The following is a 72,089-nucleotide window of genomic DNA, read 5'->3' on the forward strand; positions in this document are numbered from 1 at the left end:
TACCCACAGTTTTATTTCCGGGCTCTTGATTCTGTTCCATTGGTCTAAGTGTCTGTTTCTATGCTAGTACCATACTGCTTTGATTACTATGGCTTTGTAATATAGTTTGAAATCAGGAAGCATAATGCCTCTTTGACAGCTTTATTCTTCTTTCTCAGGATTGCTTTGACTGTTCAGGGCCTTTTGTATTTCAACAAAAATTTTAGGATTGTATGTTCTATTTCTGTGAAAAATGTCACTGGAATCTTGGTAGAGACTGCATTGAATATATCGATGGCTTTGGGTAGTATGGATATTTTAATAATATTAATTCTTCAAATCCATGAACATGGGATACCTTTCCATTACTTGTGTCTTTTTCAATTTCTTTTGTCAATGTCTTATAGTGTTCAGTGAAGAGAACTTTAACCTTCTTGGTTAAATTTATTGCTAAGTATTTTGTTTTTTGATGCTGTCGTGAATGAGATTATCTTATTTATTTCTTTTTCAGACAATTTGTGTTAATATCTAGAATGCTTAGTTTGTATCCTGCAACTTTACTAAATTGATGGATTAGATCTAACAGGTTTTCGGTGAAGTTTTTATGATTTTCTGTAGGTAAAATCATGTCATCTGCTTATAGACACAATTTCAATTCTTTATTTCCAATTCTGATGACTTTTATTATTATTTTTTGACCCAGTTGCACTGGCTCTGACCAAGTACTATCTTGAATAGGAATCTTGAGAATGGCCAACTTTGTCTTCTTCCTGATCTTAGAAAAATGCTTTTGATCATTCACTATTTAGTATGATGTTAGATGTTGGCTTGTTGATAGGGCCTTAATTATGTTGCATTTAGTTCCTTGTATACCTAATTTATTGAGAGTTTTTATCGTTTAGTATTTTTTGAGAATTTTGAAATCTGTATTCATCAGGAATATTGGCCTGTAGTTTTCTTTTCTTGCAGTGTCCTTATCTGGCTTTGGTGTCAGTGCTGGTCTTATAAGTGAATTTAGAAGTGGTTCTTCATCTTCAGTTTTTTGGAAGAGTTTGAGAAAGACTGGTCTTAATTCTTCTTTAAATATTTGACAGACTCACCATAAAACCATCTGGTCCTGGGTTTTTCTTTGTTGGGAGGCTGTTGATTAATAATTCAATCTCCTTAATTGTTATTTGTCTGTTCAGATTTTCTGTTTCTTCCTGATTCAGTTTTTCTAGGTTGTATGTTTCTTGTAATTTATCTATGTCTTCTAGGTTGTTTAGCTTGCTGAAGAAACCATAGGACAAGAGAGTATTCTTGGTGTGGCACTGTGCCAGCAGGGTGAGGGGCAATGGAGTCAGAGTATGGCTTCTCCTTTACCCTTTTAATGTGGTTCTTCTTGTTCTCTGTGGTTAGTGGAGGTGCTTCAGCCTCATCCTCATGTTTTAGGATTTTTGCAATGATGTCCTGTCTGTGAATAGTTGGTAATTGTTCTTATGAGGGTTACCAAAGTCAGGAATGACCTATTTTGCCATCTTGATGATGCCACTCAGAACAGAAACTCTAAAGTCTGAACCCTAACCACAGTACTATGCTATTTCCTAAGTTGAAAAATATCCTACATTTGAGACAATATTTGATTGTAATTGTGAGTTTTACTAGCCTCCTTTTAAGACTGGCTCCTATGAAGACTTCCCTAAGAAGACATTTCATAACTTTATTAGCATACATGCTGTACACCAAGAAAATATCAGGATTATAAATTATGATACAATTATCCAGGCCATTTTGAAGATATTATATTAAATATATTGGTAAAAAGGTTTGAGAAGTTATTATAAACAGGATAATTTTTCATATAGGTGAAAGAAGAAATTTTTAAAAATCTATCTAGATGACTGTCTGGGAAAGAAGAGCTATTACAAGTTTATTCTGGAATGATGCCACTTATGCTTTACTATTATAAAACCACAATTATATTTTTAATTATTAAAAGTCTTTCAAAAATTGATTTTAGTCAATGATGTCTATCATAGATAATTCACTGAATTTCTATTGCTTTTTAAAAAGTTCTCTATCAACTTTTTAAATATTATTTATTTATTTATTTATTTTTGAGAAAGATTGGCCTTGTGCTAACATCCGTGGCCATCTTCCTCTACTTTATCTGTGGAACACCTGCCACAGCATTGCTTAATAAGCAGTGCACAGGTCCTTGCTGAGATCTGACCTAGGAAACTCCGAGCCGGTGAAGTGGAGAGTGAAAGCTTAACCACTATGCCACCAGGCCAGCCCCAGATCTCTTCTAATTTTCTTGAGACCTCATGAAGTAATTGAGAACCTGAAACACTGAGAAGGTATTTCTTGACAATTGGAGAAGAAAACTGGGGTCTTTCCACCAGGACAAGAAAGTGTTTTCCCTTTTTCAGTGCTCAATGAACGAAAAGAAATGGCATCTATGAGCATTGTAATGCTATTGTTTCGCCTGCGTCTGCAATCCATTCTTTTGTCTCTTTTCTGATTTTAGGAGCACGAAGCCAATGGTTTGGGGAGGAAATATTACAGATATCACCCATTTCATCCTCTTGAGATTCTCGTATTTCTCCAGAATCATAGGAGTGCTCTTTGCTGTATTCCTGTTGATCTACATTATGACTCTGACTTGGAACCCGTGCCTCCTCATCTTAATAAGGATAGATTACCCACATCCACACATCCATGAACTTCTTCCTCAGTTATCTTTCTCTCATTGATATCTGCTATGTGACCTCCACAGTCCCCAAGATGCTCTCCAATTTCTTCCAGGAACAGAAAGGTATCACCTTTGTGGGTTGTGTTATTTAGGACTTTGTCTCAACCATGGGACTGAGTGAGTCTTGTCTCATGACAGCCATGTTTTATGACTGATATGTTGCCATTTGTAACCTACTTCTCTAGTCATCCATCATATCACCAACCCTCTGTGTTCAGATAGTGCTTGTGTCCTATATGGTTGGACTCTCTGGTTCTATATCCAAATTATGTGTCATGCTTCAATCCTACTTCTGTGGGCCTGACGTCATCAACCACTTCTTCTGTGACATGCCCCAACTGTTAGTCCTGTTCTGCTCTGACACTTTCTCTGTAGAACTCATGATTGCTATATTTACAATGATCTTTGGGATAATGTCTTAGTTATTATGATATCCTATGGCTATATTATCACTTTAGCTAAAGGCAAGTTCAAAGGTTTCAACCCCTGTGCTTCTCACTTGACAGCAGTGACCCTCTTGTGTACCTCAGGTATATTTGTCTACTTGAGTTCCAGTTGTGGTGGTTCCTCCAGCTTTGACAGTTTCACATCAGTCTTCTACACTGTGGTGATTCCCATGTTGAATCCCTTGATTTACAGTCTGAGGAACAAGGAAATCAAAGGTGCCTTGAAGATGTTGCAAAATAAGTTAGAGTATTGCTGAGGTCACAGATTATGAGATTTCTGACCAATTTGTCTTGTCAGAATCACTTTCACCCACAGCAATATGCACACTAATACACTATAACAAAATTCATACTATCTTTGGACAAAGAAGGCTTGTTTGACCCAGATAATATGCCAAAATGAGCCAATAGCTTACTCAATGCCACACAGACACAATATCTTTAAGTCCTGGAGGTTCATTACTTTCACTCTACATGAGGAGTGGCCTTATCATTTATTAATCTATCTGCAAGTATTTGTGAAACATCAGGGTTTAGAAACGTTTTGCTTCTTCTTGCTTCTGAGATTAAGCTCTGTCCAATTGCAAGCTTCTGACCTTAAAGGAGAGATAATTGACAGAGGTCCCCAGGAGTGTACAAACCTTGTCTGCCAAATATTTTGATGTAGCATTATCCAGACATCATGGTGACAAATGCTTGTTCTGTGTTTCTGACCAGAGTGGGAATGAACACAGAGTGGTAATGTGCCTTTGGACAGAAACAAAGCTATGCTATTGGCCTGATTGTGTCTCCTGGGGAGACCAGTCTGAGACAGCTAATGTCTAATGTCTATCTAAGGTCTCTTCAATGCTAATCATCTAATAAATTTTTAGTCACATCCTAGTCTCCATAGTTGTAGCCTAAGGAGGGAAGAGGTGATTTGAATCATATAAAGAATGGAATGAAGTATTGGCTCCCTTCACTGCCATTTATTTATGAGTCTGATGAGTTAATTTCCTGCATCTATTGTCCAGTGGGGATTTCTGATTGGAGATGATATTCAAAATCCATGTCACAGCCAATAGCAGCTTCTGATATTGTGGGACTCAAACATCTCTTTCTCTCCCCCATCAAATCTGGAAAACTTTACCCTTGGTTCACATAGCCAATGGGATGGCACTGCCCAATCATTTCTGGTATTTCAAGCTTCTGAACATCTTTTCTGTGAGAAGTCTTCTGTGAGAGTTCATTGTAATAATAGAGTTATTGAATATTCAATACTGCAGGAGCAAAGAACAAATATGAAAAGCTGGTATACATTATTTCTTATTGTTCATGTTGAACACATTTTATGTCTTAGAGATTTATGGTTGTTTGGGGTGATATAATAGATGGAATAGAATGGTTTAAATTACTTTAATGCTCATATTTTCCAGGAAACCTCAAGGGCCAGGAAAGGAAATAGATAGTGGAAGAGGCAGGGTTCTCAAGTCTGGCCAGTTTTTCTTGTCTGAAGTAAGACATAAAGTGCAGTCCTTGTGTGCTGGTTAAAAAAAAGAACAAAATGTATAGCAACACTGACTATTGATTTGTGAGATTACTCAGACCAAACTAACTAGTATCAAACAGATGTCTTTACATTTACATATTACCCTTGGAGATTCCATTGGATCCCTTTTTTCTTTTTGCTTCTTTATTTTTTATTGAGGTAACATTGATTAATAACATTATGACAGTTTCAGAGGTACATGACTATATTTCGGTTTCTGTGTAAATTACATAATGTTCACCACCCAAAGATTAATTACAATCTGTCCCCATATACACACCCTTTTACTCTTTTCACTATTTCCCTCCATCATATCCCCTCTGATACCCACAAATCTAATCTCTATCTCTCTGTATTTTTTGTTGCTGTTATTGTTTTTATCTTCTACCTATGAATGAAATCATATGATATTTGGCTTTCTCTGTTGGACATACTTAACTTACGTTATACCCTTAAGGTCCACCCATGTTGTCACAAATAACAGGATTTCATTTTTTTTTATGAGTGAGTAGGATTCCATTGTGTGTATATACCACATCTTTTTTATCCATTCATCCATTGATGGGCAGTTGGGTTCTTCTACATCTTGGCTACTGTGAATAATGCTGTGGTGCACAAAGGGATGCATAAATCTCTTTGAATTGCTGATTTCGAATTCTCTGGATAAATACCCAGTAGTGGAATCGCTGGATCATATGGTATTTCTATTTTTAATTTTTTTGAGAAATCTCAATACTGTTTTCCATAGTTGCTGTAGCAGTTTGCATTCCCATTGACAGTGTATGAGGGTTCCCTTTTCTCCACATCCTCTCCAACACTTGTTATTTATTATCCTGTTAATTGTGGCCATTGTGACAGGTGTGAGGTGATATCTCAGTGAAGTTTTGACTTGCATTTCTCTAAAAATTATTGATGTTGAATATCTTCTCAAGTGCCTGTTGGCCGTATGTATATCTTCTTTGGAAAATTTTTTCCTATCTTCTGCCTATTATTTGATTGGGTTGTTCATTTTTTGTTGTTGAATTGTATGAGTTCTTTTTATATTTTGGAAATTAACCTCTTGGTGGATATATGATCTATAAATCTTTTCGCCAGCTGGTAGGTGGATTTTTTTCCTTTTGTTGGTGGTTTCCTTGGCTTTGCATGAGTTTTTTGGTTTGAAGTAGTCCCATTTGTTTATGTTTTCTTTTGTTTCCCTTGACTGAGAAGACATGATATTCAAGAAGATACTGCTAAGACCAGTGTCAAAAGGTGTACTGCCTATGTTTTATCCAAAGAGTTTTATGGTTTCAGGTCTTCTATTCAAGGCTTTAACCCATTTTGTGTTAATTTTTCTGTAGGGTGTAAGAAGATCTACTTTCATTCTTTTGCACATGGCTATCCAGTTTTCTCTACAGTATTTATTGAAGAGACTTTCTTTTCTCCATTGTATGTTCTTGGCTCCATTTTCAAAGATTAGCTATACATAGATATGTGGTTTAATTTCTAGGCTCTCAATTCAGTTTCATTGATCTGAGTGTCTATTTTTGTGCCATAACCATGCTGTTTTGATTACTATAGCTTTACAGTATATTTTGAATTCAGGGAGTGTGATTTTTCAGCTTTTTTCATTTTTCTCAGGATTGCTTTAGTTATTCAGGGTCTTTTGTTGTTTCATATAAATGTTAAGATTCTTTCTTCTGTTTTTGTGAATAATGTCATTGGGTTCAGATTGAGATTCCATTGAATCTGTAGGTTGGTTTAGGTAATATGGACATTTTAACTACGTCTATTCTTCCACTGCAAGAGCATGGAATATCTTTCCATTTTTTTATATTTTCTTTGATTTCTTTTAATAATGTCTTAGAATGTTTGGTGTATAGCTCTTTCACCTCCTTGGTTAAATTTATTCCAAGATATTTTATTCTTTTTGTTGTGGTCGTAAAAGGTATTGTATTTTTGAGTTCTTATTCTGCTAGTTCATTAATGTAGATAAATGAAACTGATTTTTATAAGTTGATTTTGTACCCTGCAACTGTGCTGTAGTTGTTCCTTATTTCTAATAGTTTTCAGGTGGATTCGTTAGGTTTTCTATAATGGGATCATGCCATCTGCAAACAGAGAGAGTTTCTCTTCTTCTTTTCCTATTTGGATACCTTTTATTTCTTTTTCTTGCCTAATTGCTCTGGCCCAAACCTCCAGTTCTATGTTGAAAAGGAGTGGTGAGAGTGGGCACCCTTGTCTTGTTCCTCTTCTCAAGGGATGGCTTTCAGTTTTTAACCATTAAGTTTGATGTTGGCTGTGGGTTTGTCACATAAGACCTTTATTGTGTTGAGGTACTTTCCTTCTATACCCATTTTATTGAGAATTTGTATTGTAAATGGATGTTGGATTTTGTCAAACGCTTTCTCTGCATTTATTGAGATTATCATGTGACTTTTATTCCTCCTTTTGTTAATATGGTGTGATTGATTTGCAGATGTTGAATCATCCCTGCGTCCCTGGTATAAATCCCACTTGATCCTGGTGTATGACTCTTTTCACGTATTGCTGTATTTGGTCTGGCAATATTTTGTGGAGGATTTTAGAATCTACGTTCATCAGTGATATTGGCCCGTAATTTTCCTTCTTTGTGTTGTCCTTGTCTGATTTTGGTATCAGGGTAATGTTGGCCTCATAGAATGAGTTGGGAAGTGCTCCATCTTCTTCAAATATTTGGAATTGTTTGAGAATGGTAGGTATTAAATCTTTGAATATTTGGTAGAATTCTCCAGAGAAGCCATCTGATCCTGGACTTTTGTTTTTTGAGAGGTTTTTGATTACTGTTTCAATGTCTTTACTTGTGATTACTCTATTCAGATTCTCTATTTCTTATTGATCCAGTTTTGGGAGGTTGTATGAGTCTAAGAATTTATTCATTTCTTCTAGATTATCCAATTTGTTGACATATAGTTTTTCATAGTATTCTCCTATAATCCTTTCCATTTCTGTAATATCCATTGTAATTTCTTCTCTTTCATTTCTAATTTTATTTATTTGAGACTTCTCTCTTTTCCTTAATGAGTCTGGCTGAGGGCTTGTCAATTTTGTTTATCTTCTCAAAGAACCAGTTCTTAGTTTTATTGATTCTTTCTACGTTTTTTTTTTTTTTGGTCTCTATTTCATCTATTTCTGCTCTAATTTTTGTTTCTTCCCTCCTTCTGTTGACTTTGTACTTTGTTACTGGGATTGTAATCTCCTGTAACTTCAAGTTTGATTTCTAGAGGGTTGTTATTCTCTTTCTCTTCTTCCGTGTTACTTAGTTCTTCATGGTAACTGATTCTTTGCTGGCACATTTGTGGTAGTAACCACATTTCCTATTGGGTATGGGTTTGGTTACTTTGGTTCTGAGTTGCTTTTGTTTGTATTTGATACCCTGCACTTTCCACCCTCTACTACCTCTGCTGGTGGTGTAGTCAGTGCCCTCCTTGTGCTACTTTAGCCTCTGAGGTTGCTAGTGACTTGCTGCTTATGATGTCACTGCAGTCTCAGGTGTCACCAGTGGGGTCACCAGGCTTCATACACTTCTGCTGCTTCTGGGGTCTCCTGGGTGTCATGCTTCTCCACTGCTTCTCCTTGGGCTCTCCATGGGAGAGGATACTGCTGCATTATATACCATCTACACTGCTGCTCCAAGGTTGTCTAGGGTTACTGTTTGCACCAATGCCTGGGTGCTGGGTTCATGAGTGTCACTGTCACTTCTGGGGCCTCTGGTACTTGAAGATTGTATGCAGCCCCTGCTGCTGGTGGACCTGATATTGGGGGTTCTGCCACTGGGGGCTGGGTAACTAGTTCCATTGTATTTCCTGAAGCCTCTGGTTACAGGTTCCACCTGCCACCACTGGGGGTTTGGAGGGGCTAAGCAGAGAGAGGTTGTTGCTTGTGCAGCCTCTGGTTTCTAGAGCTAGTTGGTTTGTTTTGCAAACTGAGGTTAGGGTCCCCTGCCCTACCTGGGAAAATATGAGTTTTGTATACTGCTCCCAATGTTGGAAAGACCTGTCCAATGCAGGTAGAGGGGGAGGGATCTGCTGAGAGACAGGCAGGGAGCAAGCTGCCCCTGTTTTCTCTGTCCCCCAGTGACCACTTACAGACACGTGGGGCAGATCCACTTGGGGACAGGCGGGGACACCTATTGGTTTTGCTCCTGCCATGACCATTCACAGTTACATGAGCTCCAGTGCCTGCTGTTTCTGTTTCCGTTGTGTCTGCCCAGAGTTATGTAAGTCATGGCACCTACTGTTTCCACTCACATGACAGTAGTGATGTATGGCACCTGCTTTTCTGCTCTTGAAGCAACTGCTTGCAGGCACATACACTGGTGTGAGGATCTACACCCTGGATAACTGCTGTTGGAGGAGGTGGAGGGGGCTGCTCCCCTAGTTCCACTGCACCCTGGGGGTCCATTCCACCCACCTTCAGATATATATGCGTGGATCTCTTATGTGTCTTGTTGTGCACTTTGGCATAAAATGGGGAACTGCAAAACCTTTGAGAACTATTTTAGTGTTTAAAAGGAGAAAACACAGGCCCAGAGGAAAAGTTGTGGATCATTTTTGAGGGGCCTATACTATCTTATTTGATCCATTCAGAAAGTCATATATGAGCAGTCTACAGAAGGCTCCTGAGTTGAGTGGTTCCCATGTAACTTTGTTGAACATGCCAGGTCTTGAGGAAGTGAGGGGCCACCAGTCAAGAATAATTGTAATACTTGGTCTTCTGAGAGTGATCCTGTCCATATTCTTCCTAATAAACATATCTCTTCAGATTTCATTCCTTGCCCTATAATTACACTGAACTTTTCCAAAGTCATCTAAGAAAATATAAGGAAGGCTTATACATAAATATCATAAAGAAGAGGGGCATGCCAAAAGGGTTACTTTTTCATTTACTTTTTCCATTTCTTTCTTTTTTTTTCACTTTCTAAGCAGGATCAAATGGAGATAAGTATGGGGAGGGAGAGTATCTGATGCCAAGAACGACATCTGAAAAAACCAAAGGAAGGGAGCCCAGATAAACTTTATCCAAAACAAAAGAAGAAAGCTTAGGAGTCCTTGATAAATAAGAAGCAGCTAAAAACAAGGTTGAATTAGAAATGATAGACTCTAGGGTGATTGAGTAAAACCATGTGACAATTAAAGGTGCTCGGGGATTAGAGACAGTATCACTGGTTTAGCATCTTTCTCTGTGTACAGTAGGATCTTCTGGGGTAATTTTGTCTCTTAGGCATCAGCGGGCAAAAGCTTTGCAGTGGTCACCATCCAAACACTGAGATTTCCCTTCCCTCAATTACAACAGCATATATTGCAAAACACTTTAATATCTCCTTATTTCTTCCTCCTAAAAGATGAATTCTCTTCATTTTGTCTCACTTATTTGTCAAGCAATCAGCATTACCTCCTTTCTGTTCAATTCCTGAAAGAGTATGTCAAAAGATGTGGTGATCATGTTATTTACAGCATGTTCAATTACACTGTCATTGCCCTGTCCATTTGTACAATAATGTGTCTGACATGGTCTCTGCCAGTTTAGAGATCTTTTGTGATCTGTTATTGCAAAAAATATGAAGAGGTCTTCCCTAATCTCTAACTTCCTACCTACATCCAGCTGGTGATCACCCATAAGAATTTATCTCTGCCTTTCTCATACCACATATCATCTCTCATTTTGTATTATATTTCTATGGGCTCATTTCTCTCTCTTCCAGGCCTATAGGCTCGTTATTGGATAATTTACATCATCCAAAATACCAAGTATAGTACTCTTCACTCTATAGTTTTTTAGAAATAAGATTAATGTAGCAGTGAACACGTTTTAGTGAGCGGTTCAGTGGAGATACTTAAGATACGGCTCTGGAGCTAGACTGCCTGGATTTGAATCTCAGTTCTTCCCTTCATGGTTTGTGTGACCTTATTTCCTCCTCTGATCCAAGTCTCCTTATCTGAAAAATGGGAATGATAAGAGTACATATCTCATGAAGTTGTTAAAAGTTAAAATAAGATGAAACATAAAAGCATGCAGAATAACACCTGGAACATAGTACACACTGAATAAATATTAGCTACCTAATAAGATGCCTTGATTTTCAGGAAAATTCAATCATATTAGAAGCAAAGACAATTAAGTAAATCAAGTAGCTTGGGGTTTTGGAAAAAATGGCCAGTGAGAAGCCAGAATACCCAATAATGTCTTAGAAATATTGTTTGTAAAGGTGTTTCTAGTAATATCTTGGGCTATATGGTCAAAGAAACCAATAATACTAGATAAAAACTAAAACACTTTTTTCATTGCTGAGCCAGTGAGAAAAGTACAGAAATGACATGAAAAGCACAAACCAAAGAGGGTATTGGGCTGGATCCATCATTTTGCCAGGATGGACCTACAAATCTCTGGTAGGCTCAGTCCTGGGTTTTAATGAGCAAATCTATGTGGGGTAGGAGAAAAAGACAATGTGTGAGATTGTCTTAGAGACAGTACCCCTTCTCTCTAAGGCCACTGAAAACAGGGACTCTCAATGGGTGACATTCTCAGAGGGCACACCAGAAAAAAAAACTACTTCACAAAATGAGACAATTATCCACACACCTTTCTCAGCTTTAGTTTGAGAGAAAGACAAGCAGTAAAAAAAAAGTCTTTCCTGATAATTTTTTTTTTCCTAAGGAAGATTTGCCCTGAACTAAAATCCATTGCCAATATTCCTCTTTTTGCTTGGGGAAGATTCACCCTGAGCTAACATCTGCACCAGTTTTCCTCTATTTTGTATGTGGGTGGCTGCCAAGTATGGCAGCCAATGAGAGGTATAGATCCATGCCCAGGAACTGAACCCCGGCCGCCAAAGCAGAGTGCGCCAAACTTAACAACTAGGCCATGGGGCCGGCCCCTTAAATTTATTTTTATTGGTGTAAATTGACCTTATATTGTGTAAGTTTCAGGTGTTCAGTGTATTGATTTGATACATTTACATTTTGCAGTATGCTTGCTACCCTAGCATTAGCTAACACCTCTATCATGTCACATAAGTAGATTTCTTTTTTTGTGGTGAGAACAATTAAGTTCTGGCTTATTCAGATTTTGAAATATAATGCTGTATAACTGAAATTGATATACTATTATAAACCAATATTGCTTCAATAAATAAAAGATATCTAGTCTCTTAGGAACTTTGAAGTTTATAATAGAACATTGTTGTCTATAATCACAATGCTGTGCATTAGATCTCTAGGATTTATCTAGTAGTTACAAGTTTGTACCCTTAAATAACGTATCTCCAATTCCACCACCCGCCAGTCTCTGGTAACCACCATTCTGTTTGCTGTTTTTATGAGTTTGGCTTTTTTAGAACCCACATATAAGTGATATCATCCAGTTTTCTCATACTGTATCTGACTTATCTCACTTAGTGTAACACCCTCAGGTCTGTCCATGTTGCGGCAAATGGCAGGATTTCATTCTTTCTCATGACTCAGTGATATGCCAGTGTGTGTGTGTGTGTGTGTGTGTGTATAATGTCTACTTTATCCATTCAAGTATTGACAGACTCTTAGGTTGTTTCCATATCTTTGCTATTGTGAATAATGCTGCAATAAGCATGGGCATGAGGATATCTTTTTGATATATATTTTTTCATTTTCTTTGGATATATATCCAGAGGAGGAATTGCTGGATAAAACGGTAGTTCTATTTTTAATTTTTTTAGGAAATTTAATACTTTTTTCCATAGTGGCTGAACCTTTTACATTCCCATGACAGCGTATGAGGGTTCCCATATCTCCACATCCTTGCCAACAGTTTCTCTCTTCTCTTCTTGATAATAAACATTCTGAGAGGTGTGAGATGATATCTCATTGTGGTTTTGATTTGCATTTCCTTGATGATTAACTACATTGAGCATCTTTTTATGTTCCTTTTGGCCATTGAATGTCTTCTTTAGAAAAAATGTCCATTTAGTTCCACTGCCCATTTTTAAATCAGGTTCCTTGATATTTGTTATGAAGTTGCAAGCGCTCATTAAATACATTAGATCATAACTTCTTATCTGATGAATGGATTGGAAATATTTTCTCCCATTCTGTAGGCTTCTTTTCATTTTTTTTAATTGTTTTTTGCTGTATAGAAGCTTTTTACTTTAATGTATTCCCGCTTGTTGATTTTTGTTTCTGTTGCTTGTGCTTGTGGTGTCATATCAAAAAAATCATTGCCAAGATCAGTGTCAAGGAGCTTTGCCTCTATTTTTTCTTCTAAGAGTTTTATGAGTTTAGTTCTTATGTTTAAATCTTTAACTCATTTCGGGTTAAGTTTTGTGAGCAGTGTAAGTAACGGGTCTGGAGTTTTCTCTGCTTTTGTGGGTAGATCTGCTGCACTCTTCTTGCTCCCTCTTGTGGCTGAAATCCTAAACTATTCTGTGTTCTCTGGTTTTTGTCGCTCACCAGGCTGGCTACTGGAAATCTCTTTTTTGTTTTCCAGAAGGTGGCACTACTGCTCACGTTTGTGGTTTCTCCCTTTTCCATAGGCTGTTTCCTTTTTTTCTGAGAGCACTCAGTTTACCAGATTTTCTCTCCCTGCTACATTCAGGAATGTACACAAGGAGCCAGCTGCAGATGAGGAGGAGGTGTGGATTTAACAATGGGAGCTTGTTGGTTCGCATGGATCTGGAGGGGAGATGCTCTGGTGAGATACTCCTAGAGGCTCATGAGTGGGCTTCCTACTGAAATCCTGAGCCCCTGTGCCCCTTTAACTCCCTTTGGTATTTCTCTCTATCTCTTACCTGATTTCCCTTCTCCCTACACTCATGGTCTACCTGGTCAGTAGTCTACATAACCCTAGAGAGAAAGGATTTCCTCATCTGTGTCTTGCACTGCCAGGGTAGCTGGGTGCTCATTCACGGCTCTTTCCCTGTGCAGGAGTGTTTGCCACTGCTGAGTAGTTCAGCCCATGCAGTGTTATCTTGAAGAGGGTGGTGCTGGGGAAGCTCCTTTTAGTGTCTCCACTGTGACCAGCTCACACTTTTTTTCTGCTCCAGTTGTGAACTGGCTTTCCATTTCAGGAAGACTGGGCTTCAACAAAGTCTCTCTCATTCATGGTTGTCATCACACTCTCCAGGCGTTATGTGGCCATAATCAAGATGGTTTTAGGAAGGTTTATTGGCTCCTTCTGGTTCTGCATCCCATACAAAGATCTGTCTGCCTATTACTGGATGCACAGGTGGGTGAGATTCCTCCTGGACCCGTGGCATTTAGTGCTAGATATTACAACTTCCACAAAGGCATTTGTTGGTGGATGGATGTCAAATTCATTGTTACAAAAATGGAACAAAAAGAAGGACAATAACAGGACAATAAATAACAAGTGTTGGATTACTATTGCCACTCCTTCCCCTCATAAATTTTAATCTCATCCATCTACTTATGTGGATTTGCAGCCTACATATTGTCATTATTGTGACTTCAAAAAACACCAAGTCAACATTTTTATCAAAGGAGATTCTGGGTTGGTGTCACCCCCAAAGTGTTTGACAGATGTCATATGAATCATTTCTGAAGCAATACATTTTAAACATAAGAATCATAGATTCCTAGAGATAACTTTTAAAGAAACACGAACTTAAGATGAAAAATATCACTGGGCACACAAATAAACAGGGCGCTTGAATAAGAGGCAGCGATATCATTAAACTATGGAATCAGACTTGCAAAACTATGTATTTGAATTATAGATAATAATAATTTAAATAAGTATGTTGAATATGTTTAAATAAAGGATGCTATGGAAAGTATGATGAAACAATAAAGGACTAACCAAACTGACTCTTTGGGAAAGGAACAAAATGGAAACTCTTGAGAGAAAATCAAATATTATAATTGAAATTTGAAATTAATGGATGAATTAAACAGCCAATTAGCACAACTTATGATAGAATGAATTTACTAGAAGAGACATCTATTAAAAATTAAACTGAATGCAGTAGAGAAACAAAAATAATGAATGTTTCACTGATGTGGAGAGCAGAGCAAGAATACATCTAATTGGTATTCCAGAGACATAGAACAGAAATATAGAGGCAATTTTCAGAATGCTATCGTTGTTTAGTACATAGCACACAAGGCTTATGGTTACCATATTGAATGAATGGACCTTAGAGGAAGCGGTGAATATGTCCACAAGTAGAGGGAGAATAACAGTATACACCGAAGCTGCTCAATAAATCTTTTCGTTGTCTTGATTTTTGGTTATGATGAGGAAGAATGCAATTTTCTTCACTGTTCTCACAAGATTATGCCTCCACTCAGTCTCATTGCGGAGAGCCACACCTAGGTCTGAGATGGTGAATGCATAGTCTGTCTGCTACCAGCTCTCCTTCTGTACTGATGGCAGACATCTTGAATTTATTTTCTAATGAATCTCTTCCTTACTTCAGAATTCTTCTCAAAACAGTGCACCATGAAGCAATGAGTGATCAGATTTTGGGAAATGATCCCTTTTAACTTATTTCTCAGACTTACCTTATGCTTCTATGGGAATTTTCTCTTTGCACTCATTTTTGGAACTAGGAGACTGGGAAATGGTTAGAAATAAGGAAAATATTCTTGTCGGCTAATGCTGACAAATATTTATAGTGCATAGACATAGACATAAGTTACTTCATTAATTCCACAGCCCGTTTTAAGGGAAATCTCCAAGACTTCTACATTTACCTGTATACACAACTCTCACACTACATTTGACATCTATTTTCTAGCTTTCACAGCTTCCCATGATTTTCTTTGTAGTTTGAGTTCATCTGAACAAAAATGTGTTTGTGGTGGGAGGTGTTCTAATGACCATCTGGAGAGATGCCAGCTATAGCATCTCGAAGGGGGCAAACAGTGCCCAATGAAAAATATTGGTTTTGTTATTTACCATTTGGCCTGAACACTTAGTGTTTACCTTCCCTAGACTGGCTTCAATGAGAAAACAGAAAGAACTTCCAGAAATCCCGCCTGAGTCTCTTAATCCCCATGTCCATTGCCTAAACATCCAAACTCCTACTTGAGTTCAAGTCATTTTACTATGTAGGAGAAGCCATGAACCTAGGAACTGTGAATAGAATCAACGGTGATTGAGAATCTAATAAAACCACACGCGACAGTGGAAGTGGTGGCTGTTTGCAGGGTAGAGGGTCAAGAGTTTCCAATAGATTTTCAAAAGTATCCATGACCCAAAGAATATCAAGAATCATTGTCCTAGACAGTTTGACTCATGAATATCTCTGATTCACAGAAACAAAAATTGGCACTTGCAAGAAAGGGAGCATAATGGCTCTTACAGCGTTGTCGTGTCTAACTTCTCAGAAGCCTTCCTAGAGTCAAAAGTTGGTTAAGTCACATCCATTTCCAACGTGCTTCTTGGTTTGTGTCTATACCCACCAACCCATTGCACTATTCTTATATCTCTCCAAGAGTTATGAAAGCAGAAAGACAGTTATGGAATTGTCCACCTTCCCTAATTATAGATTATTTGAATATTAATTCCCAAGGAAATTTTAAAGAGCATCTACTCCATCATCCTCCTTTGACATATGAGGCCCAGGATGATTCAGGGGCTTCTTGAGGCATTGAGTTAATATTAGAGTGATTCCTGAGCAGAATCATTCTGTTTCACCATATAGAGTGATGACAGTATTTTCTTAATTTAGGCTATTTCCAATTTTCATATACTACTTAAATATGAAATGGAAAAACATGAAATTCAGACATTTTAGGAGACAATGTACAAATGATGTCCATTACTCTCCTTTGAGCCCAAAGAGAGAATGATAGTATTTATCCAAAAGAAGTTTTCTATTAAGGATGGTGATTATACATGGACATATGCAGAGATTACACAAGGTTAGCTCAACTTTATGATTCAAGGTTGTATAGCTAGTCACCTGCTTTCCTGGAAAAATGAAGAGTATTTCTTTGTGTTTTTTGAGGATGAAAACATTTCCTTATCTCATCTTTTTCTCAGCAGATGATATCAAGCAAGTCCATGTAAGCAGATAGAAATCACTCATCTGTGGTCATGTTTGTTCTTCTGGGACTCTAAGATGAAAAAGAGGTGCAGCTTGTCCTCTTCCCAATCTTTCTAGGTATCTATCTTGTGACCCTAATCTGGAATCTGGGTGTCATCATCCTAATCAAGATGGACTCACACCTGCACGCACCTATGTACATTTTCTCAGTTTCCTGTCATTTATAGACATTTGCTATTCTTCCACCTACCCAAGGATGTTTTCAGACTTCTTTTTTTTTAATTGCAGTAACATTGGATTATAACATTATATAGCTTTCGGATGTACATAGTAATATATTTTGAATTCTGTGTAGATTACATCATGTTCACCACCCAGAAATTAATTATAGTCCATCCCCTCACATCTGAGCCTAGTCACCCCTTTTGCCCTCCCCCCCTTCCCCATGGTAACTACCAATCTAATCTCCATTGCTATGTGTTTGTCATTGTTTTTATCTTCTACCATCCCCTCACATCTGAGCCTAGTCACCCCTTTTGCCCTCCCCCCCTTCCCCATGGTAACTACCAATCTAATCTCCATTGCTATGTGTTTGTCATTGTTTTTATCTTCTACTTATGAGTGAGATCATACGGTATTTGACTTTCTCCCTCTGACTATTTTCACTCAGCATAGTACCCTCAAGGACCATCCATGTTATCACAAATGGCCAGATTTCATCATTTCTTATGGCTGAGTAGTACTCCATTGTGTATAAATACCACATATTCTTTATCCTTTTGCCCCTTGATGGGCACCTAGGTCACTTCCAAGTCTTGGCTATTGTGTATAATGCTGCAATGAACATAGGGGTTCATGTCTCTTCATGCCTTTGTGTTTTCAAGTTCTTTTAAATGTCCAAAATTAAAGATAAAGAGAGAATCCTAAAAGCAGCAAGAGAAAGGCCACAAGTGACATACAAAGGAAAGCCCATAAGGCTGTCTGCAGACTTCTCAGCCGAGACCCTACAGGCGAGAAGAGAAGGGCACGATGTATTTAAATTGCTAAAAGGAAAAAATCTACAGCCAAAAATACTCTATCCATCAAGGTTGTCATTCAGAATGGAAGGAGAGATAAAGAGCTTCCCAGACGAGCATAAATTAAAGGAGTTTATCACCAAGAAACCAGTTCTACAAGAAATGCTAAAGGGACTTATTTAAGTGGGAAAGCGATGACCACAAATAGAGATAAACAAATTATCAAAAAAACAACAAAAAAAAACAAACTTCTTAAAGGTTGGAAAAACAATTTCATTCATTGGCTGTACCACCCAGTATTTTGCTGGGTCCTGGGTGGAAAAGACTGAGTACTGCCTCTTGGCTGCTGTGGCCTATAACATATGTTGCTATTGGTAGGCCTCTGCAGTACCCAGCCATCATGGCTCCTGGTGTCTGTGGGAAGATAGCTGCTGGGGTCTATGGGAGTCATGTCCTTGGTAGCTATTTCAAACAATTACTTGAATTCTTCTCTACTACTGTGGGCCCAATATTATTCCAAATTTCTTCTGTGACACACTCCAGATTATTAACTTGTCTTGCTCCAAACCCTTCATAAGCTAAATGATTCTATTTCTGGTATGTATTTTCATTGAGTTCAATTCTCTCCTACTTATCATCTTATCATATGGATTCATCGCAGCTTTCATCCTGAAAATATCTTCTATCAGAGGCAGAGCCAGGGCCTTCAAAGCCTGTGCCTCCCACCTGGCAGCTGTGACAATCTATTATGGCACAAGCCTCTCCAAGCTCTAGCCACTTCTAGAAGCTGGACAAGGTGCTGTCAGTGTTCTATGTTACCTTTATCCTCATGTTAAACCCTCTTATTTATAGTATGAGGGACAAGGAAATCAAACAGGTGCTTAAGAGGGTGGTAAAAAGGCTAACACTTTTACCTCAGTATGAACAATATTTGTGCAGGAGTTCTTTTCCCTGTAGGGTGACAAGGAAAAGAATATGTATGTGACTTTTTGTAGGTCACAAGATCACTAGGTAGAGAGAAGTGAAAACCTGGCTCCTTGATTCCTGGTGCCATTATGTTTAGCTGTCACCACCAAGTGATCTTTTGGGGCAGTGTCACCAACACTGAATTCACTTTAAATGGCCTTTGTCCTTGATGAGACCAAGATATCTAAAACCCTATGTTTTGAGAATTTAGGTTCTGAAAAATACTATATGTAGAGAAATGACAAGAACCTAGGAAGCCTCACAGATAGTTTTTTCCTCATTGATTTTCTTTATTTCTTTTATTTACTTTTAATTGTGAAGCATTTATTTGTATTTCAGTAAAATAAAATAATCTGTAAAATTTGGTATGTAAAAATTAAAGACAAATTTTTTTGGAAATTATTATATTGCCGGTCATTCTTGCACTGGGGCAACATCCAGGTGTGAATTTTCCTGTCAGGGACAGGTTACCCTCATCCAAGGTTTCAGAGCAGATCACTGGCACACATGCCAGTGCCAGAACCCAGAGGCTGTGGCCCTGCCCCGTAGGAAATCATGCCATGTGTGCCTCACAGGGCTGCTGTGATTATTGATTCTGATCAGGCAGTTGAGAAAATGCGTGTATGCATATATCTAAAATGAAAGTGCTTTGTAAACATTGAAGTGTCCACAAGTCTAATTTATTGTTATCAAGCTATACTACCAGCAAGCTGTGTCATCTTTGGCACATCTCTTAGCTCCTCTGGCTTCAAGTTCCTCACTTGAAAACGATGGTATTGAACTAGAAGATCTCTAGGTCTTTTCCAGCTCACATGACTCTAAGTTTGTTATAAGAAAAGCTATAATTATGCGGTAGTAATAGGATCATAGGGAAGTGGGGAATTGAATCAGAAGGGACATGGTAAATTGAGGCATGAAATTATCAGGGAAAAAACTCCACGACAACCGTGACACCAGAGAACAAGTATCTGGAGAATTTTCTCCCTCTAATTGTTCTTTCTCCTTTCAGCTCTGCCCGAGTAACACATTTAAGAGGATCCCTAGTTGTGGCCATCTGTCTGGCTGTGAGCAGACAGCCAATTTCATGGCCAAAAGCATCCATCTTGGAGTGCAATAAGAACACTCGGAAAATTCCTTTGAAAAAGAGCTAAGCAATTTCAACCTTTGGCAAGAACTGTTTCTTCCTGGAGGGTCTGGAGGAAGGTGAGAGGGTTTGCTTTATAGAAAACAGTGGTCTGTGCTTTCTCAATATCCATGTAATTCTTCCAATAAGATCTAAGTGGAACAAGGTTTGTGGTCCTCAGTCGCTCTCATTTTTAGCTCCTCCCTCTCTTACTTCTACACCCTTCCTCAGATCCTTTCTCTTTACTCAAATTCTCTAAACTTCAGTGGAAATAATCATCTCTAATCTAAAATGTCAGCATTACTCTGGGGTGAGGGGTGGATTTTGAGTTCTAGCTCTGCAATTTCTCAATGATGTTATCCCACTGTTAAATTCTGTTTTCACCTGCAAAATTTGGATAATAGGATTATCTAGCATCTAATGCGACAATGTCTATAAAGCCAAACACACTGTAGAAGTTAATAATTGAGCACTGAATAAAAAATAATAATTTGCTCAATTTTGGGGGATTTAACTAAGATCAAAACATGCTTTTCTAAGGATGCTCACTCTAGGCACTTTTATCCAATATAATGTTGGAAGTTTTAACCAGAGCAATTAAGGAAGAAAAGGAAATAAAAGGTATCCAAATTGGAAAGGAAAGAGTAAAACTGTCACCGTTTGCAGTGACATGATTTTACAACAGAAGACACTAAAGAATCCATCAAAAAAGTATTAGAAATGAAAAACGAGTACAGCGAAGTTGAAGAGTACAAAAGCAACATAAAAATTCAGTTGCATTTCTATACACTAACAATAAACTTGCAGAGAGAAAAATCAAAAATAAAATCTCATTTACAATTGCAACAAAACAAAAACATACCTAGAAATAAATTTAACTGAGGAAGATATTTTTGAAAGAAATTGATGAAGCCACAAAGAAATGGAAAGCTATTACATGCTCATGGATAACAACTGATTTCTGAATGCTGATTTTATATCCTACAACTTTATTGAATTCATTGATTACTTCCAACAGTGTTTCGGTTGAGTCTTTAGGATTTTTCTATATATAAGTTCGCGCACTCTGCAAATAATGACAATTTTACTTCTTCCTTCCCAATTTGGATGTCTACTATTTCCTTATATTGCTTCATAGTATTAGTTAAGACTATCAGTTCTACGTTGAATGAGGGTGGTGAGAGTGAGTATCCTTGTCTTGTTCCTGATGTTAGAGGAAAGCTTTCAGTTATTCACCATTGAATATAATGTTAGCCATGGATTTGTTTATGTGGCCTTTATTATGTTGAGGTATGTTCCTTCCACATCCTATTTTTTGGGGTTTCAATCATGAAAGGAACGTTCTATTTTGTCCTATACTTTCTTTTCATCTATTGAAATGATAATATGAATTTAATCTTTCATTCTATTAATATGGTGTATCACATTTACTAATTTGTGCATGTTGAAGCATCCTTCCATCCCAGGGATAAATCCCAGTTGGTCAAGTGGTGTAATCCTTTTACTATGTTGTTGAATTCAGTTTACTAATATTTCATTGGGAATTTTTGCATCTATATTCATGATGGATATTGGTCCATAGTTTTCTTTTCTTGTGGTGTCCTTATCTGACTTTGGTATCAGAGTTATGCTGGTGTCATAAAATATGATTGCAAGCTTTTCTTCTGGTTCAACTTTTTGGAAGAGTTTGAGAAGGATTGGAACTAATTCTACTTTAAATATTTGGTAGAATTTGCCAGAGAAGTTATCTGGTTCTGGGGTTGTCAGTATTAGGTTTTTCATTACTGATTCAATTTTCTTAATCACTATTGTTGTATTCAGATTTTCTACTTTTTCCTGATTCAGTCTTAGTAGGATGTATCTTTCTAGGAAATTACTTATTTTTTCTAGGCTATTCAATTAGTTGGCATATAATTGTTCATGGTAGTCTCATGATCTTATATATTTCTGTAATATCACATGCAATGTCACTTCTTTCATTTCTGATTGTACATATTTGAGTATTCTGTCTTTTTTTCTTAGTCTCACTAAGGGTTTGTCAACTTTGTTCATCTTTTTGAAAGCCAGCTCTTAACTTTGTTGATTTTTTTCTATTGTTTTTATAGTCTCTTTTTCATATTTCCACTCTAATTTTTGTAATTTATTTTCTTATACTTACTTTAGGCTTATTTTTTTCTTATTTTCTATTTCCTTGAGGTGTAAATTTGGGTTGTTATTGAGAGTCTTCTATTTTCTTAACCCATGCATTTATTGCTATAAACTTCCCTGTCAGAACTGCTTTTGTAGCATCCCACTGATTTTGGTGGGTTATGTTTCCATTTTCATTTATTTCAAGATATTTTTGATTTCTCTTTTGATTTCTCTGTTGATTTCTCATTTGACCCATTTGTTGGTCAGAAGCGTGTTTAGTTTTCACATATTTGTAGATTTTCCAGCTTTCTTCTTGTGAATTTCTAGTTTCACACCAATCTTTTCAGAAAAGATACGTGGTATGATTTCAATCTTAAATTTGCCACCACGTGTTTTGTGTCCTGTCATATGATCTACCCTAGAGATATTCTGTGTGCACTTCAGGAGAATGTGTATTCTGCTGCTATTGAATAATGTGTTCCATAAATGTCTAAGTCCATTTGTTCTAATGTGATTCAAGTCCAATGTTTCCCGGTTTTTGCTGAGGAAGAATCGCCCTGAGCTAAATCTGTTGCCAATCATCCTCTTTTTTTGTATATGGGCTGTCACGACAGATGGCCACTGACAGATGGAGTGGTGTGTAGATCTGTCCATGCCTGGGAACCATAGCCAGGCCACCAAAGCAGAGCACACCAAACAACCACCAGGGCTCACCTCAAACATTTCTTTTTTGATTTTCTGTCTGGATGATCTATTCTTGAAAGTGGAGTACTAAAGCCCTCTACTATTATTGTGTTGTTGTCTATTTCTCCCTTTAGATTTGTATTTGCTTAATATATTTATGTGCTCTCTTTTGGGTGAATATAGGTTTATGTTTATTATGTATTCTTGATGAATTGACCCCTTTATCATTATATAATGACCTTCTTTGTCTCTTGTTTCTATATTTGGCTTTAAGTCTATTTTGTCTGATATAAATATAGCTATTTCTGCTTTCTTTTGGTTTCCCCTTGTGTGGAATATCTTTTTACATCCCTTCACTTTGAGCCTATGTGTGTCTTAAAGCTGTAGTGTTTCTCTTGTTGGCAGCATATAGTTGAATCTTATTCTTTGTTGTTGTTGTTGTTGTTGTTGTTTTCTGCTTTATCTCCCAAAATCCCCCCGGTACATAGTTGTATATCTTAGTTACAGGTCCTTCTAGTTGCGGCATGTGGGACACCACCTCAACATGGCCTGATGAGCGGTCCCATGTCCACACCCAGGATCCGAACCAGTGAAACCCTGGGCCGCCATAGCAGGGTGCGCAAATTTGACCACTCAGCCACAGGGCTGACCCTGAGTCTTATTCTTTTATCTATCCAGTAGTCTGCCTTTTGATTGGTGAATTCAATCCATTTACATTTAGATAGACTATTGATATGTAAGGACTTACTAATGTCCTATTATTAATTGCTTTCTGGATGTTTTATATTTCCACTGTTTATTTTTCCCCTGTTTCTGCCTACGTTTGTACATTAGTGATTTTTCGTGGTTGTATGCTGTTACTTCTTTCTTTGTCTTTTGTGAATGTACTCTAGGTTTTTGCTTTGTGGTTACCATGAGGCTTATATAAAAATCTCATAGAGAAAGCAGTCCATTTTAAGTTGATGGCAACTTAACTTCGATTGTCTACAAAAGCTGTACCATTTTAATCCCCCCCTTTTTTTCTCTCTTTTTTTTGAGGAAGATTAGCCCTAAGCTAACTACTGCCAGTCCTCCTCTTTTTGCTGAGGACACCTGGCCCTGAGCTAACATCCGTGCCCATCTTCCTCTACTTTATATGTGGGACGTCTACCACAGCATGGCTTGACAAGCAGTGCCATGTCCACACCTGGGATCCGAACTGGCGAACCCCGGGCCGCCAAGAAGCAGAACGTGCGAACTTAACTGCTGTGCCACCAGGGAGCCCCTTTTATATTATTTAATACCATTGTTTACCTCCTTTTATATTGAGTATTCTTTAAAAATTATAGTAGTTATAATTATTTTTAATACACTTTTAAGCTTTATACTATAGTGAAGTGGTCAACATACCATCCTTTTACAGAATTAGAGTTTTATAATCTGGCTATATATTTATATTATCATTGTTTTGTATACTTTCATATGTTTTTGTGACACTGATTAATGTCTTTTTTATTTCACCTTGAAAAAATCCTTTCAGCATTTTTTTGCAAGACAGGTGCAATAGTGATGAACAATCTCAGCTTTTTTGTTTCTGGGGAAGTCTTTTTTTCTCTTTCATATCTTAAGTATAACTTTGCTGGATAGAGTATTTTTGGCTGGCAATTTTTTCTTTCAACTCTGAATATGTCATTCCACTCTCTCCTGGCCAATAGGGTGTCTGCTGAGTAAACTACTGATAGCTTAATGGGGGTTCCTTTGTAGGTTACAATGTTTTTCTCTTATTGTTTTTAGGATTCTCTATGTTTGATTTTTCACAGTTTTATTACAAAGTGTCTTGATGAAGGTCTTTTGACGTGAGATAATAGGTTAACCTGTTAGCTTCATGAACTGGATATCCAGTGTCTCCCCATGTTTTAGAGGTTTTTGGAATTATTTAATTAATTTTCTACCCCCTTCTGTTTCTTTTCTCTTTCTCAACCCCAATTATCCTAATTTTGTTTTGATGGAATCTCATAGATCATGTAGGCTTTCTTTGCACTTTTTCATTCTTTTTTTTTCCTCTGCCCTGACTGGGTTATTTCAAATTTTTGGTCCTCTAGCATAACTTATCTGTCTTCCATTTGCTCCACTCTACCACAAATGCTCACTATTGCAGTTTTCATTTTATTCACTGAATTCTTCAGCTGCAGAATTACTGTTGTGTTCCTTTTTATAATTGCTAACCCTTTGGTAAGTATCTCCTTTTGTTCATTTTTTTCTGATCTCAATAAATTGGTTTTCTGAGTTTTCTTACAGTTCATTGAATTTTTTCAAAAGAGCTATTTAAAATCTTTATCAAATAGGTCTCAAAATTCTGTGCCTTGGAGCTTGATTCTTGGAGAATCATTGTTAACTTTAGTGATGGCATGTTTTCTTTATATTTCATGTTTTTTGTAAGTTTGCACTGCTGCTTAAGCATTTGAGGCAGCAGACATCTCCTTAAAGCTTGCTAGTTAACTTCAGATAGGGTATACTGTCATTGGTAGTGTTATATATGAGGTTTTCTCTCCTTTGTATGGGTAAATCTGCCCCACCCTTCTTCCTCTCTCTCGTAACAAAATTCTTAAGCTAACGTGTCTTTTCTGTTCTTATTACTCACCAGGCTGGCTATCTGAAGTCTCTTTTTTGTTTTCCAGAATGTGACGCTACAGCTGATGTTTTTGGTTTCTCTCTTACGCACAGACTCAAGTCTATTTTTCTGAGAGCAATCAGTTTACCAGATTTACTCTCACTGCTACCCATGGAAATGTGCACAAAAGCCAGTTGTAGAGTAGGGAGAAGTGTGGGTTTAGCACTGGGAGGTTGGGATTTGTGATGGATCCAGTCAGGAGATCCTGCATAAGGTACTCCTGGAGGCTCATATTTAAACTTTCTGCTGAAATCCTGAATGCAATCAGCACAAACTGTGTAACATTATTGCCCTTTAATATTCTTACCTGCTTCTTTCCTGATCTTCCTTCTCCCTCCTGTCATGTACTACCATTCCCAGTAGTCTAGGTACTTCTGGAGAGAAATGGGTTTCTCCAGCTGCGACTAGCACTACTGGGGTAGCTGGGTACTCCCTCACTGCTATTTTTCACTGTGGAAGTGTTCACCACTGCTAAAGTTTATCTTGCACAGTGTGCCTTGAGAGGGGTGGTGCTGGCACAGCTCCTTTCATTGTCTTCACTGTGACCAAACTCACGTGTTTTTTCTGCTCCATTATGGTGCTGGAATCCCTTCTTCGCAGGGCTGGGCTTCGTTGCTGAGAGACAAAGTCTGTCTCATTCACGGTTGTCTGCCCAAGTCTTCAGCACTCTCCAGGCTTTACCTGACTGTGGCCAAGATAGGTTGGGGCAATTTTGCTGAGTCCTGATGATTCTGAGGTCTGTCTGCTTAGTATTGGATTTTCAGGTGGGTGAGAGTCCTCCTGTGCCTCTTGGTGCATGGTGCTGGATACTCCAACTCACAAAGGTGCTTTTGTTTGTGGATGGATATCCAATTCATTGTTACAAAAGCAAAACAAAATCAGAGAATGTCTTTCTCTGCTAAAATGCTGATGTCACTCCTTTCTTGGATCATTTTACTCTCATCCATCTACTTATAGAAATACGCCATGTAAATATCATCATGATTATGACCTCAAAAACACCAAGTCAAAATTTTTTGTTTAAAGGGATTCTGGGTTGGTGTTGCCTTCAAAGCATCTGGCAAGTGACATAAATCATTTTTGGAAAAACAGATTTTAAACTCAAGCATTATGAATTCCCACAGATAAATTTTAAAGAAACATGTACTTAAGATGCCAGGGGCCGGCCCCATGGCCAAGTGGTTAAGTTCATGCTCTCCACTTCAGCTGCCCAGGGTTTCACTGGTTCTGATCCTGGGCACAGTCATGGCACTACTCATCAAGCAATGCTAAGGCAGTGTCCCACATAGCACAACCAGAGGTGCTCAAAACTAGAATATACAGCTGTGTACTGGGGGTGCTGTGGGGAGAAGAAGAAGACAAAGAAAAAAAGGAAGCTTGGCAACAGATGTTAGCTCAGGTGCCAATCCATAGGGAAAAAAAAGATATAAAAATTACTAAAGATACAAATAAACAGGTCACCTTAACTAAAGTCAGCAATAACATCCAACTATAGAATGATGCATGCAAAACCATGTATTTCTATTATTAGAAAATAATAATTTTAATAAGTAAATTAAAAATGTTTAAATAAAGGATGCTATGGAAAATGTGATGAAAGAGTGAGACTATCAAAGCTGACCATTTGAGTAATGAAGAAAATAGATCCGTTAGAGAGAAAATAAAATATTATGATTGAAATTTGAAGTTCAATGGATGACTTAGGCAATTCGCACAACTTACAATAGAATGAACTTACTGGAAGATAGATCTGTAAAAATTAAACAGAACACAGTAGAGACATACAAATAATGAATGTTTCAGTGATGTGGGTGGTAGAGGAAGAAGTTTCAACACACCTCTAGTTGGGGTTACAGAGGAATATAATACAAATATGGAGGCAATTTTCATTGTACTATCTGCGTTTAGTAGACAGCACGTGAGGCTTAAGATTACCATATTGAATGAGTAGACATTACAGGAAGCTATGAATTTATCCATGAGTAGAAGGAGAAGAACAGCACATATTGTAACTGCTCAATAAATCTTTTTGTCGTCATGACTGTTGGCTAAGATGGTGATGGTGATGATGATGAAGAATACAATTTTTTGCTCTGTCCTCACAAAACTCTCCCTCCATTCAGTCTCTCTGTGGACAGAACCACATCTACGTCTAGGTTGGTAAATACATAGTCTATCTGCTCCCATTTCTTCTTCTATGTTGATGGAAAATATCTTGATTTTCTTTTCTAATTAATCTCTTCATTCCTTCAGAATTTTTCTCAAAACAGTGCACCATGAAACAATGACTGATTTGATCTTAGGAAATTCATACTTCTACATTACTTCTCAGTCTACAGCCTTATGCTTCTATGGGGATTTTTTTTTCTTTTCAATAATTTTTGGAACTAGGAGGTTAGGAAATGTTTTTGGAGAAGGAAGACATTATGGATGGCTAATGTTGACACATGTTTATAGTTCACAGACATAGCTTATTCCATTAATGTCACAGCCTTTCTCCAGTGAAATCTCCAAGACTTCTAATTTTATCCATGTACACAACTCCCAGGCAATATTTGATATCTATTTTCTACCTTTCACAGCTTCCCATTATTTTCCTTCTAGTTAGAGTTCATCTGAATAAAAATGTGTATGTGTTGGGAGATGTTCTAATAATTATCTGAAGAGATGACTGCTATTGCATCTTGAAGAGGGTATACAGTGCCTGAGGCAAAAATATTTTTTGGGCTGTTTATCATTTGGCCTGAAGACTTAGTGCTTGCCTTCCCTGGACTGGCTCCAATAAGAAAAAGAGAAAGAACTTCCAGAAATCCTGCGTCTGCTTCCTAATCTCCATATCCATTCCTAAACATCTCAACTCTTACATGAGATCAAGTCACTTTTATTTGTAGAAGTCCTTTACCTGGGAATCATGAATAGACTGGAGTGTGATTGAGAATCCAATAAAACCACATGTAAAGGTGGTAAGTAGTTGCAGTGTCCTGGATACTGTGCCTAAAGTTTCCAACATTTTCATAAGTATCACTGACCCGAAGAAGATCAAGAATCACTATCCTACACAGTTTAACTTATAAGTATCTCTGATTTGAGGAAATAAAAATCTTCATCTGCAATGATGGGTGCATAATGACCCTTACAACCTTGTCTTATCTAACTTCTCTGAGCCTTCTTAGCGTCATTAAGAAGTGTAAGTCACATCTATTTCCAAACTGCCTCTTGGTATGTGACTCTTCCCACCATATCATTGCATTATTCTTATGTCTCTTGAGGCATTATGAGAGCAGAAAGGCAGTTACAGAATTGTCCACCTTCCTGATTACATTAATTGAATATTAGTTCCCAAGGAGATTTTAAAGAGCCCCTACTTTGTCATCACTTAACTATAAGGTCCAGCATGATTCAGGGACTTTTTCAAGCACTGAATTAAATTCAGAGCCAGGACTTATCATACTCCTTCTGTTTCACAATATAGAGATCTGGCAGCATTTTCCTACCTTACTCTATTTCTAATTCTCATATATTTGTAAAATTGTAAGGGAAAAACATGCAATTAAGACATTTTAGGAGATAATGTACTAATCATGTTCATTTACTGTGTTTTGCCCCCAAAGGAAAATGACTATTTATGCAAGAAAACTTTTAGTTAAGTTTGGTGAATATACATAAAAGACACAGATTAATTCAACACTGATGATTTAAGATGTATATTTAGTGAGCTGTGTGACTGGGAAGAAATGAAAACACTTTTTTTGAGTTTTTTGAAAATGAATCCATTTCCTTCTTTCAACTTTTTCTCAGCAGATCTCAACAAGCAGGACCATGGAAGAAAATAGAAATCACACTTCCGTGGCCGTGTTTGTTCTCCTGGGACTCTCAGATGAAAAAGAGCTGCAACTTATCTTCTTCCCAGTCTTCCTAGGGATCTACCTTGTGACCCTCCTCTGGAACCTGGGTCTCATCATCCTAATCAGGATGGACTCCCACCTGCACACACCTATGTACTTCTTTCTCAGTTTCCTGTCATTTATAGACATCTGCTATTCTTCTTCCACCAGCCCAAGGATGCTTTCAGACTTCCTAAAAGAGGAAAAAATGATTTCATTCATTGCCTGTGCCACCCAGTATTTTGTTGCATCCTGGATGTGTCTGACGGAGTGCTGTCTCTTGGCTGCCATGGCCTATGACAGATATGTTGCTATTGGTAGGCCTCTGCAGTACTCAGCGGTCATGGCTCCTGGCCTCTGTCAGAAGATGGTTGCTGGGGCCTGTGGGAGTGGTTTCCTTAGTAGCTTAGCGGAAACAATCCCTTGCTTTCATCTCTACTACTGTGGGCCCAATATCATTCCAAATTTCTTCTGTGACATAACCCACATCATATCCTTGTCTTGCTCCAATCCCTTCATCAGCCAAATGATTCTTTTTCTGGTAGCTTTTTTTATTGGGTTCGGTTCTTTTCTTGTTATTCTCTTGTCCTATAGTTTCATTGCAGCTTCCATCCTGAAAATATCCTCCATAAAAGGTAGTGCCAAGGCCTTCAATACCTGTGCCTCCCACTTGGTAGTTGTGACAATCTTCTACGGAACAGGCCTCTCAGTGTACATGCATCCTAACTCTGGTCACTCTGAGAAACAAGACAAGGTTCTGTCAGTGTTCTATGTTATCCTTATCCCCATGTTAAACCCTCTTTTCTATAGTCTGAGGAACAAGGAGATCAAAGAGGCCCTCAAGAGAGTGATAAAGAGGGCAAAACATTTACTTCAGTAAGAACATATTTGAGCAGGTGTTACCCTAAGAAGGAAAACAGTGGTAAGAACATTCAAGTAAACTTTTGTAGGTCACAAGACTAAGTATAGAGAAGTGAAAACCTGACTCCTTGATTTCTGTTGCCATTATATTTAGCTTCCACCAGCAAGTGATCTGTCTGAGGCAATGTCATCAACATGGAAATCAGTTTGCTAGACCCAAGTAGATGAAAAGCTTTCTTTTGAGAACACAGCTTCCAATAGCTGTTATCACTATTGCAGACAAATGACAAGACCCTAGGAAGTCATGCACATGATTCTTTCCTCTACAGTTTTTATGATTGCTTTTATTTATTTTCAATTTTTCAGCATTATTTATATTTCTATAAAAAGAAAATAAAATAATGTATAAATTTTTATGTATGAAAGTTAAAAATAATTTAAAGTGAATACTTTATCATCTTAATTCTAAACAGAGAGAGAGAAAGTCAGCATTAGAGAGAGGGATACAGAAAGAGAAAGCTGGAAAGAGAGAAAGAAACAGAGAGGGACACATACACAGAGAGAAAGAGAGGAGAGAGAAAGGGAAGAGAGGGAAAGAGAGAGGCTGGAAGGTTAAGGCAGGAGAGTAGACAACAGGAGAGGAGAGGGAGAAGGATTGGTCTGGCTTTATTTCCAAATAATCTTGTTCCATTTATATTACTCTTCGAAATTTCTTGTGAAGTAAATTGTGAAAAACAGTTGGGAGAAAGGAATGGTAGAAAGAAGGGGCTTTTTTTTTTTTCCTGAAGAAGATTCACCCTGATCTAACATTCATTACCAGCCTTCTTCATTTTTTGCTTGAGGAAGATTAGTCCTGAGCTAGCATCTGTGCCAGTCTTTCTCTATTTTGTGTGTGGGCTGCCGCCTCAGAACAGCTGATGAGCAGTATGCCCATGCCCAGGATCCAAACACGTGAACCTGGGCTGCAATGTAGAATGCACAGAACTTAAGCATTATGCCACTGGGCTGGCTCCCAGAAGGGGCAATTTTAAGGTCAAGAGTTGGGGAGAGTCTCAGAGGCTAGAAAGAAGTCAAAGGCATCAATTTCTGGTCATAGGTAGCCTAGAGCAAGCTTCATGGTAGCTTCCAAAGATCATGCAAGACTAAGAAACGAAGGCTGTTATGGTATGTCTAGGGAGGCAGAGCCTGAGTCCCAGAGATGGGAGCTTCACAGGAACTCCAGGGCCTTCAGTATGACCAGGGAGAAGCAGAGCCACCAGCCTTGGAGAGTCCAACTAAGAGAATTTAAAGAAAATTTTAAAGAGAGATTTTTCTTCAGACAAGAGGTTGTAGGCTAAACTTCGTACATGTTACATTATTATTTACACAACTCTTTACACTTAATTAGTTACATTGTATAGATGTGATTTTTTTCTACTACCATGTGCGGTTTGCAGGTGAGAAATTATCTCCATGTCACAGATAGAACCTTTGGGCATATTTTGTTCTGCCACGTTCCTTCCAGGGTAGCAACAATCCATCTTTGAGTTCACAAAGTGTCATGTGTGGAACATAAATGGTTCTTACTGACAGGAAACATGTCCTTCATTGCTTGTCCCTGCGCCCAACTTCTACACTTTTGGTGTTACATATTTAAATCTATCTTAAGAATCTATGCAGGTTAAAACATTAAATTTTTAAAGTTCTTATCAGAGTGAATAAATAACTACTAACCAATTATCGAGTTTTAAATCAAATAATTAAGTCATTAACCCATCAATACCTTTCTCCCTAAAAGTAAGGTTACCTGAAGGACATCAAACCATGAGTGGGAACTTCCTAAAACATCTATGTATCCCTAATAATGGCAGGGTAGATGAGTTCCATTTAAAAAAAAAAACACACAAAAAAACAAAAAGCAAAAGTTTGTGAGAATGATCGAAGTGGATATTTTTAATGAAGGATTAGTAATACAGCATAATATGTCAGAAAGAACTCCAATTCAGTGTAAATATATTATACCTATTTTAATAGAAGTCATGCTGTGTGCTTCACTCTCTGATAACTGCCTTATAAGCATTATCTAATTTGATTCTATGAAGAGCTACTCTATGAATAGCTGATACTATGAGCCCATTTTACAGGTGACAATAGTGAGGCTTGAAGAGGTTAATTTGCTCAAGGTCACATAACCAAGAAATAGAAAGGTGGAATTCAACCCTGATTAGCTAATACCAATGCCCATGGTATTAACCGTGATAATCTGTGACTCTGTCTTGAGTTGCTTTTATCGTATTCCTTATTGCTTCAATTTCCTCACTTACGTGTAGCAAATCATGCCATGTCTGCCTCACATGGCTGCTGTTATTGATTCAAGTCAGGGAGTTGAGAAAATATATGTATCTAAAATGAAAGCGGTTTGTAAACAGGGAAGTGTCCAAGCATCTAATTTTTGTTATCAAGTTGTATTGTCAGTCACCTGTGTCATCTTTGGCAAATCTATTAACTGCACTGGCCTCAGGTAGTCACCTTGAAAATGATGGTATTCCACTGGATGATCTCTAGGTCCTTTCCAGCTCAAATGTCTCCATGTTCATTAAAAGGAAAGCTATAATCATGAGCTAATAATAGGACCATGGGGAAGTGTGGGATTGAATCATAAGGGACATGGCAAATTGGGGCATGAAACTAGCATGGAAAAAACTCCATGACATTCATGAGTCCGGAGAGCAAGTATCTGGAGAGTTTTCTCCCTGTAACTGTCTTTTTTCCTTTCACCTCTGCCCTAAGAACACATATGAGAGGATCCCCAGTGGTGGGCATTTCTTTGGCTGTAAGTAGACAGCCAACTTCATGGCCAAAAGTCCCCATCTTGGAGTGCAGTGTGGCCTACCTAAATAATTCTTTTGAAAAGAAATAAGAAATTTCAACTTTGGCAAGAACTCTTTATCCTGGGGGATGTAGGTCAAAGTGAGAGGGCAAGACTTATAGAAAACAGTGGATTCTGTCCTATCTCAACATCCATGTGATTCTTCCAGTAAGACCTAGGTAGAGTAAGATTTATGGTTCTCATAAGTTTCATGAGATTTATGTTATCTGCCATTCTTTAACTCTTCCCTCTCCCTCACTTCCACACCCTCCACTTAGGGTTCTTCTTTGTGTTCTCTTTCTCCTCACCCAAATTCTCTGACCTTCAGTGAAAAGAGGAATCTGTAAACTGAAATATCAGGTATTATTCTGGAGTGAGAGGCGGATGTTGAGTTCTACTTCTGCAATTTCTTAATTATGTGGTCTTGAACTCTGTTGACTTCTGTTTTTCACTTGTAAAATGGGGATATAGGATTATCTTTAATGTAGTGAGACCATATCTATAAAGCCTAAGACGCTGTAGAAGATAATAGTACAGCACTGAATCAAAAATGACAATTTTCTCAATTTCAGAGAAATTAGCTAATATCAAAACGTTTGTCAAGTATGCTGCTCTCACCACTCTTATTCAAAATAGTATTAGAAGTTCTAACCAGAGCAGTTAAGAAAATGAAACAAAATGTATCCAAATCGTAAAGAAAGCAGTTAACACATCACTATTTGCAGTTGACACAATTATATGTATAAGAAAACCTAAAATTCATGAAAAGACAATTAGAAATAATCAATGAGTAGAGTAAAATTTAGTGAACAAAATCAATGTACAAAAATCAGTTGCTTTTTTATACACTAACAATGAACTAGCAGAAAGAGGAATAAAAAATATAATTCCATTTAAAATAGTAACAATAACAATAAAATACGTAGAAATAAATTTAACCAAGGAAGTGAAAGACTTGTACACAGAAAACTATAACACAGTGTTGAAATAATTCAAGGAAGATAGAAACAAATGGAATGAAATTTCGTGCTCGTGGAGCACAACTGAGTTCTGAACAGTGATTTTATATCCCGCAAATTTACTGCATTGGTTGATTACTTCCAACCCTTTTTTGGTTGAGTCTTTAGGATTTTCTACATCCAAGTTTATATCCTCTGAAGATAACGACAATTTTAATTCTTCCTTCTCAATTTGGATGTCTTATATTTCTTTATCTAGCCTGTTTACTCTATTTAAGACTTTTAGTACTAAATTGAATAAGAGTAGTGGGAGCGAGCACCATTGTCTTGTTCCCAACAGAGGAAAAACTTTGTTGTTCACCATTGAGCATAATGTTAGCTGTGGGTTTGTTTTATATGGCCTTCATTATGTTGAGGTATGTTCCTTGTATATCTAATTTTTGAGGGTTTTAATCATGAAAGGATGCAATATTTTGTCCAATGCTTTTTCTGCATCTATTGAGATGATCATATGATTTTTATCTTTCATTCTCTAAATGTGGTGTATCACATTTATTAAATTGGACATCTTGAACCTTCTTCCTCTCCAAGGATAAATCCCACTTGGTCATAGCTTTGGTGTGAGTGTAATAGTGGCCTCCTAAAATGTGATGGGAACTATTCCTTCCTGTTCAATTTTTTGAAAGTGTTCAAGAAGGATTGGCATTAATTTGGCAGAATTTGCCAGAGAAGCCATCTTGTTCTGAGGGTTTCTGTATCAAGAGGTTTTTGATTGCTGATTTCATCTCCTTACTCATCTTTTTCTGTTCAGATTTTCTATTTCTTCTTGATTCAATCTTGATAACTTGCATATTTCTAGGAAGTTATCCATTTCTTATAGATTATCCAATTTATTGGCATATAGTTGTTCATAGTAGTCTCTTATGATCTTATGTAGTTTTGTAATATCACTTGTAATATCTCCCCTTTCATTTCTGATTTTATTTCAGTATACTTTTTTTCTTAGCCTATCTAAAGATTTGTCAGAATAGTTTATTTTTTGAAAACTACCTCTTAACTTCATTGATTATTCTTATTGTTTTTTGGTCTCTAATTCATTTATTTTCATTCTGATCATTCTTGTTTCCTTCCTTCTACTCACTTTGGTCTTAATTTGTTCTTTTTTTCTCATTCCTTGAGGTGTAATGTTAGGTTTTTATTGAGATTCTTCTATAGTCTTAATATATGAATTTATTGCTATAAACTTCCTTCTCAGAACTGATTTTTTTAATGATGGTATTGGTTTTGGTGTGTTATATTTCTATTTTTATTTGTTTTAAGATAGTTGTTGATTTCTCTTTTGATTTCTTATTTGACTTATTGGTTGTTCAGGGGGGTTTTTTTGTATATTTTCTGTACACGAAAATATTTGTAAAATTTCCAGCTTTCCCTAAGTTGATTTCTAGTTTCATACCAATGTGGTCAGAAAAGATACTTGGTATGATTTCAGGCTTAAGAATTTTAAAATATGTTTGTATCCTGTCATATGATCTATCCTGGAAATATTCCATGTGCACTTAAGGAGAATATATATTCTGCTGCTATTAGATGAAATGTTGTATAAATGTCTGTTAAGTCCATTTGGTCTAATACGATGCAAGTCTAACATTTCTGTGTTGATTTTTTCCTGGATGATCTATCCACTGCTGAAAGTGGAATACTAAGTTCTCCCACTATTATTGTGTTGCTCTCTATTTCCTTCTTCAGATCTGTTAGTATTTGCTTAATATACTTAGGTGCTCTGATTTGGGATGCATGTATATTTACATTTATTATGTTTTCTTGATGAATTGGCCCCTCTACTGTTATATAGTTACCTTCTTTGTTTCCATATTTGGCTTAAAATTTATTTTGTCTGATATAGATAGCTGTTCCTGCTTTCTTTTGGTTTCCACTTGCATGAAATATCTTTTTCCATTCCTTCACTTTGAGCCTGTGGCTGTCCTTAAAGCTGTAGTGAATCTCTTGTAGGCAGCATATAGTTGGGTCTTGTTTTTATCTATCCAGGACTCTGCCTTTTGATTGGTGAATTCAATCCATTTACATGTAGAGTTACTTTTGATATATAAGCACTTACTAATGCCATCTTATTCATTGTTTTCTGATTGTTTTGTATTTCCATTGTCTCTTTTTTCCTTGTGTGTGCCTGACTTTGTATCTTTGGTGGTATGCTGTGTTTCCTCTTGTCTTTTTGTGAATCTACTCTAGGCCTTTTCTTTGTGATTACCATGTGCGTTACATAAACATCTTATAAAGAAAACACTGCATTTTAAACTGATAGCAACTTAAATTTTCTACAAAAGCTGTACCCCTTTACTCCTCTCTTTTATATTTTTATGTCGTTATTTACCTTTTTTTACATCAAGTATTCTTTAACAAATTATTCTAGCTATAAACATTTTAATACTCATCATTTTTAAACTTTATACTAGAATTAAGTGGTTAACACACCATCCTATTACAGAATTAGAGTTTTTTGTGCCTGCCTATATACCTACCTTTATGCTATGCTACGTGCTTTTGTATGTTTTCATGTTGCTGGTTGGTGTCTTTTTATTTCAATGTGAAAAACTTTTTTAAGGCAGGATTAGTGGTGATGAATAATCTCAGCTTTTGTTTTATGGGAAAGTCTTTATTTCTCCATCGTATCTGAAGTATAACTTTGTGGGATAGAGTATTCTTGGCTGGCAGTTTTTCTTTCAACACTGAATATACCGTTCCCCTCTGTCCTGGCCTATAGGATGTCTGCTGAGAAAACTGCTGATAGCTAATGAGATTCCCTTGAAGGTACAATCTTTTCTTCCCTTGTTGCTTTTAGGATTCTTTCTCTGTCTTTGATCTTTAACAGTTTTATTTTGATTTGTCTTGGAGAATGTCTTTTGAAATGAGAACATAGGGTGATCTGTGATTGTGAGCTTACCTGTCTAAGTCTCTCCAGGTTTTGGAAGTCTGTAGTATTATTCCCTAAATTAATTTTCTGCCCCCTTCTCCCTCTTTGTTCCTTTTGAACCTCAATTCTTCTAATTTTGTTTTGATGAAATCCCATAGATCACGTAGGCTTTCTTTGCTCTTTTTCCTTCTGTTTTGTTTCCTTGGCTTTGACTGCGTTAATTCAAACGTCTTGCCCTCTAGCTCACTTTCCTGTCTTCCATGTTCTCTACTCTACTGAAGATGCTCTCTATTGTATTTTTCATTTCATTCATTGAATTATTCATCTCCAGAATTTGTTTGTTCTTTTTTATAATTTTTATTTCCTTGTTATATATCTCATTTTGTGTCTTTATTTCCTTATCTTATTATCTTCTTTTGCCTTTTATTTTCTTTCATTGAGATTCTTCGAAAAGCTATTTTGAATTCTTTATTCGCTTAGTCACAAAATTCTGTGCTTCTAAAATTCTGTTGTTGGCGATTTTTGTTAACTTTACATGATGACATGTTCCCTTGATATTTCATGTTTCTTATAGCTTCTGGTTGCTGCTTTTGCACTTGAAATAGAAAACACCTCTTCAAATCTTTGCTAGTTGCCTTCAGATGGGATATCCTGTTATTGGTGGTGTTATATCTGAGGTTTTCTCTGCCTTTATATGGGTAAATGTGCTCCACTCTTATTGCTCTCACTTGTGGCAAAATTCTTAAGCTATTGTGTCTTCCCTGGTTGTTACCAATCACCAATTTGGCTACTGGAAGACTCTTTTTTGTTTTCTAGAAGCTGGCACTACCGTTCATGTATGTCTTTTTTCCCTTGCCCACATACTCAAGTTTATTTTTCCTAGATCACTCAGTTTACCAGATTTGTTGTTGCTGCTGCCCTTGGAAATATACAAAAGAAGTCAGTTGCAGAGTGGGGATAAGTGTGGGTTTAGCACTGGCAACTTAGGGGTTCCCACAGACCTGGTGGGGAGATTCTTGAGTGAGGTACTCCTGGAGCCTCATGGGTGGACTTTCTGTTGAAATCCTGAGTCAGGAGGAAGAAACTATGCCACTTTAAAGCTCTTTAATATTCTCAACTGTTTCTTTCCTGCTCTTCCCTCTTCCTCCAATCACTGACTACCTGTCTCAATACACTAGGTACTTCTGGGAAGACTTAGGTTTCTCCAGATGCTTCCAGCACTACAATGGTAGCTGGGCACTCACTTGTGGCTCTTTTTCCCTGTGGGATAGTTCACCACTGCTGAAATGTTGTTGCCTTGAGCAGGTGGTGCTGGGAATGCTCCTCTCACCTTCTCCGCTGTGACCAACTCATATTTTTTTTCTCCTCCAATAATGTGCTATAGTCCCCTCTCAGGAAGGCTAGGCTTCCATAAAGTCTCTCTCTTTCATGGGTGTCAGCCAAAGTCAGCACTTTCCAGGCTTAACCAATCATAACCCAGGTGGCTTGGGTTAAGTTCACTGTCTCCTGCTGGCCCTGTAGCCCATTCTGATGTCTGTCTGCCTGTTAGCAGATACACAGGTGGGCAAGATTCCTCCTGGCTCCCTTGGTTTTTGGTCCTGGATGCCACAACTCCCACAAGGTGTTTTTGTTCATGGATGAACGTCCAATTCACTGTTACAAAACTGGGACAAAAAGGAAGACTGTCTTTTACAGGTAAGATGCTAACGTTCCTCCTTCCCCTGATAATTTTTAGTCTCATACTTTGACTTACATAGATATGCAGCCTGAATCTTTCACTGTTCTGACACCAAAAGACACAAAGTCAAAATTCTTGTTTAAAGGGAGTCTGTGTTGGTGTTGCCCTCAAGGTATCTTCCAGAAATAATATAAATCATTTCTGAAAGAACATATTTTAAACACAAGCATCAAAGATTCCCACAGACAAATTTTTAAAAAACATGAACTTAAGTTAAAAAAAATTCACTAAGCACAGAAATATACAAGGCATCTTGACTAAGAGTCAGCTATGACATCTAACTATAGAATCAGATTTGCAAAACTATATATTTAAATCATTAGTTATTAATGAGAAGTAAATATGCTTAATATGTTTAAATACCAGATGCTTGGAGAGTATGATGAAAGAATAAGAGGCTGTCAAAGGTGACCATTTGGGAAAAGAACTAAATGGGAACTCCAGAGAGAAAATAAAATATTATGATGGAAATTTGAAATTAAGTGGATAAGTTAAACAGCCAATTAGCACAATTCATGTTAGAATAAATTTGTTGGAAAAGAGGTCTGTAAAAATTATACGGAAGACAATAGAGAAATACAAATAACGGATGTTTTAGTGATGTGGAGGATAGAGCAAGGAGATTCAGTGACATACATTTAATTGGGGTTCCAGAGGCATATAATAAAAATATGTGGGCAATTTTCAGAGTATTATTTGTGTTTGGTAGACAGCACATGAGGCTTAAGGTTACCATATTGAACAACTAGGCATTACAGGAAGCTGTGAATATGTCCATGAGTAGAGGAAGAACAGTATAAGTTGTAGCTCCACAATAAATCTTTTTGCTGTCCTGATTGTTAGTTATGATGATGATGGTAACAGTGATGAAGAATGTAATTTTCTGCTCTGTTGTCACAAAATTCTCCCTCCATTCAGTTTCACTATGGACAGAACCACATTCAAGTCTGGGAATGTTAATACATTCATGCATCACTTAATTACAAGGATACATTTATAAATGCCTTGTTAGGCTATTTTGTCTTTGTCTAAACATCATAGAGTGTACCTAGACAAACATACATGTTATGCCTACAGCACACCTATGTTATATGGCACTAATATTATGGGATCAATGTTGTATCTGTGATCTTTCATTGACCAAAATGTTGTTACATGGTGCGTGACTGTGCAGCATGTCTGCTACCATTTCTCCTTCCATATTGATGGCAAGTCTTGTATTTCTTTTCTAATTAATAACTTCATTTCTTCAGAATACTCTTCAAAGCAGTGCAACACGGAGCAATGACTGATCTGATTTTGAGAAATGAATGCTTCTACTTTACTTCTCAGGCTGTAGCCTTATGCGTCTATGGGGATTTTCTATTCGCATTCATTTTTGGAACTAGAAGGCTTGGAAATGATTGTAGAAAAGGAAGACATTCAGGAAGTCTAATGCTGACAAATATTTGTAGTTGATAGACATAGGTTATTCCATTAAGGTCACAGCCTTTCTCCAGGGAAATTTCCAAGACATCTACTTTTACCCATATACAACTCCCAGGCCATCTCTGACATACATTTTCTACCTTTCATACCTTCCCATGATTTTCTTTCTAGTTTGAGTCATATTAATTTAAATAGCTTTGTTGGGAGATGTTCTAATGACCATCTGGAGAGATAACAGCTATTTCATCTTGATGAGGGCATATAGTATCTGATGCAGAAATAATCTTTGGCTTATTTACTGTTTGGACTGAAGACTTAGTGCTTCTTTCTCTGGACTAGCTCCAAAGAGGAAAACAGAAAGAATCTCCAGAAATTCTGCCTTAGTTTGATAATAAGAATGTCCATTAACTAAACATCTTAACCTTTACTTGAGTTCAAGTCACTCTACTTTGTAGGAGAAGTCTTGAAGCTAGGAACCATGAATAAACTCCAGGATGATTTAAGAATCTAATAGAACCATATGCAAAGGTGACAAGTGGTTGCAGTTTGCTGGGTAGAGGTTCTAGAGTTTCCAACAGATTTTCAAAAGTATCATTGATGGAAAGAACATCAAGAATCACTGTCTTAGATAACTTAACTTATAATACCCCTGATTTGAGGAAAGGAAAATGCTGCAACTGTAAGGAAAGGAACATAATGGCTCTTTCAACCTTGTCTTATCTAACTTCTCAGGAGCCTTCCTAGAGTCATTAGGTTGGTTAAGTCACACCCATTTCCAATCTATATCTTGGTGTGTGACTCTTTCCATCATTTAATTACGTTACTTTTATATCTCTGAAGGCTTTATAAAAGTAGAAAGGCAGTTACGAAATCGTCCACCCTCCCTGATGGCAGATTAATTGAACGTTGGTTCCAAAGGAGATTTTACAGAGCACCTACTCCAGCATCCTTATTTGACAGATGACACCCAGCATGGTTCAGGGTCTTCTGAAAGGACTGATTAATAGTGGATCCAACCGAGCAGAATCTTTGTTTCCCCATATTGAGAGACGACAGTTTTTATAATTTGGTCTAGTTCCAATTCTCATATATTTGTAAACTCTGGAATGTTAAGACATGAAATTAAGATTTTAGAGGATAATGTAAAAATAATGTCCATTTACTCCCTTTTGTCCCCTAAGAAAATGACAATATCCAAGGGAATTTTTCAGTTAAGGCTTGTAATTTCACATTTAAGACTATATTAACTCAACATTGAGGATTTAAGATTGATATTTAGTCAGCTGTGTGAACAGAAAAAAATGTTTGTTTTTATTTTTTGAGAATGAATTTATTTCCATTTCTAATCATTTTCTCAGCAGATGGCACCAAGCATGTCCATGGAAGGGGATAGAAATTACACTTCTGCGTCCATGTTTGTTCTCCTGGGACTCTCAGATGGAAAAGAGTGGCAGCTTGTCCTCTTCCCAATCTTCCTAGGGATCTACCTTATGACCCTAGTCTGGAATCTGGGTCTTATCATCCTAATCAGGGTGGACTCCCACCTGCACACACCTATGTACTTTTTTCTCAGTTTCCTGTCATTTTTGAACATCTGCTATTCTTCTTCTACCAGCCCAAGGATGCTTTCAGACTTCTTAAAAGATGAAAAAACAATTTCCTTCACTGCCTGTGCCACCCAATATTTTGTTGGGTGCTGGATGGGTCAGGCTGAGTGCTGTCTCTTGGCTGCCATGGCCTATGACAGATATGTTGCTATTGGTAGGCCTCTGCAGTACCCAGCCATCATGGCTCCTGGCCTCTGTCAGAAGATGGTTGCTGGGGCCTATGGGAGTGGTTTCCTTGTAGTTTAGTTCAAACAATCCCTAGTTTTCATCTCCACTTTTGTGGGCCCAATATCATTCTAAATTTCTTCTGTGACATAATCCAGATTATTTCCTTGTCTTGCACCAATCCCTTTATCATCCACATGATTATTTTTCTGGTAGTGTTTTTTACTGGATTCAGGTCTTTTCTTTTTATCCTCTTATCTTATGGTTTTATTGCAGTTTCTCTTCTGAAACTATCCTCTGCCAAAGGTAGTGCCAAGGCATTCAATACTTGTGCCTCCCACCTGGCAGTTGTGACAATCTTCTATCGTACAGGCCTCTTTATGTACCTGAATCCTAGCTCTAGCCACTCCAAGAATCAGAACAAGGTGCTTTCAGTGTTCTATGTTATCCTTATCCCCATGTTAAATCCTCTTATCTATAGTTTGAGGAAGAAGGAAATCAAAGAGGCCCTCAAAAGGGTGGTAAAGAGGACAACTCATTTATCTCACTAAGAGCAATATTTATGCAGGTGCTATTTCTCCTATAATGAAGACAAAGTTTAGAATATGTATTTGACTTTTTGTAGGTCACAGGTCTTCTTTCTAGGTAGAAAGAAGAAGTGAAAGCATTGCTCTTTGATTCCTCCTGTCATTATTCTTAGCTACCACCACCAGGTGATCTGTTCGAGACAGTGTCACCAACATTGAATTTGCTTTATAAACCTGATTCTATGATTAGACCCAGGTACATAAAACCCTACGTTTTGAGAACAGAGAATCTAATAGATATTTTATGTACAGAAATGTCAAGACCCTAGGAAGCCACATAGACTGTTTTTTCCTCTACGATTTTTAATACGTCTTTTGTTTATTTTCAACCATTAAGCATTTGTATATTTCAATAAATATAATATAAAATAATGTATAAAATTAAATATGTGAAAATTAAAAATAATTTACAAATATGTGAAAATTAAAAATAATTTACAAATGCACACTTTATCATCTTATTCATGGACAGAGAGAGAGAAAGAAAAAGAAGGATAGAGAGAGAGAATGATAGTGAGAAAGGAAACAGAGGGAAGGAGAAGGGAGGAGAGGAGACAACAGGAGAGGAGAGGGAGAAAGACTGGTCTGGTGTATTCCCAAATAATGTTTCTATCCCCTCCATCTTACTCCTGGAGAACTTCTTGTGTAGTGGCTTGTGAAAAAGAGGTGGGAAAGAGGAATGGTAGGAAGAAAGGGTCCTTTTATGGTCAAGAGTTGGGGAGATTCTCAGAGGCTAGAAAGAAGTCAAAGTTATCAATTTATGGACGTAGTTCACCTGAAGCATGCTCCATGGTTGCTTCCCAGAGTCAAAGCAAGACTTCAGAAATTAAGGCTGTTGTGATGTGTCTTGGGAGACAGCGTCAAAGTCCCAGAGATATGAACCTCCCAGGGATTCCAGGGCCTTAAGTTTGATCAGGGAGCAGCAGAGCCAGCTGACTTAGAGACTCAGATTCCAATCAAGAGAATTTAAAGAAAATTTAAATAGATATTTTTTTCAGACAAGTTTGTGTACTATATGTCATACATATTACATTAGTATTTACACAACACTTTATACTTCATATGGTTACATTGTACAGATGTGATTTATTTCTATTGCCATGTGAGTTGGCAGATGAGCAGTTATTCCCATTTCACAGATTGAAACTTTGGGCATATGGAGGTCTGCCACATTCTTCCCAGGGTGGCAACAATCCACGGTGAGTCTCACAAATTTTCATGTGTGGATTATAAGTGGTTCCTGTAGGCCAGAAGCACGTCTTCCAATGCTTAGCCTTGGAACCCAAATTCTATACTTTTGCTGTTATATCTTTAAACTATCTTAAGAATCTATTCAGTTTAAAAGATTAAATTAGTATAGTTCTTATCAGAGGGAATATGTAACTGCTAACCAATTAGTGAATGTTCAATCAAAGAAATAATTTATTTCCCCATCCATCCTTTTCTCCCTAAAAGTAAGATTAGCTGAACTAGGTCAAACCAAGAAGGAGACCTTCTGAAAATATCTCTGTATTCCTAGGAATTGCAGGATAGGTGAGCTCCATTTTTCAAAAACAAAACACAAAAGTTTATGGGGATTATCTTAAGTAGATATTTTTAATGAAGGATTAGTAATGCAGCATAATATGTTGGAAAGAACTCCAATTCAGAACACATGAATTACACCTTCTGATAATAGAAGTCATCGTTTGTACTACATACTGTGGTAAGTGCTGGATAACTGTTAACTAATTTGATTCTTTCTATGAAAATTTACTCTGAGATGTATCTACTATTATCAGCCCCATTTTATAGGTGATAGTACTGAGGTTTGGAGAGGTTAATTTGCTCAAGTTCATACAACCTACAAGTGGAAGGCTGGTATTCATCCCAGACTGGCTGATACCAATGCCCATGGTTGTAACCATGGTAACTCATCCCCCTGTCACGAATTAGTTTTATTTCTTCCCTATTTCCTTGATTTCCTCACTTATGTTTAGGAAATCGTGCCATGTCTGCTTCAAAGGGCTGCTTTGATTACTGACTCAGGTCAGGTATTTGAGAAAATGTATGTATGTACATATCTGAAATGAAAGTACTTTGTAAACTGGTAAGTGCCCACATATCTAATTTATTGTTGTCAGTCTATATTGCCAACCAGCTGTGTCATCTTGGGCAAATCTCTTAGCTCCACTGGCTTCAGGTCCTCACCTGGAAATTGATCGCATTTGACTAGATGGTTTCTAGGTCCTTTCCAGCTCAAATGACTCCAAGTTCATTAAAAGAAAAACTATAATCATGAGACCATAATAGGACCGTGATGAAGTGAGGAATTGAATCAGAAGGGACATGGCAAAGTAGGGTGTGAAATTAGCATGGAAAAAACTCCATGACAACCGTGACTCCAGAGAGCAAGTACCTGGAGAGTTTTCTCCCTGATTGTCTTTTCTCCTTTCACCTCTGACCTAATAACTCATTTAAGAGGATCTCTAGTTGTGGGCATCTCTCTGGGGGTGAGTGGAAAGCCAATCACATGGCCAAAAGTGCACATCTTGGAGTGCAAGGGCCCACCTGAAAAATTCCTTTGGAAAAGAAATAAGCAATTTCAATCTTTAGCAAGAACTCCGTCTTCATGTGGGATCTAGGCCAAGCTCATAAAGGAAGATTTATAGAGAACAGTGGATTCTGTGTATCTCTATATCTATGTTACTCTTCCTTTAGGACCTACACAGTACAAGGGTTATGGTTCTCAGTCTCTCCTAGACTTTAACTTTTCCCTCTCTCTCACTTCTACACCCTTCGCTTAGGGGTCTTCCTTAGGTTCTCTTTCCCCTTACTCAAATTCTTTGAACTTCAGTGAAAAGAATATTTTCTAAACTGAAATTTCAGGTATTACTCTGTGGTGAGGCATAGATGTCTAATTCTAGTTCCCAATTTCTTAAGTATATGATCTTGAAGTCTGTTAATTTCTGTTTTTATTTTGTAAATTGGGGATAATAGAATCATCTAGAATCTAATGAGACAAAACCTATAAAGCCTAATAGATTGTAGAAATTAATAATTGTGCTCTGAATCAAAAATAATAATTTGTTGAATTTCAGGGGAATTAACTAAGGTAAAACCGACTTGCCTGTGCTTCCCAACTTCAGCCATTCCACGACTCTTTTAATTTAATTTTTCCCTTGAGAATTCTGCTTTCATATAATAATAATTAATTTGATTTCCATTTCAGTATACACCTTTTATTCATTATTTCTGAGCAGCAAAGCCAAGCTGGTCATTTCATAATTATATAATAAAGTACTCATGTACAAATCTATTGATCTTTTGAAATAATCCATATAGTTGTGCATTGTCATCTTTGAAAACCCTGGTGGTCCGGAGCACAGGTGACGCAGAAATCAGAGATGCCTCGCTGCAAGCACAGACAGTGTTGATCTAACTGTTCCTTTTATCCTTCTTTTACTGTGCTGTTATTCATTCAGCAACATTCCTGGCTTCCTCAACCTGATTGATTTCTTAACCTGATTTTCTTCCCTGCACAAACTTGCAAATGGCCATGTCCTTAGAAGATGAGATTGGAAAAGGTTTTGATTAACTGTATCTCCACAGCAATATCGCCAACCAATATTTACCTCAGTTATCTTTTCCTCTACAAACTGTCTTGGGAGATGGCAAACACATGCAAAAAAATAATCAAAGAGAGTAAGTATATTCAGATTTTATTTTGTTTTTCTTCTGGCTTATCAAATTTTAAAAACATACATTTTTAGGATAACTTTTCTCATGAACAAGTTAAACAATCCACGACTCATCACATTTTTTCTGGGAATGATGAGGTACATGGAATACATTTAGTTACGGCTGACTCTGTTAACAGAATGTAACAAAAAAGTGAATTTTAGTGCAACCAATTGATCAAAAGCTTGATTCATTTTCATTGAATTGATCAATTATTTTGTTGTTTCAGGGATGTTGTGCGTGAATTTATATTTTCAAAATATTTTCATTGAATTGAAATCATCTTGGATAAAACATGTGATGAATTATATAGACAGCACTCTATTCTAAGAGTAAACAGAAAGATTTCAACATTCACAAAACCATAATTGAAATGAAATGAAAATCATATATTTTCAGTTTCTCCTCCAAAGCTGGGTGAAAGAACCGTTCACGAACATCTTCAGCATATATTTACTGAGTTATATAAATGTTAGTATATGAGATGCTTATCACTAAATAGGAAAACATCTCCACTAGCCCATATACTGTTATAATAGAGTATCATCAATTCAAGAGGACCTGGTGGTGGTGGAACATGAAAAATAGCGCCATGTGTTTACAATCCTGCTGACTGGAAGATAACGGAATAATACAAGATAGAGATAAATGTAATCATATAACCGATATTCTTGAATCTTAGCTTAGAGAGCATCTAATTTAGCAAAGAATTTTATGAAGAGCTCCTTGATGCTATAGTATTAGTTCTGCCTTATTTTTCTTTCACAGAAAGGAATGATAATTGCTAACTTTTATTGAGCCCTTCCTATTTTAAACCCTTTGTGTCATTCAGTTCCTGAAACAACCATATGAAGTGGTAAATATTATTATCCCCATTTATAGATGACTCCACTGAGACACAGAAAGGTTAATAACTTGCTTAGGATCACACAGCCAGTGAGTAAATGTAAGGAAAGTCTGACAATCTATTCTCTCTGTCATTCTCCCTCTTTCATTCTCTCTCCATTATTTTCCTTCTCCCTTTCTCTCTCCCTCTTTCTCTCTCACTGTGCTAACTATTAAGGATTTCTATATCTTAATAACTTTTTATTATAAATATAGGAGTTGTAGAAAATAAAAATACAGATAAAAATAGAGAAGAAAATCAAAATCATACCACTTATTACATTTGTCAATTGTAATTGGTTCACATGTGTGTGTGTGTTTGTGTGTATGTGTGTGTGTGTCTGTGAGAGAGAGAGAGATTGATTATATAAAGTAATTGTTTTCCTCTAGAAAGGTAGAACCATGTTTTGCAAACATCAGCAGTATACATGAGTGCCTATCCCTTATTGATTTATGCTTTTTATATTAAAGGCATTGCCACATTGGCATTCATATATTTTGTGACTAGGTTTCCCAGTTCATCAATCGTATTTCAAAAGTGTTTTATATAAGTGGGTTTTCAGCCATAATCAAGTTTAAATTGTTATATCATATTTTGTCTCTTATGGTTTCTTACTTGATGTTATATTTCAGAAATTGCATTCCCATCCCAAGATTATGTACCTGTGTATGTATTGATTCCTCTAACGCTTTTTATTTATAGTAAGCTAGGTCTCATAGACCCTTTAGGGAAGAGTTTATTCTTTTCTATCAGTTGAAAATACTAAATTTATCATCTATTTAATTCTTATTAGTATTTCAATTTATTTTTTAAATTGTATTTGTTCTTTTGACACGTCTATTTTTACAAGAATAATCAATTATCAATGTTTATAATGCTTTTGAACATCTGAAAGTCCAAATCTTTCTAATTATTAATCTTTTTCACAATTTTATTGGCCATTATCATTGATTTACTCTTTCCTCTCAAGGAAGATCAGTTTGGGTATGGAACATAGCCAATAGGTGTTATCTGTTCTGAATCTCTTAGTGAGCTCTAACTTGCTGACCGTATCAACAAATATATGAAATATATCTTCGTTGTTTTAGGGAATTGAAATAGGTACTTTGACTCTTTCTTGACATCGTCTCATCATAGCTTGATGCTGGCTGTCAATTGATCCAAGTGTGCCTGAATTCAAGCAAACTGCATAGAAAATCTTTTATGTGGTTTCTGTCTATATGACTCCAGGTGGTTTGACTTGCCTGGACACTAGGTCTGAATCTACAGCTGCCCAGAGGTAATGATGCCTGACTGTCTGCAGGGCTGATGATGTCTCAGAAGTTTCCCCAAATTAATCAATAAAACTCTAGTACCCATGGCATTCCTATTCATGAGTACAGCTGTTATTTGTGGTTATCTGTAAGCAATCACTGATAATAATATCCAACATCTATTAAACAATTAATGTGTACCAGACTGTGCTGAGTGTTGGCATGGATCTCCTCATATAACCCTCCCATTAACCTTCTGTTTCAGGGGCTCTTGGTGCCCTAAATCTGTTAGGAGTAAATCGAACCTAGTGTGTATAAGCCACTGAGACAGGTTCATAGAGTGAGAGAATATCAGAACTGAAACTCTTTTCTTCAGCTTTATTGAGATATAATAGACATATAACATTGTATAAGTTTAAGGTGTACAACGTAATGATTTTATATATGTACATATTGTCAAATGGTTACTCCAATAAGATTAGTTAACATCCATCATCTCACACCATTACAGTATTCTTCTTTGTGACGAAAACTTTTGAGATCTACTTTCTTACTGACTTTCAAATATACAATAGAATATCGTTAACTATAGTCATCATGCTGTACATTACACTACCAGAATTTATCTTATAACTGGAAAATTTTACATTTTGACCATCTTCACCTATTTCCCCCACTTTCTGGCCCCTGCCTGTGACAACCACAAATCTGATCCTTGTTTCTGAGTTAGGCTTTTTTAGATTCCATATACAGAGAGATCATGCAGTATTTGTCTTTTTCTGTCTGACTGACCTAACTTAACATAATGTCCTCAAGGTCTGTCCAGATTATCACGAATGCCAGGATTTCCTTCTTTTTTTAAAGCCTGAATAATATCCCATTGTTAAACATATAATTTATGTTATTTATACATATTTATACGTATACTTGTTATTCATATTATTTATATATTTATAGTATGATTTCTTCATTCATTTGTCAACGGACACTTAGATTGTTTCAATGTCTTGCCTATTATAAATAATACTGCAATGAACATGAGAGTGCACATATATTTTGGTGATTACATTTCCTTTGGATATATACCCAGGTATGGAATTGCTGGATTATATGACAGGTCTGTTTTAAATTTTTTTAGGAAACTATGGTTTCCATAGTAACCACACCAATTTACATTCTCACAACAGTACACATGGTTCTGTTTTCTCCACATTCTCACCTGCAGTTATTATCTCTTGTCTTTTTGATGATAGCCACTCTAACAGGTGTGAGTTGATATCTTATTGAGTTTGATTTGCAATTCCCTGATGATTAGTGATGTTAAGCACATTTTCATGTATGTGTTGGTATTTTGGATGTCTTCTTTGGAAAAATATCTAATTAGATTCCATGCCAAAATTTTAATTGGATTATTTATTTTCTTGTTATCGAGTTGTATGGGTTCCTTATATATTTTGGATATTAAGACCCTGTCAGATAGGTGATTTACAAATAATTTCTCTCATTATGTAGGATGCTTTTTCATTTTGTTTAGCACTTCTTTTGCCATGCAGAAGCTTTTTAGTTTGATATAATCTCTCTTGTTTACTTTTTATTTTTTTGGCTTGTGGTTTAGATGTGATATCCAAAAAATCATACCCAATCCATGTTCATTTTTTCCCTATGTTTTATTCTAGCGGTGTTATGGTTACAAGTCTCACATTTAAGTCTTTAATTCATTTTGAGTTTTTTTTTTTTTTTTTTTTGGTGGGGGGGTGGTGGTGGGAATGGGATCCAGTTTCATTCTTTTACAGGTGAATATCCAATTTTCCCAGTACCATTTATTGAAGTGACTGTGTTTTTTCTATTGAGTATTTTAGGATCTCCTGTCAAATGTTAGTTGACCATATATGCACAATTTTATTTCTGGGCTCTTGATTCTGTTCCATTGGTCTATGTATCAGTTTCTATGCCAGTATCATATGATTTTGATTACTCTAGTTTTGTAATATAGTTTGAAATCAGGAAAGGTAATATCTCTTGGCCAGCTTTATTCTTCTTTCTCAGGATTGCTTTGTCTATTCAACTTCTTTTGTGGTTCCATACAAATTTTAGGATTGTTTATTCTATTTCTGTGAAAAATATCATTGCAATCTTGATAGAAATTGCATTGGATATATGATGGCTTTTGATAGTATGGGCATTTCACCAATATTAATTCTACTAGTCCGTGAACATGGGATACCTTTCCATTTACTTGTATTTTTTTTCAATTTCTTTCGTTGATGTCTTATAGTGTTCAGTGAAGAGACCTTTCACCTTCTTGGTTAAATCTACCACTAAGTATTTTACTGTTTTTGATACTATTGTAAATGGGATTTTCTTTATTTCATTTTCCTAGAATTTGTGTAAGTATATAGAATGCTTATTTTGCATCCTGAAACTTTACTAATTTCATCGATTAGGTCTAACAGTTTTTTGGTGACATTTTTAGAGTTCTCCACAAATAAAATCATGTCATCTGCAAATAGACACAATTTCAATTCTTTTCTTCCACAACTTTGATGCCTTATATTATTTTTCTTTGACTTGATTGCAGTGGCTGGGGTCTATTACTATTTTGAATGGGAATGAGGAGAATGGTCACCTTTGTCTTCTTCTTGATCTTTCAAAAAAACTTTCAACTATTCACCATTGAGTATGTTATTGGGTATCAGCTTGTTATATATGAGCTTTAGTATGTTGAGGTTGGCTCCTTCTACACCTAATTTATTGAGAGTTTTTATCACGAATGGTGTTGAATTTTGTCAAATGATCTTTGTTCATTTATTGAGGATTATATGATTTTTATATTTCATTCTATTAATATGATGTATTACATTTGTTAATTTTTGTATATTGAACTATTCTTGCATTCTAGGAAAGTACCGTACTTGACCATGGTGTATGATCCTTTTCATATGCTGATGAGCTGAGTAATTTACTTGTTAGTATTTTGATGAAAATTTTAAAATCTGTATTCATCAGGGATATTGACCTATAGTTTTCTTTTCTTGTAGTGTCCTTATCTGGCTTTGGTATCAATGCTGGACTTATAAAATGAGTTTGGAAATGCTTCTTCCCCTTGAACTTTTTGGAAGAGTTTGAGAAGGATCAGTGTTAATTCTTCTCTAAATATTTGGTAGAATTCCCATGCAACCATCTGGTCCTGGGCTTTTCTTTGTTGGGAGGCTTCAATTACTGATTTGATCTCCTTACTTGTTATTGGTTTCTTCAGGTTTTCTATTTCTTCATGATTCAGTTTTCTATGTTGTATGTTTCTAGTAATTTACCTATTTCTTCTAGGTTGTTTCATTTTTGGAAGAAACCGTAGGACAAGGGGAGTCCTTTTGTTTTGGCACTGTGTGAGCAGGGGGCAGGGCAATAGGGTCAGAGTGCTGCTACTCCTCTACTGTTCTAGTGTGGTCCTTCTCATTTTACATGGTCCATGGGGATGCTTCAGCTTCATAAGCACATTTAGGATTTTCACCACGATATCTTTTCTATGAATAGTTACCAGTTGTTCTGGTAAAGCTGACTGAAGTCAAGAACAACTTATTTTGCTGTCTTGATGATGTCACTAGGAATGAAAACTCTAAGGTCTGAACCCTTAATCACAGTACTTTTCTGTTTACTAAGACACAAAATATCCTAAAATTGAGAAAAGAATTGGGGTCAATAGTTAGTTGTAATAGCTTCCCTTTGGAATAGTTATCAGTAAATCTTCAAATATCATTTTTAATTCTCATGACCTCATGAAATAATTGAGAACCTGTAGCACAAGGCAGGTACTTTTTGATATTCAATATGAAAAACTGGGGTCTTTCCATCAGCACGGTGAAGTATTTCCCCCTTTCCACTGATGAATGGAGGGAAAAAAATGGCACGAATGAAAATTGTAAAGCCACCAATTTACCTGAATATTGTCTATTTTCTGATTTTAGAAACACCAAGTCAATGGTTTGTGGAGGAAATATTACAGATATCAACCCTTTCATCCTCTTGAGATTCTTGGATTTCCCTGAAATCATAGTAGCGTTCTCTGTTGTATTCCTCTTGACCTAGGTTATGAGTCTAATGTGATACCTGTGCCTCATCCTCTTGGTAAGGATGGACTCCCACCTCCACACACCCATGTACTTCTTCTTCAGTATTCTGCCCTTAATGATATCTATATGTGACCTCCACAGTTCCCAAGATGCTCTCTAACTTCTTCCAGGAGAGGCAAACTATCACCTTTGTGGGTTGTGTTATTCATGACTCTGCCTTCTCAACCATGGGACTAAGTGAGTCTTGTCTCATGACAGCTATGGCTTATGACCAATATGCTGCTTTTGTAGACCACTTTTCTATTCAATCATCTACTCACCCACCCTCTGTGTTTGGATGGTACTGAGGTCCTATATGGATGGACTCTCTGGTTCTATATCCCAATTGTGTGTCATGCTTCAGCTCCACTTCTGTGAGCCTAATGTCACCAACTACGTCTTCTGTGACATGCCCCAAGTGTTAGTCCTGTCTTGCACTAACACTTTCTTTGTACAACTCATAACTGCTATATTAGCAATGATCTTTGGGATAATAAATGCCTTAGCTACTATGATATCCTATGGCTATATTGTCATCTACATTATGAAGAACACTTCAGCTACAGTACTGTCCAAAACTTTCAACACCTATGCTTCTCACCTTACAGCAGTGACCCTCTTCTAGCCCTCAAATATCTTTTTCTATTTGAGTTCCAGCTCTAGTAGCTCCCCCAGCTTTGATAGATTTGCATCAGTCTTCTACTCTGTGGTGATTCGCATGTTGAATCCTTGATTCATAGTCTGAGAAACAAGGAAATCAAAGTTGCCTTGAAGAGGTTTGCAAGAGAAGAGAGAGTATTCCTGAAGTCACAGAGTATAAGATTTCTGACCAATTTGTCTTGTCATAATCACTTTAATCCACAAAAGTATGCACACTACTGCACTATAACAAAACTCATATTGCCTTTGGGCAAAGAAGGCTTAATTTAACACAGATAATATGAGGAAATAGAACAATAGGTGACTCAATGCCACACAAACACTATAACTTTAGGTCCTGGAGGTTCATTACTTTCATCGTACATGAGGAGTGGCCTCATCATTTATTATTTTTTCTGAAAGTATTTGTGAAACATTAAAGTTTAAAAACTTGTTGCTTCTTTTTGCTACTGAGATTGACCTCTGTCCAATTGCAGGCCTCTGGCATTGAAGGCAAGATAATCGACAGAGGCCCCTGGGGGTGTACTAACTTTGTCTCCCAAATATTTTGATGCAGCATTATCTAAACATGGTGGTGACCAATGTATGGTCTGTGTTTCTGAACAGAATGGGAATGAACAGAGAGAGGGGGTGTGCCTTTAGAGAGAAACAAAGCCATAGAGTTGGCCTGGTTGTGCCTCATGGAAGACCAGTCTGAGATAGCTAACATTTGTCTAAGGTCTCTTTCAAAGCTAATCATCTAATAAGTTTTTGGTTACATCCTAGTCTCCACCAGCTTTGGTCTAAGGAATGAGGTGATTTAAATGATAAAAGGAATCAATGAAGCATCTGTTCCACTCAGTGCCATTTATTTATGATTCTGAGGAATTAGTTTCTTGCATCTAGTGTCCAGTTGGAATTTCTGCTGGGAAATGATATTAAAAATCCATGTCACAGCCAATAGCAGTTTCTGATATTATGAAATGCAAACCTCTCTTTCTATCCTCCATTCAATCTAGAAAGTTTGTCCTTGGTTAACATAGACAATGGGATCACACTACCAAATCATTTCTGATATTTAAAGCATCTGAACATGTTAGGTAAGAAGAGTTGTGTGAGAGTTCATTATAATAATAGAGTTACTGAATATTCAGTATTGCAGGGACAAAGAGGAAATATGGAAAACTTGTCTACATTCCTTCCTACTGTTTGTGTTCAACATTTTAAGTCCTAGAGATTGGCGATTGTTTGGGGTGATATAATGGATGGAGTAGAACGGTTTGAGTGACTTTAATGCTCGTATTTTCTGGGAAACCTCAAGGGCCAGGAGTGATAATAGATAGTGGGATAGGCAGGGTTCTCAACTCTGACCAGTTTTCACTGAAGTAAGACATAAAGTTGTGGTCCTTGTGGTATAGTTAAAAAATAGATCAAGATGCCTAACAACACTGACTGTTGATTTACCAGATTTCTCAGACTTGAATAAACTAATGTAAAAAAGATATAATTACATTTACATATTATCCTTTAAGAGTCATTGGATTCTTTTTTATTTTGCTTCTATTTTTTTTTATTGAGGTAACATTGATTTACATCATTATATCAATTTAAGGTGTACACCATGATATTTTGATTTCTATGTAGAAAACATCATGTTCCCCACCCAAAGACTAATTACCATCTATCACTATACACGTGTGCCCTTTACTTTTTTCACCCTCCCCCCAAATCCCATCACCTCTGGTAATCACCACTGTAATATCTATTTCTATGATTTTGTTGGTTGTTATGGTTTTTATCTTCCACTTCCAGGTGAAATCATACAGATTTCAAATTTTTGTAAATATACTTTTATACAAAATACAAAAATTTCCATGATAAATATATTTCCATTATAAATATTTGTTACACGTATATTGCATATATGTATGGAACTGTTTATAACTATGTATAATTTATTACATTAATAGTTAAATTACAAACAGTGGTGGCTTATTTGTTGCTCTCTAACATTCATAATCATTCTTTCTCTGAGAAATATACTGAAATATATATATATATACGGAGAGGATGATTTTTCTGTTGTTAAACATCATTGTTTCAGTAGATTCGTCCCAACTCTGGGTTTCAGGGTTGAACCCAGATTGGTTTAAGACAATTAGAAAATATCCAATAGCTATTGCAACTAGCTTAGGGTAGAAGTGAGGGATATGAACAAATTAATGCAAGAAAGATGCAAGAAGATGTTTTCTGGGGCTTCTGGGAAAGAAAATCTTTTTCTCTTCTGTGGAAGCTACCAGAAGAGATACTCTCTTCTTTTAGATGGTGTGAAGTAAGACTGTGATCTCTAGAATTTATACAATTTTTCTACCATAAGAGAAATTATCCATAGGATAGAACAATTAGTCTCCACAGCATATTAAACAAAAAAGAAAAAACTGGACATTTATAATATTGTTTCAGCCACTGGATCAAATTTTCTCTGATTACTTCTGTTCTATGAGCTAACAGATTCACTTGATTGTTTGACCAGTTTCATACTTTTTCTGTCATAAAAGATGAAAGATTCCTACTGAAAATCATTTTGTAATATATACCAAGAATAACAAAAATGTGATTTTTTGAATGTGTTCTCTATTATTTGTATATTATTTGCCTATTTTTGTACAACAAATTGGTACAAAACTTTGTGGCTTCAAACAAAAATAGATATTTATTACCTTTTATAGTTTTTGTGGGTCAGAAATTCAAGTGCAACTTGGTTGTGTGGTTCTGGCTTAAGAGGTCTGATGAGGTTGCACTCAAGTAGTTGGTCAGGGCTGGAGTCCTCTGAAGCTAGATCAAGGTGGGAGGATCTACTTCTAAAATAGACGCCTCACATTGCTGGCAATTTGGTGCTGTTTGATGGAAGGAGGGTAATATGCTTCTTACATGGGTTAGGCCTATTAAATGTAGGAGGGTTCTGCACAAGCCCATGAAGACCAGAAGGCCAGGGTCATTGGAGACGATCTTCAAGGCTGCCTATCACCCTCAGCTGTTAGAAATGCTTCAGAGTAAATATATTCAAAAACTTTCATTGAAAACTTGGAAACAACTTCTATGCTACATGAAAAGAATAGTTAAATACAGTGAGATATAGCCAGTTGGCTCATTAAAATACACATGCCAGAAAGTAACACTTACACTGCAGGCACAAGATTTTGACAATCAATCTACAAATTCAGATATTCAGGAAACACTATTTTCATTAACTTTCCATAACACAATTTCTACTTTGCGCTCTGTATTTCTTCACTGGGAAGAAACTTAGTCAATTTGTGAGTCCTTCTGTCTTTTCCCTACGTTTGTGTCTAAGTTCTAGAGGACTGAATGATGTCAGGGCAAAGGAGCTATTGGGCTCTTGATCTCTCTCCACAGCAGCATCTCCTGAGATATCTATTGCCTCAACAGATCCCAAGATGTCAAATCATAATTGGGTTACTGCTGAATTCCATTTATCCGCATCCTAAAGACTGTTAGGTCTGGTGACTCTGCTACTCGTGAACGGTCTTAGTTGAATGGGAATTGTTCTGTTATTCCCATCCTATACTCTGGCACAGGAAATTCTGTAGAGCTCAAGCCCTAAGTGCCCAGTGGCTGTCTCCCTGGACCTCCATGAAAACATTTTCTGAAGTTTCTGTCTGCCAAAACAGGCCCTAACCATCTTTTGGTATGGCTCTTCTGTTCTTGGTGTGTCTAAACTTATTTGATAGTTGTGGTATCTCAAAGCCATTCTGGAGACTCACTCATGTTTTTGGGCACATGATCTCTGTTTCAAATTCTTTTTGCTGTCACATCCTTTCTCTGAGGCTTGAGAACATAACAACTTGCCTGACTGAAAGAGAGGAATGGTCAGAGATAGGAGGAAGGAAATATTAAGTAAAAAGCTAAATATTATTACAAAAATATTTTCCATTAGCTGTTACATACAGCTAAGTGAAAAATTTAAAAAGGAAGGTTGGATGGGGATTTGACAAGATACTAAAGACATATTAGAAGCATGAACAGACCTTATTTTCTAACATATTGTCACTGACTGCTTGACATTCTCCATAGCATGGCCTCTTCTATCTCCTCTAAGTTATTCTTTCCATGTAGCATATGGAGAAGGAAAACTCAGACCTTGAGGACCAGAGGACAAGGGTTTAGTGTCTTGGGTGCAAAACAAGAATTGCTTCTCTCAGTGAATGAATGTATAAAGAAGATGTGGTGTGTGTGTACATATATATATATACACACACACACACATAGAGATATATAAATAATGGAATACTACTCAGTCATAAAAAGATGATATTGTGCCATGTCTGACAACATGGGTAGATCTTGAGGGTATTATGCTAAGTGAAATAAGTCAGAAATAGAAAGGCAATTTCTGTATGACTTCACTCATATGTGGAAGATAACCAAACAAACACATAGATATGGAGAACAGATAGGTGGTTAACAGAGGGGAAGAGAGAAAGGGGTAAAGGGGCACATAAATATGGTGAGCTAGCCTTCTGGTGGGGAAGAAAATGTAGTCTATACAGAAATCAAAATACAATGATGTAAAAATGAAATTTATATAATGTTATCAACCAATGTGACCCCAATAAAATAAATTTTTTAAAAAACACCCCAAATAAAGAATTGCTTCTTGTACATTTGGTGAGAGATGATAGCAAAGTAGGGTGGAGGGAGATGCAAGAGTTCCTTTTTGGTGCATGTTTTGGGAAGACTGAATGTTATTTCTCTTTTCAAAGTTCCTTATGCTCTTTGCCCAGTTCTTCCTCTTTTCCTCCTTGTCTCTACCATTCTTCATACAATTGTTGTCTCCTCTCATTTTCTCTCTTCTACTTATTTCTTCCTTTAAAATAAGAAGATGGAGCCATGGAAGAGAAGAAGAGATCAATTTCTGTTTCTTCTTCCCTACTCCAAACTTCTGGAAGGTCTTCCTGAATGTGACCCATGCTTGGGTCCCATCTAAAGGTAAAAAACCAAAACAAAACAAAAGTAAAAGAAAACAAAAAACTGGTCCAAAATAAGAAGGTAGAGAGCTGAGATTCCCTCTATTGCAGGGTCTGACTCAGCATTGTTGGAGATTCACCACTTCTTGGTGTCTTTCCCAGATAGAGGTTTCTGATGATTGTCCATATGCTTTGATGACATAATTTATTTTATAGAGAACAAGGTTGGAAGTGTTTTTTAAATTATCCCCATTATCCTTCCAGGGTGAATGGAGCTTTCCTTGACATAAAAATGTCTCAAAAGATGAGCATGCCGAAGGAAGAACTTGGAAAATAAACAAGGGACCAATTAAGAGAGTTGGTCTCCCCTCTATCACCCAGGACGGAGGTTATTTACAGCTTGCATGATTTTAATTGCTCCTTCATTGTTGGGATCTGTGCTCCAAAGTCCTCTCTTAGATGTGAAAGAAGCCTCATAAGCTTTCAAGGTCCTCTTCTCCCACAGCTAGATCATTTCTGAGGGAGGCTGAGTGAGCAAAACATTACTAATAAAAATCATGAACTCATCTCAGAATTCTGATAGAGTGGGATACTCTCAGAAGCTGGAAGCTGAAATATTTTTTGGCTATTTCTGAATACTTGGGTAAACCACAAAGAAGAAAGAGTTAGAACAGAGGAGAGTAAAGCTTTACAGAACTCTTAGGTGAGTCATTAGGGGCTCTGCTCTGAGGAATGTGAGGGCCTGGGACCCGGGAAAAATTTCATAGTTTTACAAATAGCTCAATATCATTGTCCTTGAAGTCTAAGTTTTATGAGTCCCTCTTCCATTGCAACTCATTTAGCCTGAAAAGCATTCTGTAGAGGGAGATCTAAATATGTAGGCTGTGTCAATAAACTTTGGTACAAAATGGGGAGCTGGAAAACCTCTGACACCTTTGATTAATGTTTAAAAGGAGAAAACACAGGCCCAAAGGAAAAGTTGTGGGTAATTTTTGAGGGGCCTATGCTACTTGGTTTGTTCCATATAAAAGTCACATTTGAGCAGTCTACAGAAGACTCCCAAATTGAGGGATTTCAATGCATCTTTGATGAACGTTTTGGGTCTTGAGGAATTGGAGGACCACCCGTCAAGAAAAACTGTAATACTTGATCTTCTGAGACTGACCCTGCCCATATTTCCTGATAAATAAAGCTCTGCATATTTTGTTTCCTGTCCTATAAATATGTTGAATTTTTCCAAAGTCAACTGTGTAAATATTAGGAAGGATTATTGATGAAATATCTTAAAGAAGAGAGGTATGTCAAAGAATATGTATGGGCCTTCCCTGGTCTCTGACTTCTTACCACATCCAGCTGGTGATCACCCACAAGAATTTATCTCCATCTTTCTCATGCCACACATCATCTCTTGTTTTACATTATGTCTCTATGGGTCCATTTATCACCTGTCTTCCTGGGCTGTAGGCTCCTTATTGGATGATTTACATCATCCAAAACACAAAGATAGTGCTTTACAGTGTTTAGAAATAAGATTAATGCAGCAATGAACACATGTTGATGTGCAGTTCAGTGCAGATATTTAAGATGTGGCTTTGGAGCTATATTGCCTGGGTTTGAATCCCAGTTCTGCCCTTTGTGAGTTGTGTGACCTTCAGCTATTTACTACTCTGACCCACAGTCTCTTCATCTGAAAAATGGGACTAGTAAGAACACATACCTCATAAAGTTGTTGAAAATTAAAATATGATAAAACGTGAAAGTATTCAGAATAGCTCTTGGAACATAGTACACACTCAATAAATATTAGCTAACTAATACCACACCTTAATTTTCAGGCAAATGCAATCACTTTAGAAGCCAAAAAAAAAAGCAAATCAAGTAGCTTGGGGTTTTAGAAAAACAAATGGCCAGTGATAAGCTAGAGTAACCCAAACTTCATAGAAGTATTCTTTGTAAAAGTGTTTCTGGTAATATGGTGGATCATATGTTCAAAGAAATTACTAGCAGTAGATAAAATATGCTTTTTCATGCAGAAGCCAGTGAGAAAGCAAATAAATTTATCAACGTACTCAAATGACAAGAAAAAGCACAAACTTCAGAGGGCAGTAAGATGGGGCCATTATTTTCCCATGAGTATCTATTAATCTCTGGTATGCTCAGTCCTGGGTTTTAATAAGCCAATGTATGAAGGGTAGGAGAAAAAGACAATGTGTGAGATTCGCTTAGAGACAACAACTCATTCCCCCACTGCCGCTGAAAACATGGACTCTCAAAGGGTAACATTTTCAGTTGTCAAACTAGGAAAAACCTACACTCAAAATGCGATAGTGATATGCACACCTCTCTCAGCTTTATTGTGAAAGAAAGACAAAAAGTAAAAAAGCCTTGGGGCTGACCCTGTGGCTGAGTGGTTAAGTTTGTGCACTGCACTTCTGACGACCCGGGGTTTTGCAGGTTCAGATCACAGGCGCGGACATGGCACTACTCGTCAGGCCATGCTGGGGCAGCATCCCACACAACACAACCAGAGGCACTCACAACTAGAATATAAAACTATATTCTGAGGGTCTTTGGGAGAAGAAAAAAAAAAAAGAAGATTGGCAACAGCTGTTACCTCAGCTGCCACTCTTAAAAAAAAAGTAAAAAAGCCTTCCCTGATAATTCTTTTTGTAAAATTTATTTTTATTGAGATAAAATTCACATATCACAGTGTGTAAGTTTAAGAGAGTCAGCGTGTTGATTTGAAACTTTTACATATTGCAATATGCTTACCATGCTAGCATTAGCTAACACTTCTGTCATGTCACATAGGTAGATTTCTTTTTTTGTGGTTGGAACAATTAAGATCCAGCCTGTACAGATTTTGAAATATAGTGATGTACATTTGCAATTTATATAATGTTATAAACCAATGTTACCTCAATAATGGAAATAGATCTATTCTTATGAATACTGAAGTTTATAACAGAGTATTGTAGTCTATAATCACTATGCTTGGCATTAGATCTGTAGGATTTATCTGGGAGTTGCAAGTTTGTACCGTTAAACAAAATATCTCCAATTCCTGCATCCCCAGTCTCTGATAAGCACCATTTTGTTTGCTGTTTTTATGAACTTGACTGTTTTAGAACCTGCATATAAGTGATATTATACAGCCTTGTCTTACTCTATCTGACTTATCTCACTTAATGTAATGCCCTCAAGATCCATCCATGTTGCAGCAAATGGCAGGATTTTCTTCTTTATCGTGACTCACTGATATTCCACCGTGTGTGTATGTGTGTATAACATCGTCTTTATCCATTCATTCATTGACAGATATTTTGGCTGTTTCCATATCTTGGCCATTGTGAATAATGTTGCAAGAAACATAGGAGTGCAATATCTTTTTGATATCCTTTTTTCATTTCACTTGGACAAATAGCCAGAAGTGGAATTGCTGGACAATATTGTTATTCTATTGTTATTTTTTTGAGGAAACTTCTTACTTTTTTCCATAGTGGCTGAAGTAATTTGTAATCCCATGATAGTGAATGAGGGATCCTTTATCTCCACATCCTTGCCAAACTTGTTCTCTCTCGTCTTCTTGATGATAGCCATTCTAACAGGTGTGAGAAGATATCTCATTGTGATTTTGATTTGCATTCCCCTAATGATTAGTGATATTGAGTATATTTTTGTGTTCCTTTTGGACATTGAATGTCTTCTTTGGAAAAATGTCTAGTTAGTTCTACTGCCCATTTCTTTACATCAAATTTTTGATATTTGTTACTGAGTTGTGTGAGTTCTTTAAATACATGGGATTATAAACCCTTATCCTATGTATGGATGGCAAATATTTTCTCCCATTCTGTAGGTTGCCTTTAATTTTTTTTGATTATTTCTTTTGCTGTGTAGAAGCATTTTAGTTTGATGTAGTCCCGCTTGTTGATTTTTGCTGATGTTACTTGTGCTTTTGATGTCATATCCAAAAACTCATTGCCAAGGTCAATGTCAACAAGTTTTTCCTCTAGGTTTCATTCTAAGAGTTTTATGGTTTTATGTCTATGTTTAAATCTTTAATTCACTTCGAGTTAAGTTTCATGAGTAGTTTAAGTAAGGGGTCTGGAGTTTTCTCTGCCTTTGTATGGGTACACATGCTCCACTCTGCTTGCTCCCTCTTGTGCCTGAATTTCATCATTTCTTATGGCTGAGTAGTATTCCATTGTGTATAAATACCACATCTTCTTTATCCATTCGTCCCTTGATGGGCACATAAGTTGCTTCCAAGTCTTGGCTATTGTGAGTAATGCTGCAGTGAACATAGGGGTGAAGGTATCTTTATGCCTTTGTGTTTTCAAGTTCTTCGGATAAATACCCAGCAGTGGGACAGCTAGATCATATGGTAGATCTATTCTTAATTTTCTGAGGAAACTCCATACTGCTCTCCATAGTGGTTGCACAGGTTTGTGCTCCCACCAGCAGTGTACCAGGGTTCCCTTCTCTCCACACCCTCTCCAACATTTGTTGTTTCCTGTCTTGTTAGTTATAGCCATTCTGACTGGAGTGAGGTGACACCTCATTGTAGTTTTGATTTGCATTTCCCTGATAGCTAATGATGTTGAGCATCTTTTCATATGCCTGTTGGCCATCCGTATATCTTCTTTTGAGAAATCTCTGTTCAGATCTTTTGCCTGTTTCTTAATTGGGCTGTTGGTCTTTTTGCAGTTGAGCTGTATGAGTTCTTTGTATACTTTGGATATTAACCCCTTACCAGATATATGGTTTGCAAATATCTTCTCCCAGTTGTTAGGTTGTCTTTTCATTTTGTTGATGGTTTCCTTTGCTGCGCCTTCTTAAGCTATTGTGTCTCCTCTGGTTTATGTCACTCACCATGCTGGCTCCTGGAACCCTTTGTTTCCATTTTACAGAAGGTGGCACTAGAGCTCACATTTGTGTTTCTGCCTTGTCCACAGACCAGGTCTGTTTTTCTGAGACTCAGTTTACCAGATTTGCTCTTATTGCTACACTCAGGAATGTGCATAAGGAGCCAGTTGCAGAGGGGTAAGAGGTGTTTGTTTAGCACTGGGAGGTTGAGGGCTCTGGTGGACCTGGTGGGGAGATTCTCTGGTGAGCTACTCCTCAATGCTCATGGATGGACTTCCTCCTGAAATCCTGAGCCTGTGTGCCCCTTTAATATTCTCAACTGCCTCTTTCCTGATCTCCCTTCTTTTTCTAGTCATGGTCTACTCACCACAGTAATCTCTGTACTTCTAGAGAGAAATGGATTTTCTAGCTGCCTCCAGCACCCCTGGGGTAGGTGGGTACTAACTCACTGATCTTTTTCCTCACCAGAAGAGTTTGCCACTGCTAAATGCTTCAACTTCTGCAGTGTACCTTGAAGTGGTTGGTGCTAGGAAAGCTCCTTTCACTGTCTCCACTGTGACCAATCTCACACCTATTTTTCTACTCCAGCAGTACACTGGAATACCTTCTCAGGAAGACTGGACTTCCACAAAGTCTCTCTCCTTCATGGGTGTCTGCTCAAGTCAGCCCTCTGCAGGCTTTACAGGACTCTGACCAAGACGGGTTGGGGCTATTTTTCTGTCTCCTGCTGGCTCTGTAGCCCATGCTAGGGTGTGTCTGCCTATTATTGGATGCACCGGTGGGGTGAGATTCCTTCCACATCCCTTGGCATATCATGCTAGATACCACAAAAGCTCTTTTGTTCATGGATGGATGTTCAATTCATTGTTACAAAAGGGGGACAAAAAGGAGGACTGTCTTTCATCAAAATGACACTGATGTAATTCATTCCTCTGGTAGTTTTTATTTTTATATATCTGCATCTGTAAATATGCAGCCTAAACATTTTCACTATTTTGACACTTAAAAAAAATCAAAATTTTTGTTTAAAGGGATTGTGGGCTGGTTCCGCCCCCAAGGCATCTCACAATATAATATAAATCGTTACTGAAGAAACAAATTTTAAACTCAAGTGTCAGTGGTTCCCATAGATAACTTTTAAAGAAACATGAACTTAAGATAAAAATAATCACTAAACACACAAACAGGGCACCTCGAGTAAGAGTAAGCAATAACATTAAATTAGAGAGTCAGACTTGCAAAACTATGCATTTACATCATTAAATAGTAATAATTTCAACAAGCATGTTGAATACGTTTAAGTAAAAGATACTATAGAAATTATGAAAAACATTGAGACTACCAAAACTGAATATTTGGGAAAAGAACAAAAAGAATATTAGAGAAAAAACAAAATATTATGATTGAAATTTGAAATTCAATGTGTGAGTTAAACACCCAATTAGCACAACTTCTGATTTACTGCAAGAAGGATCTGAAAAATTAAACAAAACAAAGTAGATAAACACAAATAATGGATGTTTCAGTGATGTAGAGGGTAGAGCTGGAAGATTCAACATACATCTAACTGGAATTCCATGGGCATATAATAGACATATAGAGGCAATTTTTAGAATACTCTCTGTGTTTAGCAGACATCACAGCATGCTTAAGCTTACCATACCAAACAAATAGACGTTAAAGAAACCTGGGAATATTTCCATGAGTAGAATTCAGTATATATTGTAGCTACTCAATAAATCTTTTCGTTGCCATGATTGTTTATTATAATGATGATGGCAGTGATGATAAAGAATGGAATTTCCTGCTCTGTTCTCACAAAATTCTCCCTCCATTCAGTCTCATTGTGGACAGAACCACATCAAAGTGTGGGATGATAAATACGTAGTCTGTCTGTGACTAGTTCTCCTTCCATGTTGATGGCAAACAGCTTAATATTCTTTTCTAATTCATCTCTTCATTCCTTCAGAGTTATTCTCAAAAGAGTGCACTATGAAGCAATGACTGATCTGATTTTGGGAATTTCTGGGAATTTCTACATTCCTTCTCAGGCTATATCCTTACGCTTCTATGGGGATTTTCTCTTTCATATATTTTTGAAACTAGGAGGCTGGGAAATGGCTGGGGAGAAGAAAGATATTCTCCATGGCTAATGGTGACAAATCTTTTGTAGTTCATAGACAGGGATTATTCCATTAATGTCACAGCCTTTCTCCAGGGAAATTTCTAAGACTTTTAGTTTTACCCATACACAATTCCCAGGTTAATTTTCACACTTATTTTCTACTTTCATGGCTTCCAAGGATATTTTTTTTAGTTTGAGTTCATCTGAATGAAAAAGTGTTTGTGTTGGGAGATGTTGTAACAACCATTTGAAGAGATGACAGCTATTGCATCTAGAAGAGGAGACACAATGCCTGATGCAAAAATATTGCTTTGGTTATTTACCCTTTGTCTTGAAGACTTAGTGATTGTCTTCCTTGGACTGGCCCCAATGAGAAAAAGAGAGAGAACTTCCAGAAATGCAGCCTCAGTTTCATAATCCCCATGTCCATTGCCTAAGCGTCTTAACACTTACATGAGTTCAAGTCACTCTATTTTGTAGGATAAATCTTGAATCTAGGAACCATGAATAGAATTGCGGGTGATTAAGAATCCAATAAGCCATTCGTGAAGGTGGAAAGCGGTTGCATTTTGCTGGGAAGAGGTCCCAAAGTTTACAAGAGATTTCAAAAGTATCACTGACCCAAAGAATATCATGGATCATGGCCTTAGATAATTTAACTCTTAAGTATCTCTGATACTTATAGGTGACAACAATGGCCACCACTAATGTCTCAGTATCTGGAGAGATTTCTCCTCTCACTGAGATGCCTCCAAAGCCCACCAGGTGAGTCTCTTTTCACCAAAGGTCTGTCACCCTTCTCTCTGGTGATTTTAGGTTGCTGAGAAGAGTGAGTTTGTGCATGGGTCCCTTAAGACCTGGGTCTTTTCAGCTTTCATCCAATAGCTTTTCTGGGGGTATTCCCTGCGGCAGTTAATATCCGGCAAAGCCAGATAGTAAGACCCTCATCTCAGTTGTGCTGAGTCTGAAGGATGCTTATAGCAGTATCAGGCCCCCGCTCCAGACATCACTCTTCCAGGGAGGGCTGCCTACCTTAGGGTGGCTTCTGCCTGGCTGGATGAGAAACTGCTGCTTCTGAAGGCGGCTTTTTTCCTCTCCAGCAGGAATTTCTGCCCCTTCTGCCTTAGTCAGGACTGTCCCTTGTTGTGAGGGTTCTTTTTATCCAGTTTTCAGTTTTCTATCCAGGGTAATTTTTCCAAAAATGATTGTAACCTGGTTCTGTTCATGGGAGGAGATGAGTTCAGAGTCTGCCTATGCCGCCATCTTGATGACATCTGCCCCTGATTCAGTCTTAATAGGACGTCTATTTTGAGTAAATCATTAATTTCTCCTAGATTATTCAATTTGTTGGCATATGATCCCTCATAGTAGTCTCTTATGATCTTATATATTTCTGTACTATCACTTGTGATGTCTCCTCTTTCATTTCTGGTTTCATTTAGTTGAGTCTTCTAACTTTTATTCTTAGTCTAGCTGAAGGTTTGTCAGTTTTGTTTATCTTTTCAAAAAACCCAGCTCTTTGTCGATTTTTTTCTATTGTTTTTCTGCTCTCCATTTCATTTATTTCTGCTCTGCTCTTTGTTATTTCCTTCCTTCTACTCATTTTGAGCTTAATTTGTTCTTTTCTCCTTTGATTTCTGATTTGACTCATTTGTTGTTCAGGAGTGTGTTGTTTACTTTCCACATATTTTTAGGTTTTCCAGCTTTCCTCTTGTGGAATTCTAGTTTCACCTATTTTGTCAAAACAGGTACTTTGTATTATTTTGATCTTAAATTTTGTAAGAATCTTCTGTGTCCTGTTGTATAATCTATCCTGGAAATTTTTGTTTACTCTTGAGGAGAATGTGTATTCTACTGCTATTGAAGGCAGTGTTCCATAAATGTCTGTTAGGTCCATTTGGTCTAATGTATGTTTCAAGTCCAACATTTCCTTGTTAATTTTCTGTCTGGATAATGTATCCATTGCTGATAGTGGACTATTAAAGTCCTTACGGTTATCGTATTGTTACCTATTTCTCCCTTCAGATCTGTGAGTATTTGCTTAATATATTTATGTGCTCTGATTTTTGGTGTTCTTATATTTACACTTATTTTATCTTCTTATGAATTGACCCCATTATCACTATATAATGAACTTCTTTGTCTCCTATTTCCATATTTTGCTTAATGTCTATTTTGTCTGATATAAAATGTCTGCTTTGTTCTTGTTTCTACTTTCATGGAATATCTTTTCCATTCCTTTACTTTGAACTTATGTGTGCCCTAAAGCTATAGTGATTCTCTTGTAGGTGGCATATAGTTGGGTCTTGTTTTTCTATGCATCCCCAGTCCTCTGCCTTTTGTTGCTGAATTCAATCCATTTACATTTACAGTGATTACTCATTCACGAGAACTTTCTAATGCCATCTTATTCACTGCTTTCTGGTTGTCTTTTAATTCCCTTCTTTCTTTTTTTCATCTGTTTCTGCCTACATTTGTACAATGGTGATTTTTTGAGGTGGTATGCTCTGTTTCCTCTTTCTTCCACTTTTTGAATCTACTCTCAATTTTTGCTTTGTGGTTACCATGAGGTTTGCATAAACATCTCATAGAGAAAACAGTCCATTTTATGCTGATACCAGCTTAACTTCAATTGTCTACAAAAGCTGTCCCCTTTTGGGGCCAGCACCCTGGTATAGTGGTTAAGTTCATCATGCTCTGCCTCAGTGCCCTGAATGTCGGGCAGAAATGTAGGAATATTGGCATAGATATTACCTTAGGGCTAATCTTCCCCAAACAACAAAAGAGGAACATTGGCAACAGATGTTAGTTCAGGGTGAATCTTCCTCATAAAAAAAACTGTACTGTTTTACTCTCATCTTTTATATTTTTATGTAATTTTTTACCTTTATATTGTATATTCTTGAACAAATTATAGTAGCTATAATTATTTTTAATACTCTTCACTTTTCACTTTTATACTATAGTGAAGTGATTAACACACCATGCTATTACAGAATTAGGGGTTGTTATATGTAACTGTATATTTACCTTTATCACTCTTTTCTATACTTTCATATGTTTTCATGTCCCTGATTAGTGTCTTTTTCTTTCAGCTTAAATAACTCCTTTTAGTGTTTCCTGCCAGGCAGGTCTTGTGGTGATGAACAACCTCAGCTTTTGTGTTTCTAGGAAAGTCTTTATTTCTCTTTCATATTTGAAGTACAACTTTGTGAGAGAGAGTATTCTTGGCTGGCCATTTTATCCTTCAACAATGAACATGTCATTCACTCTCTCCTGGCTTGTAGAATGTCTGCTGAGAAAATTGCTGAAAGCTTAAAGGGGATTCATTTGTAGGATATAATCTTTTGACCTTGATTATTTCTAGTATTCTCATTTTCTTTGTTTTTGACATTTTTAATATAAAGTGTATGGAGAAGGTGGTTTGGCATGATATAATAGGATTATCTGTTAGCTTTATGAAGTTGGATGTTTAAATATCTCCTCAGGTTTTGGAAGTTCTCAGGATTATTCATTAAATACATTTTGCAGGGCTGGACCAGTAGCGCAGCAGTTAAGTGCCCACATTCCACTTCGGCAGCCCGGGGTTGGCCAGTTTGGATCCCAGGTGCGGACATGGCACCACTTGGCAAGCCACGCTGTGGTAGGCGTCCCACATATAAAGTAGAGGAAGATGGGTGTGGATGTTAGCTCAGGGCCAGGCTTCCTCAGCAAAAAGAGGAGGATTGACAGCAGTTAGCTCAGGGGTAATCTTCCTCAAAACAAATACATTTTGTTCCCCCTTCTCCATCTATTTTCCTTCTGAGCTTCAATTAACCCATAGATAATGTAGGTTATCTTTGTTCTTTTTCATTCTTTTTTCTTTGGTTGGCTCTCACTGGGTTATTTCAAACTTCCTGTCCTCTAGCTCACTCATCTGTCTTCCATTGGCTCTACTCTACTGAGGATGCTCTCTATTGCATTGTTCATTTCATTCATTGAATTCTTTAGCTCTGGAATTTCTATTTGGTTCTTTTCTATAATTTCTATCTCTTTGGTAAATATCTCGTTGTGTTCTTTTTTCCCTGATCTCATTGAATTTTTTTTCTGACTTTTCTTGTAGTTCATTAAGTGTTTTTGAAATGGCTGTTTTAAACTCTTTATCGGCTAGATCTCATAATTCTTTTCCTTTCAACTTGGTTCTTGGAGAATTCTTGTTATTTTTAGGTGGGGAATGTTTTCTTAATATTTGATGTTTCTTACAGGTTTGTATTGCTGCTTCAGCATTTGAAGAGACAGACATCTCCTTAAACCTTTACTAGTTCCCTTTAGATGGAGTATACTATTGTTAGTAGGGTTATAGCTGGGAATGTCTCTGCCTTTATGTGGGTACACATACTCAACTCTTCTTGCTCTCTCTTCTGGCAGTATTCATAAGCTATTGCATTTTCTCTGGTTCTTACCAGAAACCAGATCTGCTAGCTAAAATGTCTTTTCCTTTTTCCAGAATGTGGCACTACAGCTCATGTTTGTGATTTCTCCCTTGCCCACAGATCCTGGTCTGTTTTGCTCAGAGCACTCAGTTTACCAGATTTACTCTCACTGTGCCCTCAGACAAGTACCAAGGATCCAGCTTCAGAGTGTGGAGAGGTGTGGTTTTAGTACTCCTAGAGGCATATGAGTAAACTTTCTGCTGAAATCCTGAGTGCAGACAGCAGGAACTATGACCCTTCAATACCCCTTGCTGTTCAGCATGTATTACCTGGCTGAGTAGTCTAGATATGATTTTGGGAATTGCACCCTTCTACCTACTTCTCTGGCTATAGCTTTATGCTTCTAAAGGGATTCTCCATTTTTATTCTCTCTTTTGGACCTAGGAGGCTAGAAATGGTTGAGGAAAAGGAAGACACTCTGGAGGGCTAATGCTGACAAATATTTGTAGTTCATAGACACAGTTTATTTCAGTAATGTCACAGCCTTTCTCTGGGAAATCTCCAAGACTTCACTTTTATTCATATAGACAACTCCTAGACTACATTTGGCATCTAGTTTCTACCTTTCATAGCATTTCATGATTTACTTTCTTATTTGAGTTCATCTGAACAAAATGTTTTTGTGTTGGGAGATGATCTAATGACCACCTGAAGAGGTGACAGCTTTAGTATCTTACAGATGTCATACAGTGCCAGATGCAAAATATTATTTTGGTTATTTATGATTTGTCCTGAATACTTAGTGTTTTCCTTCCCTAGACTAGCTCCAGTGATAAAAAGAGAAAGAACTTCCAGAAATCTTGCCTCAGCTTTCTAATCTCCATGTGCATTGCCTAAACATCCTAACCCTTACTTGATTTCAAGTCACTCCACTTTATAGGAGAATTCTTTAGCCTAGGAACTATGAATAGAATTGACAGTGATTGAGAATCCAATAAAACCATATAGAAAGGCGGTAAGTGGTTCCAGTTTCCTTGGTAGAAGGTCCAGAGTTTCCAGAAGATTTCTAAAGTATCATTGACACAAATAAGATCAAGGATCATTGTCCTAGAAAATTTAACTCGTAAGAATATCTGATTTGAGGAAATAAGAATCTGCACCTGGGGCCAGCCTGGTGGCACAGTGGTTAAGTTCACACGTTCTGCTTCTCGGTGGCCTGTGGTTCGCCAGCTCAATCCCGGGTGTGGACATGGCACCACTTGGCAAAAGCCATGCTGTGGTAGGCGTCCCATGTATAGAGGAAGATGGGCATGGGTGTTAGCTCAGGGCCAGTTTTCTTCAGCAAAAAGAGGAGGATTGGCAGTAGTTAGCTCAGGGCTAATCTTCCTCAAAAAAAAAAGAATCTGCCCTTTTAACGAAGAGAGCATAATGGTTATTACAACCCTGTCTTTTCTAACTTCTCAGGAGCCTTCCTAGTGTCGTTAACTTGGGTAAGTCATATCCATTTCCAAGCTGCTCTGGGTGTGTAACTCTTCCCATGATCCCATTACATTGCTCCTATATTTATCCAGGGTTTATGAAAGTAGAAAGAGAGTTACAGAATTGTCCACCTTCCCTCATTAGAGATTAATGGAATATTAGTTCCCAAGGAGATTTCAAAGAGTACCTACTTCACCAATCTCATCTTGCATATGAGGTCCAGCGTGATTTGGGGACTTCCTCAAGCACTGAATTTATATCAGAGCCAAACCTTAGAAGAATCATTCTTTTTCACCATATTGAGAAATGGCACTATTTTCCTAATGTAGTCTATTTCCAATTCTCATATATGTGTAAACTCTGGAATGGGAAAACAGGAAATTAAGATATTTTAGGGGATAATGTACTAATGATGCCTATTGCTCATTCTGTTCCCACAGAGAATGGCAATATTAATCATAGAGGATTTTTTCAGTTAAGGTTGCTGATTGTACATGAGAAACATTGATTACCCTCTTTCCAGTCTTCTTGGGGATCTACCTTGTGACCCTCCTCTGGAACCTGGGTCTCATCATCCTAATCAGGGTGGACTCCCACCTGCGCACATCTACATACTTTATTCTCGGTTTCCTGTCATTTATAGACATCTGCTATTCTTCTTCCACCAAACCAAGGATGCTTTGAGACGTCTTAAAGGGTGAAAAAATGATTTCCTTCATTGTTTGTGCCACCCAGTATTTTACTGGGTGCTGGATATGTCTCACTGAGTCCTTCTCCTTAACCATGATGAGCTATGACAGATATGTTGCTATCAGTAGGCCTCTGCAGTACTCAGCCATCATCGCTCCTTACTTCTGTCAGAAGATGGTTGCTGGCGCCTATGGGAGTGGTTTCCTTGATAGTTTACTTCAAACAGTCACTTGCTTTCTTCTCTAATACTGTGGGTCCACTATCATTCTAGATTTCTTCTGTGACACAGCCCAGATTATTACCTTGTCTTGTTCCAATTCCTTCCTCGGCCACTTGATTCTTTTTCTGATATGTGTTTTTGTTAGGTTTTTATTTCCTAGTTATCATCTTATTGTAGGTTTTTATAGTAGCTTCCATCCTGAAAATATCTTCTGTCAAAGGTAATGCCATGACCTTCAATACCCATGCCTCCCACCTGGCAGTTATGAGACTATTCTAAGACACAAGCCTCTCTGTATATCTACTTCCAAACTCTAGCCACTCCAACAAGAAGGACAAGGTGCTGTCAGTGTTCTGTGTTATCTTTATCCCCATGTTAAATCTTCTTATCAATAATCTGAGGAACAAGGAGGTCAAAGAGGCCCTCAGAGAGTGTTAAA

At 37.1% G+C, this 72,089-nt stretch overlaps 2 pseudogenes; both read left to right on the forward strand.

Moving 5' to 3' along the window:
- The first annotated feature begins 2,501 nt into the window (after positions 1 to 2,501).
- LOC138916911 (olfactory receptor 5AN1-like) lies at positions 2,502 to 3,416 on the forward strand (annotated as a pseudogene).
- Positions 3,417 to 29,067: 25,651 nt separating this feature from the next.
- Positions 29,068 to 30,024, forward strand: OR5BB18P (olfactory receptor family 5 subfamily BB member 18, pseudogene; annotated as a pseudogene).
- The last annotated feature ends 42,065 nt before the right edge of the window (positions 30,025 to 72,089 follow it).

The sequence above is a fragment of the Equus caballus genome, chromosome 12 (assembly GCF_041296265.1).
Source record: "Equus caballus isolate H_3958 breed thoroughbred chromosome 12, TB-T2T, whole genome shotgun sequence".
NCBI lineage: Eukaryota > Metazoa > Chordata > Mammalia > Perissodactyla > Equidae > Equus > Equus caballus.